The 61,777-nt window shown below is 42.8% G+C and overlaps 4 protein-coding genes across 7 annotated transcripts; all 4 read left to right on the top strand.

The window, feature by feature from the left end:
- Positions 1-1,048: 1,048 nt before the first annotated feature.
- Positions 1,049-18,167, top strand: arid1aa (AT-rich interaction domain 1Aa). 3 transcript variants are annotated; one of them, XM_080897416.1, is made up of 20 exons: positions 1,049-2,274; positions 4,618-4,836; positions 4,926-5,525; positions 5,632-5,727; positions 7,431-7,671; positions 8,578-8,667; positions 8,753-8,923; positions 9,498-9,831; positions 9,974-10,119; positions 10,229-10,314; positions 10,432-10,641; positions 10,752-10,956; positions 11,135-11,261; positions 11,358-11,527; positions 11,615-11,825; positions 12,647-12,772; positions 13,453-13,546; positions 13,763-14,606; positions 14,769-14,899; positions 14,987-18,167. In XM_080897416.1, the coding sequence occupies exons 1-20, from the start codon at positions 1,360-1,362 to the stop codon at positions 16,841-16,843; spliced, it is 6,873 nt and encodes a 2,290-aa protein (XP_080753542.1). In that variant the 5' UTR covers positions 1,049-1,359; the 3' UTR covers positions 16,844-18,167. The 3 variants fall into 3 exon arrangements, with proteins under 3 accessions (XP_080753542.1, XP_080753541.1, XP_080753543.1); XM_080897415.1 differs by having other exon boundaries at positions 11,117-11,261; XM_080897417.1 differs by lacking the exon at positions 5,632-5,727 and having other exon boundaries at positions 11,117-11,261.
- A 1,128-nt stretch (positions 18,168-19,295) lies between these two features.
- Positions 19,296-22,053, top strand: pigv (phosphatidylinositol glycan anchor biosynthesis, class V). The gene is made up of 3 exons (XM_080896320.1): positions 19,296-19,534; positions 19,698-20,864; positions 20,955-22,053. The coding sequence occupies exons 1-3, from the start codon at positions 19,472-19,474 to the stop codon at positions 21,234-21,236; spliced, it is 1,512 nt and encodes a 503-aa protein (XP_080752446.1). The 5' UTR covers positions 19,296-19,471; the 3' UTR covers positions 21,237-22,053.
- Positions 22,054-23,390: 1,337 nt separating this feature from the next.
- zdhhc18a (zDHHC palmitoyltransferase 18a) lies at positions 23,391-31,812 on the top strand. 2 transcript variants are annotated; one of them, XM_080896273.1, is made up of 10 exons: positions 23,391-24,011; positions 24,100-24,260; positions 24,551-24,700; positions 26,193-26,330; positions 26,419-26,470; positions 26,994-27,096; positions 27,209-27,321; positions 28,398-28,503; positions 29,360-29,430; positions 30,099-30,239. In XM_080896273.1, the coding sequence occupies exons 1-9, from the start codon at positions 23,779-23,781 to the stop codon at positions 29,399-29,401; spliced, it is 1,098 nt and encodes a 365-aa protein (XP_080752399.1). In that variant the 5' UTR covers positions 23,391-23,778; the 3' UTR covers positions 29,402-29,430; positions 30,099-30,239. The 2 variants fall into 2 exon arrangements, with proteins under 2 accessions (XP_080752399.1, XP_080752400.1); XM_080896274.1 differs by lacking the exon at positions 29,360-29,430 and having other exon boundaries at positions 23,689-24,011; positions 30,099-31,812.
- Positions 31,813-44,642: 12,830 nt separating this feature from the next.
- Positions 44,643-49,189, top strand: tent5ba (terminal nucleotidyltransferase 5ba). Its single transcript, XM_080896713.1, has 2 exons — positions 44,643-45,023; positions 47,342-49,189. Exons 1-2 carry the CDS (start codon positions 44,874-44,876, stop codon positions 48,368-48,370), a joined length of 1,179 nt encoding a protein of 392 aa, XP_080752839.1. The 5' UTR covers positions 44,643-44,873; the 3' UTR covers positions 48,371-49,189.
- Positions 49,190-61,777: the final 12,588 nt, after the last annotated feature.

Here is a 61,777-nt window from a genome sequence, read left to right as displayed (position 1 = left end):
ACCCCCCAAAACCACAAAAACTCCCTCAGCCTCGCACACACTCTTTTCATTACCATCCTACCCCTGCTCAACACTGTGCGCAAACACCCTGTGTGTGCCAAAAAAAACATGTCTGCTTCATTTGACTGAGCAGAGGACGAACGTTTTTCTAACGCTCGTTTTTCTAACTGTTTGGGAGACTTTGAAACTGTCCATGCATCCTCTTTCTGATAGATAAGGTCTGCCTGATTTTTTCCCCCTTCCTCCCTCCTCTGAACGGTGTAGTTCAATGTTAGTGGGGTGAGAGAGGGAAGCTGGAGCCTGCGCGCCCATCCCCCCACACTCGGCAGAGAGTGTTTCTGCTGGAGTGAGAGACAGACAGAGAGGAGAGAGGGGGTGGTAGAAGAGAGCAGAGCAAAGCAGGCAGGGGAGGGAATAAGGGAATGTGCATTGGTAGTCTCGTTTGCTGCAAGGCTTCCTCCTTCTGCTGTGGAAAAACCTGTGCGTGCGTTGCCTTTCTCGCCTAAATACCACTCAGAAACACTGTTCGGGGGGAACACAATAACGCCAAGAGCACAAAGGCGCATTTAAACGAGCTGAATGTTACAGCTTTTTGCTTTTAAAGTCTAAAAATATAACTGGGTGTGTGGAAGGCAGGCTAAATGAATGCAGTGCAAAGTTTGCAGCATTTATGTATCCTGCTGTGCGTAATAACGACCTTTACGCGCGCAGCTGTGGCACCCACATATATGCAAATACTTGGAAAAATTATATATATATTTTTTACGCATTAATTAGTTTTCCCGGGTACTGATGAGTCCACAAAACCCTCAAACGTATTCACCAAGCCTACAGCCCGTGATCTATATACAGCCTCTTGATTGGCGGCTGGTTTAAAGTGCATTGTTTATGAGTTTGGGCGACTCTCGTCGTGTGCAGAAAATATTCCACCTATGGTGGGGAGAAGGGAAAAAAGATAGAGAGACAACGTGAGGTTTTCTGAAGACAAAAAAATCCAGTCCGCGCTGTGACAGCTCCACTCCGCGTTTTGCGGCCATCTGTGCGGCTCAGTAAAATGGCTGTATCTAGCGGAGCCTCGTGTTGGTTGGGTTCGCTCCCTGCCTCTACCCGGGCTCAGTAACACAACTCCCACAACAATTTCTGTCGCTTTTTTTTACGCATTGTATGGAGCCTCCATCATTTCTCTAACCCATTTACGGAACCGGAACCGGGAGGATGGAGGCCGGATTCGGTCCGGTATGAGGGGCGGGAATGCATCGGCAAAAGGATAAATGGTTCTAAACAATTATTTATATTCAATGCTAGCTTTTGATTGTGACTGACTCGCCGAGAGAGGGAGAGAGAGGTGGGGGGTATATCATGGCCGCTCAGGTCGCCAGCGCCGCCACTCTTAACACTAGTCCGCCGTCCGAACTCAAAAAGCCGGATCGAGACGCCAAGGACGAGTCGGGTCCGGGAGAGAAGCAGCCAGACAAAAAGCAACCGGGCTTGGACGGCGGATCGCCGGGAAGGGGGGATCTGCAGGACGGGGCCGACGGTGGAAATGTAGGGGGAGGAGGAGAACCTGAGATGAAGAACGGGAATGGGAACCCGCCCAGGGCTAACAATAATACCCAGAATGACTCTGCCGGACCGGAGGGAAATAACCACCCCGGTTTGGTGCATCACCACGGCGCGGCTTTTCCTCCACCTTCGTACGGATACAGTCAGCACTACGGTCGGGCCCCTTTTCATCAACATGGCGGACAACAAAGCCCTGGCATGGCAGCTGCTGCGGGTCCGGTCGTGCAGTCGAGCAACATGATGGACCCTTATCAACATAATTCACACGACCATGGCTTTTCAAACCACCAGTTCAACAATTATAACCCATTCCCGAACAGGACTCCGTATCCCAGCCAAGCGTACGCCATGAACTCCCCTCGCAGCGCCCAGGCGCCGACAGCTGGGGGGCAACCAGCTAAGCAGCAGCCACCAGCGGGAGGACCCACGGCAATGGCTGGATCTTACAGTAATCAGAGATATAACATTGGAAACCCTCAACCTACATCCACACCGACACTCAACAAGCTCCTAACCTCCCCCAGCTCAACGCGGGGATATCCAAACTATCCGTCTAGCGACTATAGTAGCCAAGAAGGAGCTAGCAAGGGACCAGCAGACATGGGCAGTAGCGGTCAGTATGGAGGGAGCAATCCGGCTTGGCAACAAAGGAGCCATCACCCATCGCCTATGAGCCCTGGAAGTGCTGGGCAGCCGTTAGCAAGAACCCAGGTAAAAGCCATTTTAACAGGAACAAGGCACGAGCTTTAGCACGTCTCCTTCCCTTCTCCTAGCTAGTTCACAACGTAGCAGGCCAGCCATTGTCTGATACTAGTTCGCAAAGACTCTAAAATGGCTGCCTCTTGTGTGTAATTTTTTTCTTTTCACCACACCATTAAATAAGAGTTGTTTTAACGTATTTATAAAGCTGGCTAGCAACAAAGAAGCGTCGCTCGAGGCGGATATAAGTTGTTGAAACGTTGTAAAGGACGGTTCAGGGGAAGCCAAGAAGGCCCGACTTTGAAAAGGGGGCGAAAATAGTCGCTGAAGAGCAACGGTTCGTTTTTTCTCTCATACCTTTGCTTCTCCTTTTACGTGCTGAATTTACAATGAATTTTTGCTGCGAACACATCCGTGTGATGGTGCACAGCTACAGTAACGTGTTCTTATACGTGTGAGTTTGTGGCGGTTGCTCATACCTTCGTGTTTGTGTTGTTTTCTTGTGCGATAAACTGTATTTCGGTGGCCATGACGGAAGGAATGCGTTTCGTGTCGAGCGAGTCTCGCACAGTTGGTTAAAATGGCTCATGTTGGTCTTGTTTAAATTGCGTAAATATCACAGTTTGCTCGCTGGGGAAAGGTTAAACTGTTAGTTTGGGTCATATATTGATTAAAAAAGAATTTCCCCGTGCTGAAAAGCCGCTCGGCTTCCCCGCATGCACGCCGCCTGTAAACAATCATCCCTGCTTTTTATGAGTGACTTGAATGCAGTCAGCAGATTGCAGTTTGCACTGGGATTTGAATTGTGGAGGTAAAATCCTACTGTCAAAGCCAGGAGATAGTTGGTCTTGGGTTGACATGCTAGCTGAAATCTGATTGGCTCCTCATCCGCTGCTCATGGCCATTTATAATTACATGTGATGCAAGGCAACAGTTGCTGATAAGAGCACATAGCATTAACTCATCACAGGGTCACCAGAGATTTTATTTTTTTGCTGCTTCTCTCCTCCTCTAAGCTCCACTTCTTACTTGCAAAATAAATCCACGGTTGGAGCAGCTCGCACCTGAATGATGTGTGGATTTGTAGTTTTGCTCCCATCATTTGCTAATATTGACCAAAAATGCGAAATGTGTTGCTGTGGGCTCTGGGTGCAGCTTGTTACACCAAAAAGGGGTGTAAGTAGTTTGTTTTAGTGTTTGAATATACACCAGACACTATTAACACAGTAAAGTTCACATCATGGGTAAATGGGCTCTTATTTACTGATATACCATATTTTTTAAAATTCTCGAGCTAATGCAATAAACACATGGCTGTTTTTTGGTTGTTTTTTTTAATACACACACAGTAGAATAAAAGACAAATTTGAGCTTTCCCCACGAGGGTGTGTGTGTGCGCATGTGTGTATGCGCTCTTTGCTGCTGTGTCTGGCGTGCCACACAAGTTTAACTGCAGAAAATTTCCCCCCAATCCTCCCCCGAAGCCAATCAGAAGGCAGTCCAGCATCTCTCACCTGCCAAGGGAGTTTCCTCTCTGTCTTATGCAGATTAGCCATGTGCTACTCTTATTCACTTGATTATCTTAGATGTGCAAAGGGTCACGCTTTTTATTTTTGTTTATTATTTGGACAGAGGAGTTACCATTGAGTTGAGGATGCTCTTGTCGGCAAGGTGCGCTTGTGGGGATTCACCCAAAGTAGCTCATGGGTCTACATGTATTTGTTTAAGCAGATCATCTTGGGGTGCTTAATTTTTATCATGTGACACAGTTTTGATGGAGCGTGAGTAAAGATCCAGAATGTGACCTTTATTTCCAGCTTTTTTTTAAAAACTGAATGTGCCAGGTTATAGACTATGTACAGCTATACACAGTTTTTACTCTCCACAGCTGTTGTGAAGTTACTTCCTTCATTTCTTGTGTCATTCATCCAGAGCCAAACTGCCTTCAATGAAGGGTGGAAGGGGGGGCTACTTGGAACAGACTCAAAACAGGAGCACAGCTGGGATATGTTTAAGATTGGGCAGACTGCCCTCCATTCGAAAGTATATATATTCTGTTGACTTCCGAAACTATGGCAAAGCGAGGTGAAAAAAAATCAGGGTAATGACCGTGGGAAATAAGGTGGGGGGAAAAACACAGCTTGCCTGTTTGCTGGAGTTTCTTTTTCTTTTCTTTTTTCTTTTCAGGTATGGAAATGTAAGACTCTGCAGTCAAGTATTTTACAGCTGTAATAGTACAATTATCTGTGTGAGGACACTTGCTTGAAACTTGTAGGATTTGATGACTTGATTTTCTGTGTTGTGCTGTTATCATCTGATTTTTTATTTTTTGCTCTCTGTTCTTGCCATGTCCAGCCTCCTGGTTCCATGGACCCGATGGGAAAAATGAGGGGTCAGCCATATGGAACAAGCGGCCCATACAGTCAGCAGTCACAGCAAGGACCTTCAGCCGGTCCACAACCAGGGCCTGGTTACCCTGGACAGGGTTATGCCCCGCCAGGTCCCCAGAGATATCCAGTGGGAATGCAAGGCCGGACCTCTGGAGGCATGGGGGCCATGCCGTATGGTCCACAGGTATTATCTTTCATTCTGGATCTTCAGTTCAGATCTCTCATTACTGTTGGTGTGTTTGAGGCCTTAGTGTGTTTGTATATTCTGTTTAGATGGGATCTTATGGCCAGCAGGGAGCAGGAGGCTATGGCTCTCAGGGCCAGGCACCCTATTATGGCCAACCAAGCCAGGCTCCTCACCCAAGTCAGCAACAAACCTCATATTCACAGCCTCCACCTGGACAACCCGGCGGCCAGTCACCATACCCAGGTCAACCCCATCCTCCTCAGACTTCTACTCCACACACCCAGGGAGGGCCACCTTATCAGCAGCCCCACATGCCCCCACAGTCCCAGGGGCCACTGCCAGGCCCATCCCAAGGGCCCCCACAGTCACAGCCCCCTTATTCTCAAGCTTCAGCCCCACAGTCTGGCCAGTCTCCCTACGCCCAGCAGCAGGGTCCTCCCAGTCAGGCCCAGCAGCAGCCCAACTCCCAGTCTAACCCTGGATCGCAAGGCCAGTCCAGCTACCCAGGATCAATACAGGGGCCCCAGCAGCCACCCTCACAGCAACAGCAATCACAGTCTCATCCACAGCAGTCACCAGGACACAGCCAGCACCCACAAGGGCAGCCTGCAGGTTACCCCCAGAACCCTCAACAGCAGCAAGCACAACAGTCACCTTATCAGCGCTTTCCTCCTCCTCCTCCGCAGGTACCAATCTCAGTCTTGGCTCATATTCATCTTGGTTAATGAGTTTTCTCTATGTGGTTCTGTATCTCTGGCAGTATACTTAAGCGCACGTTCTTTTGTTTATCAGGAGGTATCCCAGGACTCATTTCAGTCCAATGCGCCTCCATCCACTCAGCCTAAATCTGGTCCAGAGGACGGTCAAGGCCGCCCCTCCAGCCTTCCGGTCAGTTATGCTTCTTATAACACCGCCGGGGCATTGCTTTTTCACAGTTTTCCATCAGATATTTTTTCCTTGCCGCTTTATTATATTTATCATGCTAGTTTTCAAAAACACGGCAGTTTATGGCACATTGCATTTAAAATTCATTTCGTATTATTGATGATAATGTAAAAATTTTCCTTTGCTCTGGCTGCTGCGCGTGCTGCTGTTCTTCAGTTGTTGAGACACAGCTCCATGGCTGATGCTTTTTGGAAAAGGGTGCTGTGCAAATGAGACGAGAAATCTGACAATCGAGCACTTGCACAGATGAAATGGCTGAACCGAGACAATTCGAAAACATGTTTTCAGTCTGCTTCCATGCGTATTCTGTTTTTGTTTGGGCTGTGAAGGCAAATGGACCAAACCCACTGTTTTTTTTTGGGTTTTTTTTTTTGGTTTGTTTTTTTAGTGCGAATTCAAAAGTTATGTAAAAAAAACACCTGTGATGGTTCTTGAACTGTTAAGACCGCTTTCTAATCGATGCATTTCCATCTAAAACTGAAAACATTTCAGTACTGGACCTTTTTTTGCATGCAGTCCTCTTCTTTGCACACGATCGATTTCCAGCCTATAGTAACAACCTCTGGATGGTATTCCCGTTATTTCTTTTGAGCTCTTTTGTGCAACCAGAGAGCATTAAAGTGCACACTGACCTGCTGCCATTCAGCAGAATTTGATTTACCTTTGCGAGCCCTGATGATGCAGGATGACGTCACCTAAACGATGCAGTGAGTGAGTTACCAGTCTGAAAGACTTGATGTTATGCAGACTTGTCCTGTGTTAAAAAACAAAAACAAAAAAACTGTGAATACGAACCTGACTGTAACTAAAATGCAGCTCTCCGGTCATCCGTCCGGATCAAACTTCCAGGTTTGTAAATGCCCTTCATCTGAACTGAATCTTGGCTGTTTGTTTGTGTATTGAAATCACATGGCAGAGCTGGCGCTGCACGCTGACTCGGCTTGCATCCTACAAACCTTGGTAACCATGACAACCCCCGGCACTAATGCGCACTCACTTTTTCTTTGAAAAAGATAAATAAGGACAAAGGCCTCCGGGTGTGTGTGTGTGTATTTGTATCTCTGCCACTCATGTCTTAACAGCAGAAGGATGAAATTGCAGCGTACTGATACTACAGCTAATGTACAAAGTAAACATTACAATACTGTAAACCAGAGGCTCCGTTGACTTGGCTTAAATAAGCATAGGGACACACATTGGATAACAATTAAACATGCTTGCAGGACGCAATGAAAATATTAGCGTAAAGAGAAATCACTTCAGTTCTTTATCAGCATTTAATCTAGTCTAAGCTTGCAGAGTGTCTGATATGTGCCTATATATGTGCCATACGTCACTGACTGAAAACACATTGCGCTGGAATCGATTTAAATAGCAGCACAGACCCATTACAGTCATTCGCCTCTAGATTCCTTAGTGCTCTTATTAAATTTTTGTGGGTTGTTTTGATTCTTTTTAGGACGCTGTAGGCCGGATGTGGTGGTATTTTGCCCAAAAGTTGAGAGGAATCAAGAGAAAGGAGCATCTGTGTCAAAATGCACAAACTGTCATATTTTTTTATTTTTGCCCTGCTAAATTTTCCTGTCTCTCTGCAGTGCAGTTCTTTTACTCCTTGTTCTTTCTTTTCTCCCTGTATGTGTTCTCAGGACCTGTCGGGGTCCATCGATGACCTGCCTACCGGTACAGAGGGCGCCCTGAGTCCCGGCGTGAGCACGTCAGGGGTGTCGAGTAGCCAGGGCGAGCAGAGCAACCCTGCTCAGTCGCCCTTCTCTCCTCACACATCTCCACACCTGCCAGGCATCCGAGGGCCTTCACCTTCCCCGGCCGGTTCCCCTGCCAGCGCCAGCACATCCCGCACAGGACCGCTGTCACCTGCCAACATGCCAGGTGGGCCTTCACAGTGAAATTGGGCATATGATTATTAGCGGGCTTCTTACATGTCTGATCGTGACAGCGATGCCAGATTACTGACCAGTGCTGCTTAAATTATTAGAGAAGCTGTTGGTTTTTGCATATTTTTGGGAGATTACATTTACCTTTTTGGTGAATTTTGTTTGAAACCCTCTTTGCCATTTTTGGAAATGTTTTCCAAGCCTCGCTGAAGCTATATGTCCTATATTTGGACCCGACAGTAAATGGAAACATTATCGATGGCCTGCAATTGCACATTTCCTCAAAACTCAGCCTGCTGTGTTTAGTTTCCTCGGACACCTCAGGATCTTTGCTGCACACTAAAATATTATTTTTGTTTGGTTGTTCACGAAGCATAAAGGTGTGTGTGTGTGTGTGTGTGTGTTTGGCATGGTCTGCATATTTAGAATTGTGCACCTTCTAAAGTTTAGCCTGTAAATATGCTCTCTGCTGTTCTGTGAGGGCTGATTTTTGTCTCAGAGTTTGACAAATTTTTTGCTGAAAGTGTAAAGTTTTTCTCACCCCCCAGTTAAGAGTCTGAATGGATTTATAACCTCAGAACTAGATCAGAAGGCTTTTCTGGGCCCATAATGGGCAACAAGCAGTGTAGAATCTTGAAGCAGTGGGAGACATTTTTGTATTCTGTGGTTCGACCCAAATACATCAATGTTATTTTCTCTTACGATCCAGCTCTGAATCTCTGTGGTGGAAGAGGTGTTAATGCCATTTTTAAGAATGTCTAGTAGTGCAAAAGAGTTTTATAGTTTTATGCATCTTTAAGAATGGATATCACCCTTTGTCCTCAAATTGGAATAAACTTAGCAACTACTCGTTGCTCCTTCCCTGAGCTCTCACCAATTTAACTTAATTATTACTGTTTAGGGACCCAAATGCCTCCCAGACCGTCAAGTGTGCAGTCAGATGGGAGCCTACACCCTACAATGAGCCAGTCTCCTATGGCCCAGGACAGAGGTATGTTGCCATCTGAAGTCTGCTTTGAGATTAACATGTTGAGTGTTTGCCGTGGCATCTGAGCCTTTGTCTTTGTCTCTTTTAGGGTTTATGCAGAGAAACCCTCAGATGCCCCCTTATGGCTCCCCCCAGTCAGCCTCTGCACTGTCACCACGCCAGTCCTCTGGGGGACAGATGCACCCTGGGATGGGCCCATATCAGCAGAACAACTCTATGGGAGGCTACGGGCAGCAGGGAGGACAATATGGCCCTCAAGGTTTAAACTTTTGGATTGGGTTATCTTTAATAGAGGCTTTTTTTTTATTTTTTTATTTTTTTTTTTTATTCTTTGAAATACTGCTAAGACAACTGTCTTCTAAAAATTGATTATATTAAGCCTAAATATTGCTTAATAAAGGCTTTCCACTCCATTTACAACCTGTCTAAAAAGTTTGCTGTTTACAATGTATCAGAAAATCCTTAGGAATATATCTCCCTGCCTCATGAATACCATGCTATCGCTGGTCCCTCCCTCTGACTGTGTTGCAGCTATTTATAGCTGTGAAGCAGAGAGTCAGCTGACGTAGCAGAGCCTCCTGTCAGTAGAGCTGAAACTGTGACAAAGGCTTGTTGCTCAGGCTGCATAGTGCACTCTCTCTCTCTGTACTAGCAGTCTGTAAGGAAAAGTCTGCCTCACGCACTCTTTAACAAAAGACTACTTTGAATTATAAAAACCAAGAAACTTCTGGGTGCTGCAGTGAGATTTTTGTTTTTTCAGAGTTCTGTTCAGTTGCAACCATGTGATTTACTTGAGCCTTTTTTTTTTTTCCATCTTATCATTCCCATCTTAGGTTATCCTCGGCAACCTAGCTATGGCAACATGCCTAATGCCAGCTACCCTGGGACTGGCATGGGCTCAATAAATCCCATGGCAAGCCAGGGTGGAGGTCCTCCATATGCTGGCATGCCTCCAGGAAGGATGCCTCCTAATCAAATGGGGGCACGGCCCTATGGCCCCAACATGGGTCCCAATATGGGGCCTAGCATGGGTCCAAACATGCCTCCCAACATGGGCAATATGCCGCCCCAGGTGAGCTCAGGAATGTGTCCTCCACCAGGAATGAACAGAAAGCCCCCGGATCCCTCAGCCATGCAACACCCTGCCACAAACTCCATGCACAACAGGTTGGTTACCAGTGGATCCTCAACTACCTGCATTTATTCACCAGGCACAAGTCTGCTGGTTATCACTCATGTCTAAATATGAAGTAGCTGCACAGTGCCTCATCCCACTTGCACATAAGATGACATATTTCTCTCTCTCCAGGATGTCTGGGTACCCCAACATGTCTCCAGGCATGATGGGCTCTGGCCCGCCTTACGGCCCTCCAATGAACAGTATGCCTGGAATGATGAACACTCCAGGTGGATCACCCTACCCTATGGGGCCAAACATGGCCAATAACACAAGTGGTAAGTTGTACTGGCATAACCTCATAACTTAATGTTGTTCTTTTTTTTCTGTTTGTTTTCTCTTACGTGGATGCTTCATAGCGAATTCATTCCCCACCATTGTTTCTAGGCATGGCCTCTAGTCCAGAAATGAACAATAAGATGAATAACAAGGTAGATGGGAGTGTGACGCCCAAGCCAGAATCCAAATCAAAGGTAACCCCTCTATTAAATATAATTACTATTTTTACAAGTCTTTTAAAATCTGTGCACCTCACCTCATGTCCTTTGTCATTTTGAAAATTGGTTTCTTCCTCCTCTCACACTAAACAGAAGTCCAACTCTTCCACCACAACCAGTGAAAAGATAACGCATCTGTACGACTTAGGACCAGAGCCAGAGAGGAAGATGTGGGTGGACCGTTATTTGGCCTTTATTGAAGAGAAGGCTATGGGCATGACCAACCTGCCTGCTGTAGGACGCAAACCTCTCGACCTCTTTCGGCTGTACATGTCTGTTAAAGAGATCGGAGGCATGATGCAGGTTAATATGGAAGTTTTAAACAACATGAATCCCAGAGTAAATGTTTTGCTTTGTCTTTGTTGAATCCTTTCCTAATATCCCTGTATTTTGTGTATGTGTGTGTATCTCAGGTGAATAAGAATAAGAAATGGCGTGATCTGGCCACTTCCTTGAATGTGGGTACATCCAGCAGTGCTGCTAGTTCTTTAAAGAAACAGTACATCCAGTGTCTGTATGCCTTTGAGTGCAAAATTGAGCGTGGTGAAGACCCCCCACCTGAGATCTTTACAGACAACAAAAAGAACCAAGCTGCTAAGGTCCAGCCCCCCTCTCCAGGTGAGAGCTGTGCTCATGTAACCTTTTCTGATGAGCGTACCTTTTCAATAATCAACCCCTTTGAACTTTAAAACTGACAAAAATGCCCGACTTGCTCTTTTGCAGTGTTATTAAAGCCATGTACCATATCTATCTGTTCCTCTCTTATTTCAAACTGAAGCGTCCCTCTGCTCCACAGCTGGGTCAGGCTCTCTGCAGGGTCCTCAGACTCCTCAGTCTACCAGCAGCTCCATGGCTGAGGGGGGAGACTTAAAACCCCCTACTCCGGCCTCTACTCCTCATGCCCAAATGCTGCCCGGGTCCAGGTGACTCTTGTTTAAGATTTTAACTGAAGAATCTTTGCTTTCAAGAGTCATTAACATTAGTTATACTAATCCTTCTTCCTTTTGCCTCTTTCCTAGGAGCAGCGTTAACCTGCAGGACCCCTTCTCTGACGGAAGCGATCCTGCATTTCCCCGGAAGAACATGACGCCCAACTCCAACTATCAGTCTGGCATGAACACGCCTGACATGCAAGGTCGAATGGGCCCGTACGAACCAAACAAAGACCCCTTTAGTAACATGCGGAAAGGTGGGCACACTGAATAGTGTTGTTAGTCTCAGCTAATTAACCAGTTACACATTTCTAAATGCTTTGTAACTCTAAATATATTTCCAGTTGGGGAGCAGTTTCTACCTGCTAACCAGGGTCCCAACAGCGGGATGGGTGATCAATCACAGCAGCCGCCACAACAACAACAACCACCACCACAACAACCGCAACAGCAGCAGCAGCAACCTCCATTCAACAGGGGACCGCCTGGGGCCATGGGCACAATGCCAATGGGGCCCAGACAGCAGTATCCTTATGGACCAGGCTACGACAGGAGGTAAGGCAGAATTTTAATGGTCCTTCAACACAGCTGGTAAAACCAAGTACTTTCATGATTAATCAAACCACAAATGTCCCCATTCACCTCAAAGAAATTGTCTAATGACTGAGTTGAATACATTTGATATTTAAGAAACTGGCTAGCTTCTTACACACTTAATTAAGCTCTTAGGTTATTTTAATGCTGCCGTTGATTCACATGTTCATATGGTGACAAGAATGAAATGTATCCCTAAAACAAGTGTAATACGAGTAAACACGAGACGTTGTAGTCTCCACGGGCAATCCTTTCCCCCCACGATTGTATTAGATTTTGAATTTTTTATTTTAAATTAGTGATACTGCACACTTGCATGGTGGGACCAATATTTTTTATTTATGCAGTAGCTACTTTGACAGTGACGGTAGTAGTTCATCTTCTGCCTGGAGAAACATTTTAGCGCTAATGTGGGTATACAGGTGTCATAACCTATTGTAGTAACAGCAAAACACTTTCCACCAGCAGTGTCTCACTTTCCTTCCCTGGGAATTTTCCTGGTTTGTTAGTTCTTGTATGTGGAGTACTGGCATTTTTGGATTACAGTGTTCCGTCTGAGCCTTTTTTAGTTGCTGTTGTCACTTTTGTTACCATTTTCCTATCAAACTGGATGTTTAAAGTAGGCTATTCAAGATATACTTCCTCACTGTTAGCAGTCATACACTGAGAGCCACTTATAAAATGTCTTGACCTTGTGCTTTGTAACATTTCCTATGAGTTTTTTCTTTTCTTTTTTGGATGATCTAGCATAATCTCTACGTGTATTGTTCCACTTTTCCCAGGTCGGAGCAAGGAATGGGCCCAGAAGGCAACATGGGATCTGGTGTTCCTCAGCCAAACCCGATGATGCCTGCCAACGCCGACACGGGGATGTATTCGCCAAATCGCTTCCCACCACAGCAGCCACGGTCAGTTCACAAAGCACTTCGTGGCTGGCAGCCTTTTAGATTTTCAAACTACTGTCAATTGGAAGTCATTCTTCATATATAACAAATCTACGGTTTTAGTAAAACTTGAATAACCTTCAACTCTTCAGTCTCGTTACAAAGCCAGTCCACAGCGTCATGAGACACTGTATTTTGATGTAACTTCTATATTTGTCATTTTGACAGCGGTATTGCTTCATTAATGTAAATTTTTTTTTCCATCTTTGAGTAAATATTCACTTGGCATTTACTGCTCTTTAGTTTAAGCTTTATCTTGTGTGAATATGAATGTTATACAGTTGCATTGATTTAAATGTATTTTGTCTTAATCCAACACAAATTCTCTGCTGGCTGGTATTTTTCACCAAGTAGTGAGCCATGCAGTTAACAAACACATGCTTGACATAATAATACAGTAAATGTTTTATAGAAAAATGGATCACGTTGAAGCACCAAAGAGGAGTATAAAGGATATTAAGTATAATGTAATTCACTGTGACACGATTAGAGGAATCTACAGCTAAATGCCCTTTGGGTGTGCATTCATCGACGTATGCTGACACATATCAGTGGGGCTTGTTGTAACTTGGTGAGAGATGCATAAGATTTTCATGGTCAAACTGAACAGGCACTTGTTTTTTTTTTTGTTTTTTTTTTTGCAGGCATGATTCCTATGGTAATCAGTATCCTGGACAGGGAACGCCCCCTACTGGCTCTTACCCAAATCAGCAGCCTGGAATGTACACACAGCAACCGGTAAATGATCCATCTGCACTACACCAACTCCCAGTGTTCTTAGTGTGTATAGGTCAAACAATGTGAAGGTTATAACTTTTACTTGTGTATTTTTTTTTTTTTTTGTCCTTGATGGCGCTCCTGTCATTTTTTTACATTTTTGTGAATGACTTTATTCTTTTTGCAGTTTGCTTTAAATGATAAATGTGTCTGTCTGCACTTTTGTATTTTCTGTAGAGTTACAAGCGTCCAGGGGAAGGCGGTTACCCACCATCAAAACGTCACGAGACTGACTACAGTGGACCCTTCCCTGGCGGACAGCAGCCACCGCAGCAACCGCAACAGCAAGGAGGCGCCTCTGCACCCTCTTCAGGACAGCAGGAGCCATACAATCAGTACAGCAGCAGCGGGCCCTACCCTGGCGCCGATCGCCGTCCACCCGGCCCCAGCAGTCAGTTCCCGTTTCCCTTTGGTCGTGAACGGATGCAGGGGACAACTGGGCCCAATTCGCAACCTAACATGCCCCCTCAGATGATGCAGTCAGGCCCTCCTGAGGGTCCTCAGGGAGGCATGTGGCAGGGACCTCGAGATATGAACTATCAGAACTACCCCAGCCGACAGGGTGGCCCTGGGGGTCCTCCCCAGGGACCTGGTTACCCCGGCATGAACCGGGCAGAGGAGATGATGCCGTCAGAACAACGCATGAATCACGATGGCCAGTGGGGGGGTCAGATGGGCCCTCGGCAGCCTCCTTACGGTCCAGCCGGGCCTGGCGCACCTATGCCTCGCTCGGTACAGTCCAACTACCAGCCCCCTCAGGGGGTGCAGAACCACATTCCACAGGTGCCGAGCCCAGCATCCATGCCCCGCCCCATAGAGAGCAGGACATCGCCTAGCAAGTCTCCCTTTATGCATGGAATGAAGATGCAGAAGGCTGGTCCCCCAGTGCCTGCATCCCACATAGTGCCCCCTCCAGTGCAGTCACCTCTAATAAGGCGAGACATGCCTTTTCCGCCAGGCTCTGTAGAAGCTACCCTTCCTGTCCTGAAGCCACGTCGAAAACTCACCATGAAAGATATTGGTATGAAAAGAAATTCTAGAACTTAAAAGCAGCTTATTACCCTTTATTGTTCACAGTACTGTTTAATACTGCAGCTGTCCTCAGTTGTAAGTTATTGATCAGAGAGTAGTGGTATTCATTAATTTCTCTATTTTTTTTTTCTTCTTGATTTTTCTCTTTTAGGAACCCCAGAGGCCTGGAGAGTTATGATGTCATTAAAGTCCGGTTTATTGGCTGAAAGCACGTGGGCCTTAGATACTATCAATATACTTCTCTATGACGACAATAGTATTTCCACCTTCGATCTCAACACGGTGAGATTCAGTATTGAGCCCTAATAATGTTTGTAGCAGTTTGCATGGTGATCATTTCTAATATTTTCCTTTATATTGTTTCTTCAGTTGCCTGGTCTATTAGAGTTGGTGGTTGAGTATTTCCGACGCTGCCTCATTGAAATCTTTGGCATCCTGCGGGAGTATGAGGTCGGCGACCCTGGCCAGAGAACACTACTTGATCCTGAGACCTTGAAACGAGACTGGAATGGCACAGAGGAAGAGGAACCACGGGTGGATGATATGGAACAAGAGGATGAAGATGACGATGAAGAGGAAGAACGAGAAACGGAGGGGTCATCTCATGTCAAAGAGGAGGAAGATCAAAAGCAGTGCTCTCAAGGTCAGGACGAGAAGAGCAAGGGTTCATCATCTGAGCAGACGGGCTCGTTGCACACCCCAACTGCCCACGAGAGACCCAAGCAGGCGAGCAAGTTTGACAAGTTTCCCCTGAAGTTGGTACGAAAGAAAGACCCATTTGCCGCAGCCCAGGCAAATAATCATGGCAAAATTCAAGAGTTTGACAGTGGCTTACTTCACTGGAGCGCAGGAGGGGGAGACTCAACAGAACACATCCAGACCCACTTTGAGCCACGAAAAGACTTCTTGGAACCACGCGAACGAATACCTGTGCCACCGGTTTTACTAAGGCGGAGAGTCCTAGAAGAAGAGATACGGGAAAATGGTTTGCCTGCCGAGGAGGAGAGAAGGAAGCCTCAAGACGAAGAAGAAATGCCAAAAGAGACCTCCTCTTCAGAAAGATCAGCAGTCTCAGAGAAGTCCAGCTCCTTGCTTGGCAGCGAGGAGGAGAGGAAGACAGATTGTGACTCCAAGACGGTTGAGAAAGGCTCGAAAAGTCACCTAGAGAATAATAGACCCATTCCCTCCTCTGGCAGTTTCTTTACCCAGCAGGCACAGCAGAACGGCACCATCCTGGAGGACGAGCCTCACAGTAAGGATGAGGGGCCGCTCGTTGCACTGACTAACTGGCAGGATTCTTTAGCCCGGCGCTGCATTTGCGTCTCAAATATTGTCCGCAGCCTCTCCTTCGTTCCAGGCAATGACCACGAGATGTCCAAGCATTCGGGGCTGCTGCTTATACTGGGTCGACTAATCCTGCTCCACCACCGGCACCCGGAGCGCAAACAGGCCCCGCTCACCTACGAAAAGGACGAGGATTCGGATGAGGGCATGGGCCAAAGGGACGAATGGTGGTGGGACTGCTTGGAGCTGCTGAGGGAGAACACACTGGTCACTTTGGCAAATATTTCAGGCCAGCTGGACCTCTCCATCTACTCCGAAAGCATCTGCTTGCCTCTGTTGGACGGCCTCCTTCACTGGGCTGTGTGCCCCTCAGCAGAAGCCCAGGACCCTTTCCCCACTCTGGGACCCCACGGTTCTTTGTCACCTCAGAGACTTGTCCTGGAAACGCTCAGTAAACTAAGCATCCAAGACAACAATGTGGACCTCATCTTGGCCACTCCACCATTCAGTCGGTTGGAGAAGCTTTATGGGAACCTGGTGCGGCTAATTGGAGACAGGAAGGTTGCGGTCTGTAGGGAGATGGCCGTAGTTCTACTAGCCAACCTGGCCCAGGGTGACACTCTGGCAGCCCGAGCAATCGCTGTTCAGAAGGGCAGCGTGGGCAACCTGCTGGGCTTTCTGGAGGACAGTCTGGCTGCCACACAGCTGCAACAGAGCCAGAGCTCTCTGCTACACCTACAAGGGATGCCCTTTGAACCCACAAGCCCGGACATGATGCGGCGAGCAGCCCGGGCCCTGCACGCCTTAGCTAAGGTGGAGGAGAACCACTCAGAGTTCACACTACACGAGTCCCGACTCCTCGACCTTTCAGTGTCTCCCCTCATGAACTCGCTGGTTTCTCATGTTATCTGTGATGTACTCTTTCTGATCGGCCAGTCATGACAGCTGGAGGGAGCCGTGGCTCCACTTCTTGGGGGTTTTGTCCCCAGTCCCCCTCCTTCCTGGTAACCTTGGCTTATGTGTGTGTAACAGGGCAAAGAAAGTTCAAGTGACTGTCTGTATTTTAATTTATGAAAATCCTTCAGATTCCATTTTCCGTGCCTCCCCATCCTGGACCAGCCTCACTCGAGGAGACGGAGGGGCAGGGCGGGGGTTAATCACGGAGCGGTGGTGGATCTACAAATCGGAGAGATGCCGACAAAGTGACACTACTTGCAAAGCAAATGCCCACTGGATGACACAGAGCAAAGCACCACGGTTGGGAGACTGTGCTGCACTCGGGTGGGGCGGGCAGGGGGGGAAAGTACTTTTTAATAAATAATAAATAGCTGAAAAAACAAAAACTGTAACCAAAGTTGCTGTCTCGTTTACAGTGAGTTTGGGAGACACAGTGTGCCCTAGCTCTCCCCTCGAGGGCACAATGAGTCTGTGACTGGTTGATGTTCAGAGGTGAAGCAGACTGATTAAGTGGCCTACTGGTTATAGTTGCTGTAGTTGGATTCTCACCAGTCAGCCCGACAGTAGACAAAGTGCTGTCAATAGACACCTTCACCGGGGAGGCCTGTGCAGTGTGCAGTAGATTGTAGGACATTTTCTGTACCGTACTGCTCTTGAGTGTAAGCATTCTGTAACACACGTTTCCACACAGAAGCTGGCGATGCAGCTCCTCAAGAGTTTCGAGGTCAATTTAGTTTGGTGTTAAAACAGAAAATGGCTTTCTTCCCCAAAGTATCAAGAACCTACAACACCCTTACCTCCTCTTATCCCTTGATTGTATGAATACCCTTATGAAAAGAAATCACCTCTTAGGACTGGTTTTCAACTTCAGATACAGCTTTGCTGTGGTGTATATATAATGTTGTACATTATACTTCCTTTCTGTGTCTGTCTCTCTCGCTCTCTCTCTGTGTCACTATTCTCACACTTGTTTATTGGCGCGGGACGGAGGCTGACGTGAGTTTGGTCCGTGACCTTCGGTCCTCTCCGATAAGACCCACATCTCTGGTCTCTTCACAGCTCCGTAGTATGGCAGACATGGCTCAGACCTGTTATCTCCTGGTACAATGAAAATAAACTAGATGAAGAACACGTTTGACAAATTTTCTCCAGTCATGGATTCTGCATATTTGTATTTCAGACTATGTAGCTAAGACATCGTGTAAATTCCTCCCTTTCCCTTTTTTGGCTCAATGAATATCATTTATTCAGTATGAAATCTTTATACTATATGTTCCACGTGGTAAGAATAAATGTACATTAAATCTTCGTAAGCTGTTTGATGGTTTTGTTCTTTTGCAATAACGACCTTCTTTGGGGGGGGGGGAAATGAATGAATTCACACAGCACTGTTTAGAGATGTTCTTTAAACCACATGTTCAAGATTACCTGCTCAATAAATGCTTCACTTATATTTAAAGACTCCTAAAACTCCTTAAAAAGGTGTTACACTATGAATGTCAAACTCACTTTACATACACACAGCTCACTTTTATCTGAAGTGGGGAAGATGAGTTAAACATTTTGTCAGAAAGATTTTTACTAAACATTTAGTCTCTGGGATATCTTAATATGAGATTAAGACGTCACATCTCAGTTTTTCTACATGATGAATTTATACAATTACAAAAAGTTCTGGTAGCTCACTGTCCTGTATTCAGTTTTTGTTTAATCACAGAAAACTTTTTTTGTTTTTAAACTGAAATTTCTATAGTAGAGAGTGAAAAACAAGAACTTTTTGTTATCTAATAACTATTTTCGTATAATACAAATGGCTGTGAGGGAGGTCTTTATCAGCAGGAAAAGCTGTAAAACATGAAAATACAGCTGAAGGTCACAAGATGCATTCCTTTATATTTTTTTTATTTTATAGTCTTTTGGTGGGCCGGATTAGATTCTTTGCAGGCCACCTTTGGCTCCCAGGCCTTCTGTTTGACACCCCTGTGTTACTAGATTGTCTCATTGTACTTTATGAGGCTGCAAAACACAAAGGGCTTTCTTTTACATGAACTTAATCAAAATAGTTTCAGGCCATCAAACCCAAATATCAGTGCAGTAAAACAAAATATTCAGGAATGTGTATATCAATAAAAATCTTCTAAATCCTTATAATTCTATTTATGAAATGAAAGGGGGGGTGGGGGGGGTGGGAACTGCGTTTGTGGGCATAAACCAGTCCATGGGGCAGTATCGAGCGCCGCCTGCTGGAGCGGACATGTATGGCGTGTTAGCGATATTACCGCAACGATGCGAACTTTTATTTTGAAATAACGTTTGCCCTTACGCCGGAAGAGAAAAGTGCCATTCGAAAAGAACCTGCAGGACGAGGATATGAGGACAAAGAGTTCAGCCGAGCGACAAACAAACGCCGCTCGAAGACCATAAAATATCATTTGTGTTTACTAACTTCAACGCCAAACTTCTAAAAACTAATTCACCGACTACTTATTTTTCCGTTGTAGCTATGTTTTATAGAAAATATGCCGACTCCAGCAGTGAGAGTGTCGTATTGGCGGCAGAGCTGATGCCTGTCGTAACCGGCTTTCTCGGCTTTTGTGTGTCGCATCAGTGACTATGGATGTGAGAGCAGTTTTGGAGTTTGCCACAGTAACCAGGGGCCTCTCTCTGGTTCTGCAGGTAAGTTTGGCATCCTTAAAAGTCTCGAATGAACGAGTCATATTTTACAACAGGACGTTTCTACCTACAGGCTGTAGTGAAAGTCACTGTATACTTTAAAAGCATACAGCTGACATGTGTATCACGAATGTGTATTTTAATAATGATAAATGTTTCTTTTCAGGCTGTCTTGAACGCTGCTATCCCTGACCATGACGCCGATGCGTTCAGGCCCCCTCGGACAGAGGACTACCTGTACTTGGACTCGATGGTGGAGTGGTTGTTTGGCGGCCTCTCTCACTGGGATGCTGAGCACTTCCTCTTCATTGCCGAGAGAGGATATCTTTACGAGCACAACTTTGCGTTTTTCCCCCTCTTCCCCGTCATCCTCCGGGGCCTGGCAGAGACGCTGCTGTGGCCCCTGAGCAGCTGGCTGAGTGTGCGGGGGCGGCTGCTGATTGCTGTGGCCCTGGGAAACAGCGCCCTCTTCCTGTTGAGCGCCGTCGCCTTGCATGCCCTCAGTAGAATAGTTCTCCAGGACAGGCGTCTTGCTCTGCTCTCCAGCCTGCTCTACTGCATCACACCCGCCAATGTTTTCATGACTGCTGGGTACTCGGAGAGCCTGTTTGCTGCTCTCACTTTCGGTGGTCTTTATCTCTTGGAGAAAGGATTCATCTTCCGAGCCTGCCTTGCCCTCAGCATAGCTACCGCAGCACGATCAAATGGCCTTGTCAACATAGGGTTTCTGCTGTATCTTCCATCACTGCATGCCATCTCCCAGATTCGTTTGTATCGCGCCACAACAAAAGGCCACAGTAAAGTCTTCCACTACATCTGGGTCATCATCTGTCTGCTGCTGACCTCTGTCTTGGGAACTGCAATTATTGCCCTACCCTTCTGTGCTTTCCAATACTATGGTTATAGGACGTTTTGCACACCATCCACCTCCTTGGAGAGCATTCCTCCTGCTCTCCTGTCAATAGCTGAACGGAAGGGCTACCGGGTTCCGGATGAAAACGGTCCACCACCCCTCTGGTGTATGAGACCCCTGCCCCTGCTTTATTCTCACATCCAGGATGTATATTGGGATGTGGGCTTCCTCCGTTATTTTGAGCTGAAGCAGATACCCAACTTTCTTCTGGCTCTTCCTATGGCCACCCTTGGAATAATTGCCTGTTATGCATACTTTCAAGCTAATCCAGAGCTGTGTGTGAGACTCGGCCTTTGGGACACAAGTGCAAACAAAGGGCTTGACAAACCCACGCCTGGATTCTTCAACCCTCGAGTGTTCGTGTATGTGGTGCATTCTGCAGTGCTGCTGGTTTTCGGGACATTGTGCATGCATGTGCAGGTAAGGAAGTTGTATAATGAGTGTCTTGCAAAATGTCTTGTTTGAAGCTATTCAAAGCTTCACCCCTCCTCTCTTAATCTGCCTTTGTAGGTACTAACCCGATTCATGGCCTCCTCGTCTCCTGTACCATTCTGGATAAGTGCTCACCTGCTCCTCCTCAATGAGCCACTCCTTCATCGAAGGAAAACATCAAACCCCAACGTGCAGCTGCATTCTAGAAATAGCTGCAAGCACACACCTCAGAATCCTATTGTTGCGCTCCTGCCACACTTAAAAGCCTGTTCTTCTACCACACAGAGCATCCTGGGATACTTCCTCTCTTACTGGCTACTGGGCCTTGCACTGCATTGCAATTTCTTGCCGTGGACTTGACTTAAGACATTGTTTCAAGCTCTTAATGCTAAAGTTCTGTGCAGGACTAGGCTGTAAAGTCAGTGCTTCAGCAGGGATCCTTTGGTATTTCAATAATAACCATTAATTGCAATAAAAGGACAGTGATTTTGTCAAAGAGATAATTGTACATATAATGCTACATTTTACATAATTAAACTCACACTTGACAAAAAACACAAAGCCAGCACAAAGTCCAAAAAGTTGTGTCTTACTGGAGTGACCTTGCCCGGTCCTGCACAGAGCTTTCTGTGACAAGATTACATTTTTAATGCCAGTTCTTGATCATGATACAGTTGCCAGGTTTCATTTGCACATTTTAGTCAAATGTGTTTTTGTGTTCTTTGAGAACAAATGTAGAAAATAACTGAAATCTTAATGGACTCTAGTTGGGTGTAAATATTGGGAGACTACGGTTGTACGTGGGAGGGGAACACTTTTTATTTCATGTCCAGTTCTTCCTGAAGTCACTGCTCTTTGAATCCTCCAGCTTGTGTCTCGGGACTTGAGTGAGAATAAAAACAAAACAAAACAGGAACCTTAATTTTTTTTCTTCATCTTCTATGTATTTATTTATTGTGGTAATGGTTCTTTCACGAGGCATTGATGTAAAATGTCCATAATGTGCAATTTTATTTTAAAGAACATTGTTGCCAAAGTTGTGTTAACATGTCAGATAACACACGATAAATCTAAAGAAGGATGACATTTGTGCTGAAGACCTTTTCTTTCATGTAAAAGTTTTAAATTCTTTACTGTCGTGCAAAGTAAACTCATGAAACGACTTGGTGCAGAACTGCTACACTTATTTTTATGGAAAAATCTTTACTAACACCACCAACTCAACTGAACCCTGACAGTTCTCTTTATATAGTTTCCAAACTAGTGTCCATTCAGTGCAGCTTGACAGCTATTATTCAGCATATGCCACAAGTGAACAATGGATTTGTTATTTTAGGCCACTGATACTGTGATACACACCTAGAATCACTGTCTAGCTGTGGTGTAAAGAGACTAATTCAAAAGTAAAGGAAATATAAGTGCACAGGTGAGAGTCTTGCCAGATTACATTACCCCACTACTGTAGTAAAGCTAAAGGACGTGGATGAGGAACATCAGTTTTCATGTAATGCTGTAGAGCTGTAGCGAGTGGAGCTACGATTTCTTGTTGTTTAAACAGAATTGAATACGAGCTATAAATGTGACTGATCATGCTGACCTCTTTCTGAGGAAAGATGACAGAATATGACATGAGAGCTAAAAGAAGACGAAAAAATGGAAACACTCTGAATGACATCACAGCTGAAATGACAGAGCAGGTGTACAACTATTTGAAGCAATATGTTTTTTAATCTGTCAACTATCACAACATCCTGTTGACAACTGCAATCAGGTGAGATACTAAAATAGGCTATAACCTATTTTCTCCAGAAAATATGAGGTCAGGCAGAAGTGTTCATGGACTATGATCACAGATGACATTGTGACCTGTAGTGAGAGTAGGGAGCAAGTGGAGGAGAGCCTGGAGAGGTAGAGGTATGCTCTGGAGAGGGGAGAAATTAAAGTCAGTAGAAGCAAGACAGAATATGTGTGTGTGAATGAGAAGGAGAGATATAAAGAGTAGAGATAACGAAAGCAGTTAGACAAAGTTAGAGAGGCAGGGCAGAGAAAGGATAGTAGGGGTGGTGGATATACTGGACAAAGGATGTTGAAGATGGAGCTGCTAGGCAGAAGGGCATGAGGAAGACCACAGAGAAGATTTGTGGATCTAGAAGGGCATAATGAGGTGATTAGAGGGTGTTAAGGATAAGACAGGGTGAAATGGAGGCACTAAAGGAAGATGATTTGCTTTTTTTTGTTAAATACAATTTTTCTTTCATTAACCTAATCACAAACACACTGAAACAAAAATGTCATATTTTAAACAAATGTTTGTTTAAACAAATTATGCAACATTTTTTAATGTTATTTTCGGCACGGGTATAAATTAGTATAGAGAAAACACAGCCTGTGTCAATAAAAACAGATTATCATCGCGCCTGCCACTGATCTTCCTGTCATCTCCGTGCAGAGTAGACGCGTTTTCCCCATTATGGATCATCAGGACGTACGTGATGACGTTACGATGACGCCATGACGTACGGTAGCTGACTGTGAAAGAAAAAGGAACTCCCGTGAAGACGTTGGAGTGGAAGCTCCTCTGTGAGGGTTGAATTTTTAATTGAGGCTAGTTAATTTGACAGCATGGGCAGTCATATTTCTGTTTGGCTTTAATTTAACTACCAAACATGGTAGTTAACCCCGCGCCAACCTGGGGGTTGATTCAGACTGTGAACTACGGAGAAGAATGCCTTTGTTGGTACGCTAGCTAGTGTTAGCTTTCATGATGGGAAAGTAAGAAGCAAAATATAAAGTTACACTGACTGACCCTTGAGAGGACTGTCGTTTTTTAAAAGAAGAAACACGACGAGAAAAGAGAGGTCTATCTGTGTGTGCCTTTAGCTACCTCCGAACCGCTTACACGATGAAGAACTGCGAGTACCAGCAGATAGATCCACAGGCACTGTCGGTGACCCCGCTGTCGGCGCAGAATCTCGGGGAGAAGAAGGCACAGTCGCCCCGGAGGAAATGGGAAGTGTTCCCCGGGAAGAACAGGTTTTTCTGCGACGGGCGACTCATTCTTTCCCGACAGAGCGGTATCCTTCCTCTGACAATGGGCCTTATTGTTGTCACCTGTGGCCTTTTCTTTGCATTTGAGTGAGTCGAAATGTACGTGTTTATTTTCGAGGGTGTCTTGTGACGTCTGAGTTTATACCCCCCTTTTTATGTGAATATACATTTATAGTTGCCCGTTCCTGGTGAAGCACCTGACCATCTTCATACCTGTGATCGGCGGGGTGCTTTTTGTGTTTGTGGCCATCTCCCTGTTGAGAACCAGCTTTACCGATCCAGGCATTTTACCCAGAGCCACTCCAGATGAAGCTGCAGACATAGAGCGGCAGATAGGTGAGGCATATGTAGTTCCAGCTTACTCACTGTGGGACAGATGGAATGAAAGAGCTTTTCCATCTGTGTGTGTGTGTGTGGGGTGGGGTGGGGTGGGGTGTCTGAGGGACATGTTGCTGAGCTGCAAACCTAAGCTGATTACTCTGGGTCATGGTTGAAGAGCACAAAGGCCTGGTATAGTCTGATTTCTACTGACTTCCCCATTTTTATGAAGTTACTTGGTTGAGCTGTTTTGCTGAAATGCAAACACCTTAAAGAAGTGTCTCCCCCTTGTACATGTCTATTTTAAGATACCTCAGGATCCTCTACATACCGCCCTCCTCCGCGGACAAAGGAGATCCTCATCAACCAGCAGGTGGTAAAGCTCAAATACTGCTTCACCTGTAAGATGTTCCGCCCTCCTCGCACCTCCCACTGCAGCCTGTGCGACAACTGTGTAGGTGAGAATAAACTTACACATGGAATCCCAAATCCATCTACCTTAAGTGCAAAGTGCAATATTGCTATTATATCCAGTGCCTACCTATGTCATTCTTAAAGCTGCTTTTATTAGGATTATTACTCATTTATTTATGATTGAATAGAACATTATTTTTTTTAATGACTGTTTCATTCTAATAGTATGACTGTTTATGTTTGCCTCTATGCTTGTGCTTACAATGATAATGAAGCTTATCTTAGTGGGGAACACTAATGTTTAAATATCAGAATGATAATACATTTCCTTGAGCGTGTTCCAACATTATACTTACAATAGCCTGAAACCTCAAATTTACCAAGAGCCTACAAAAAAAAGAAGTGAAACCCATAAACACATGACCTGACATTTGTTTTTTAAAGTAGCCAAATCAGTTTAGCCATATATGCAGGATCTGTGTAGTTGAAAGTGGGTGGTTAGCATTTGGTCATTATTTTAGTAAAATAAAGAGTTTGATAGTAACAACTGTTACTTCTCCATGTATGCCATAAAGAAAAGCTCATAAATCTGCCTCATGAGCTGTAGGTTTTTGGCAGGCAGTGGTTTTAAATCAGAATTTATTCCTAACAAACTCTCAGGGAGTACATAATTAAATAATAATTTTTGTTTCTACAAAGGTTACTGTATTTTCAGTCCTAAATTTCAGTACCTTCCCCTCACATTGCTCCCTGTGAAGGGATTGTACCACTACGATGGCGCTTTATTGTGAAAGGTTGGAAAGATTATTAGTTTGATTGGGTTTTCTACAATTTTACTTAAACTTTTGAAATCACTTATGCACACATTGAGGAAGTTGGGAGTTTTGTTCCTCATTTCTTAGGATACAACCTAAATGAATGACTTTTTCCGTGTTATGCCTTCTATGTTTCCGTACAGATCTGCTGGGAAACACTGCTGACACCACTTTTCTTGGAAAACCCTTTTTTTTCTTTTTTTTTCTTTTAGTTTGAAAATGATAAAGCTCAGACAGCCAAGATTGCTGCCTGATTAAGTTTTATCAGTCATTAAATTAGGGTGAATGTAACACTTAGGCTCATACAGCTTTTATCACTTTACTGTTCTTTTCCATAATGCTCCTGGTTTGCTCTTATGTTGCTGTATTTGCTCTGAGATGAGTCCAGGTTTGTGTTTTCTGCTGCTGTGAATGCTTCGTGGTGACGTTTTACCTTTAGTAACAAGTCCACCCTTTTCTCTGTCCCAGCTAAGAAACCTCTGGTGTTACTTTTTGCCACTGTGTTGATCATTTTGTAGTTTTTTTTTCTTTCTTTCTTTTTTTTTTTTTTAACCAGCCCTCTCGCTCTCTGCTTCCACTTTACATGAATGGGCGTGTGATGTGTCAATGCAGATAGAAATTTTGTAAAAGACCCACTAGATTGATCCACAGAGATTTGTAGTTTGTCACTGAAATTAATGACTGTAACTTTATGCTTTCTTTGCTTTCTTTTCCCCTCCAGAACGATTTGATCACCACTGTCCATGGGTGGGAAACTGTGTGGGAAAACGCAATTACCGCTTTTTCTACAGCTTCATCATCTCCCTGTCTTTTCTCACGTCTTTTATATTTGGCTGTGTCATCACACACATCACCCTGCGTAAGTACTTAAACACATTTAGTATCTGTCACGTTACCAGCAAAGACTTTAACATGCCTCTGTCTCTGATGTTGATGTTTCTCTCCAGTTTCTCAAGAAGGTAAAAGCCTCGTTCAAGCCATTGAAGAGAGCCCTGCAAGATATCCTTTGTCTGTCACTCTGCTGTGTTAGACAGTCGAAGCACTTCCCGCTGCTCCTCAGCTTATGCCCACCCTTAATAGGATAAGAGTGTTAGAGGTGCTTTTAGTGTGATTGCTGTCTATTAGTAAGTTTGCTGCCTCATGTCTCGTGAGACAATTATAGCCGTAACCATTAGTCACAGTCACAGATGACTGTGGATTGATTTCCACATGCTGTGTATTACATATAAGACATTATGTTATTGCCCGAAACATTTCTGTGTCTAAATAAGAGACATACCTAGCATGTTTTTTTTTTTTTTTTTTCTGTAAAGACTGACTTATATACTTATAGTAGCTAAGGTATTTGGGATATTTAGATTATTTTGAAGGGAAAAATGCTCAACACAGATTTGAATGTAGCAGTGGGGAGATATTTTCAATTTACAGACATGCATGAATGACAGTTGTTTATCTTTAAACATCATGGATCTTTGGTTACCATTTCAACAACTGATATTATACCTTGACTTTCTTTGTGCACTGTGGTGGAGTTGGTGATTTGTTTCTTCTCCATCTGGTCTATTTTGGGCCTCTCAGGCTTTCACACCTACTTAGTAGCTTCTAATCTCACCACAAATGAAGATGTGAGTAGTGCTATTCTGACGTGGCAAAGCTGAATTCACGATTGTTTGATTTTTGTTAAAATACACATAAAATGCTGAAAACGGTGGAGCTCACAGCTTACTTGTCATGCAGATAAAGGGATCCTGGTCAAGTAAAAGGGGTGCAGAGGAGTCTGAAAACCCATACACTTATAACAGCATTATAACTAACTGCTGCGTAACGTTATGCGGCCCCATGCCTCCGAGGTGAGTAAAGACGTCCTCCTCATCACTTCACACATTTTCATCAAGTTCACCCTTGTGTCTCACTAATCACCTTAACAACTCGCAGTCTAGAAACACAAAGCGGCCTCTGAGCTTTTTGATGCTTTAGGTCATATTAAGATTTGGTACCCCGCCGTTGGCTGCATGGATAACCCTCCAAACTTGCCCTCTGATTAGCAGATGTCTTGTTGTATTCCAGGGAACATGTTCATTCACATCTCGTTTAATATCTGTATGTGCTGATTTAGAGCAGCTTCTGCTACTATAAAATGTGTTTTCATCTTGACATGACTACCTCTTGCTGTGTTTTGGTAGATGGAGAGTTCACCGGACACACTGTTTGTTTAGCCTGTTGATGCAAATGTCTAACAGTCTGTATGGTTTACAGAGAATGGTCCCAAAAAAGAGAAAATATACAGTGAGCGGCAGTCTTGTGGGTGAAAATGACTCGGTGATGCTAGCGGAGAATAGCCAGACTGCTTAAAGCTAGGAAAGCAATAGTAACTCAAATAGTCACGGAGTTTAAGCAGAAGGGCGTCTCTGAACACATAAAACGTTGAACCTGACACAGCAGCAAAAAACCACACGGGTTGCTGCTTCTGTCAGCTAAAAAACAGGAAGCTGAAGTTCACAGAAGTTCAATATTGAACAATAAAAGACTGGAAAAATGTAATCTGCTCCGATGAGTCTTGAATTCTGTTGCAACATTTAGATGGGAGGGTCAGAATTTGGTATAAACAGCACGAATGCATGGATCCATCCTGCCAACCATTACACCAGTGGCATCGAGGCTTCATCCTGCCAATGGTGTAATGGTTTAAAGCAGATTCAGCAGTGACTCTGAGTGTTCCAAGTCACTGTAAATATTGGGATTCACTCTTAGGTTCTGACCATAAGTCATTGTATTAGTTCAGGCCATTTTTGTATACAGTGGCAGCATGGTGTCATGTAGTTGTGCATTGTTGCAGCTGTATCATTGCAGAGACTTGAATGGTGTTAAAGTACACATGCAGTTTACACCCTGGTGGATCATAACAATCTTGTGTTCTGGTTTCCAGTCTGATCGACAGAAGAGGTTTCCTTCCTCCGGATGAGCCGATCCCTGCTGCGTCTGCCTCAGATATAGAGCTGCCCCCCTTCAGGGCCAAGAATGATGCAAACATGGTAGGGATTAAAAACCTTGTGGTCCCTCCCAAATACTGACTGTCCCATAGTTCCCAATGTGTTGCTCCTCCATCCTTTAAACTTCCAGCTATGGTTCCTCAAATGCAAAGTGGCCAGAGCTGCGCTTTTTATTGTTGCCAGAGAGAAGCTGTATCTATTTAGTTTTTTTTTTTTTTGAACCGTTACAGGGCTTTTAACGGCAGCTTCACTAGAGCTGAGTTTTAATGGTTCAGAACTGACCCACAACACAGAGCCAGACAGTCACTGCAGAACTGATTAAGGAAACTAAGAAGAAACTAAATCGAAAACTCACCAGTGAAGTTTCTTTTAACTGTTTGGCATCATGACCAGTTAACTATGCGTTAAAATCACCACTGAGTCCTGCAGATGTACATAACGGTTAATTTGTGCTGTTTACACTAAACACCTTAATATGTGGTTATTTTTGCCAGAGAATTCAACATGTTGTTTTGTCTGCTGCAAGTCTGGTTTTATGCTGTAATGACAGTTGGTGGACAGAATTGCTGCTTTCCTTTAGTGTGTTTGGTAAATCATGCCTTGAATATATTTGTGTATTATTTTATCAAATGCAGGTTATTAGCCATAATCTTAAAAGAATTTCTATTTTTTGCACTCGTACAATAACAGTTTTGTTTTTTGTGTATTTAAATAAACAGTATTTTTGTATTTTGAGATTTGTTTACTTTTTATTTTGTGCCTGTCTGAGTTTTTTTTTCTTTGGGAATGAGGGGGTTGTGTTGTCCTTCTGAATGAACACGTGTGTATATACGCCTGTAACTTTGCTGTCTATATAAAAGCGTTAACACTCAGTGTTGTACTGTATCCACCCTGCCAGGAGGAGAACTGTCAGGACTTTTCTTTGTCCTGCACAGCCTGAAGGTCACTGCTGCATATAGATGGTCGATGGTAAGACTAGGGTTGAACCTTAAACCACTCCCATCATCTCTTCACTTGCCTCCGCTGTGTGCCTCCGTCCTTCACATTACAGTTGCAGTTCTGTTTGCTGTAGCTGCCATCTCTGTGGTTTTGAATATAAAGCTAAACAGGAGCAGATATTGTTACTGGTTTGTGGTGATGGTGTGAATAATATTTGTGAATATGCATGCTTCACTACCATTCATTAACATTTGCTTGACTCACCCACCTCTTAACAGTTGATTTTCTTTCCTCTTTGCCATGAGATGCACGGAGACGCAGTCGAATACAAGTCTGCATAATCTTTACCCTCCTTTTTGCTCCCAATTCAAGCCAGAAGAAAAGACAGGAAGCAGCTTCTCCGTGCACATCTGTAAACCTTTTGCCATATTTGGCTGCCTTCTAATTGCATTTTCTGCATCGAACTCACGTCCTCCAAGCTTCTCCATCTTATCACAGCGCTGCCATCAGAGCTCCCATTGCTTTCACTTTTCTTATGACTTCCAAACTAATTCCTTAAATCAGATTGCAGAATTTTGTGTACACGCCTGTCCTGTTTTTACTCTCATGCCATTCGCAGCTTGGCTTCTTTTTTAACACATTTTGCTCCTGCCTTTCCTGATTTTGCTCTTTTTTTTTTCTTCTTCTTCTTCACGCAGTGCACTCAGAGCACAAAGGATGTGCTGGAGAGGGTGGTCCACTCCTCAGACTTTCCTGTCCTTTGCTCCCCCGGGACCCCAAAGACTACCCCTCAGGTCCTGAATGTTTCTAGCCGCGCAGCCCCAACCTCAGAGCCTTCGCCGTCTGTTGGCTGCACACAGCAGCAAGCTCGCCAGTCAGCGGCCACTGCATGCCCCCCGTTCAGCCGAAGCAACAAGAGGGACTCACTGCACTCGATCAATCCAGCCTTCCGTCTGGCTTCTCCTTCACCCACGCTTAGCCACACCACACTGATATTAGGGGATGCACCCGACACTGGCTTTAATCCACTGCACTGAGCGGACTTGTCCGGCTGCGCTGCTCATCGCTGGTCTGGCTATAACCTCTTTCATTGTGGAGGTCATGCATGTTGCGATTTGTTTCGTCAAGACGTCATTGTGAGGAGTTGTGGATTAAGTTGCACCACCAGTGTCACACTGTATGTGTCCTTCAGAATTTAAGTAACACTTGGAAGCACAATATAGAGATATTTTTTTAAACACCTTTTTTTAAGACGCCCAGAACATGCCTCCACAACCTCAGCAGAACCTCAGTGTTTAAGTTCCTGCTATTATCTTATGCAAACGGGTATGAAAATCTGGGTTTACGTACATTTCAACTGTGGATGCAAGAAGTTTGGACTTGCCGACCTGGTATGCTCTGGATAGCGAGCCATTTCAGGATTATTTATTAACTATATCAGGATTATCAACTCAAGAGTTGGCCTTATGTCTGATTCGGTTATGTCCTGTCATTTCCTGTTTAGATGTACATGATCGCAGTGTAATCAGGCGGTTTAGCAGTTTGGAGATACATTAATAATCTGAGCGTGAAGGATGGGCAAGGTACAATTTAGTTTTTTGGTTTTTTTTAATGTCTTTATTTCAGGGGTTTTGTTGTATTTATTATTTACTTCTGCATGTCTTGCATATCAGAAATGACATTTTTCTGGAAGTTTGTCATGTTTATATGGACAGCTAAATTCAACCTGGGCAAGGTGGGGTAGGTTTGTTTGGGTTTTACCAGGAAATAGCTTCCACATATTATTTTTTTATTCTTCAGTCTGTTACTCATACTTTAGACATCAAAGTATTTAAATCAAATTTGCTGCTTCCTACCAGGATATGGATAGTGCTATTTATCACTCTTTTTAGTGTTACTGTGATCTGCTGGGCTGCTTTAGGGACGGGTGAGCATCTGTTCAGTCTTTGCCTAAGAGCAGGAAGACTGTGTATTACTGCAGGCACTATTTTAGCAGAACGATGTATGGGTGGATGAGACCTCTTTCGTGTCTGACCTTCGTCCACATTGACAGCATGAAACCTGCTCCCCTTTCTGTGACGGTGGAGAACAATTTATTTAAAAGAAGGCGGCAGGAGCTTTGTGCCACTAGAGGGCACCACATGAGTACAACAGTTTGAGTGAAACGGTTAGGGAGGGGAAAGGCTTTTCTGTGTGTTATTTAATCATTTTGTAACTGAGTAGGTTGTGAGTTTGTGAAGAACTACATCGCCATAGTGGGTCATTCATTTATCAAATATCAGTATCAAGACTCATAGGTAGAGTAGACGACTACAAGCAGCGCTTGTATGAACAAACGTTTGTATTTTGTATGGTGTAGCAGTGAAACTGTAACATTTGATCAATAAATATCATCAGACTTAGTGATTGGGACTCTTTTCTTTCTTCTTTTTCTTTTTCCCGTCTTCAGTTAAAAAGAAAACCTTCTACACAATGACATTACAAAGCTTTAAACAAGCTAATGTCAAAATCTAATCTAAAAGCAGGTTCATTCTTTCATTCACTCTGTTAGTGTGATCAGACAGCCAGATATGCAGTAATAAAAAGCATGTGTGAGGTGTGTTTATCAGAAACACAGCATGTACAACAGCTGACACAGTTCTGCAGTGAAAGACGGATTGGGGTTGTTTTTTTTTGCGTTGGTTTATTTTTTTATTGCTCGTATGATAACAGAGTTATAGAGATGTGATAACACAAAGGTTAATGTACTGGTTAAATGAGGAAAAAAATCAGACACGCATAACATACTACACTGTCTGGGGAAACAAACATGATGTCTGTACTCAGTCTATCTGAGCTAAAACTCACTCCCACCAAATCTATATCAAATATTTAAACTGCAGCCACGAAGTGGACTGTCATAAAATCCCCCAAGTGCTAAGAAGAAAGTTTTTGTTTGTTTCAGTTTTTCATGCATTTAAAGAAACTATTTTGTCTGCAATTATTAAAACCGAAATATAAAAGTTAAGAAAAATTTCTTGATGGCTATAAATGTATTCACAATGGATTGACAGTGACAGCCGAGGCCAGAGACTGACAGCACTCAGCTGCCACTGCTGTGCAGATGAGTGCAAATGTTGCTCTGTATACACATGCACATATATTTATATACATACGTATGTGTGTGTATAAATATATGTATATACAGTGTGTGTGACAATTAGTGTTTTCCTGTTTAACCCTTTATGTAGCAAGGAACTGCACGCGCTAAGTTGACTTAGAGACTAATGAGACTTTTTGTCACAAAGTAAAAAACAAAAGCTTGTAATATTTGCTGGTAACATCCTCAGGCAGAAAATTTGAATTTCCAATCAGCGATCGCCCTGCAAAGACTTTGGGGTGAAGTAGAAGTGACGAGTTTTAAAAAAGTAATTTCATTTAGGTTTGGGTAAAATTTCAGTGTTTAACAAAGAGAAAAGCATGAAATAATGGGGAGAAATAACAGACTCAATGCATAAAATCATGCTAAAGCACTTGCTGGATCGAGATAAAGGATTTTATACAAATTACAGACTGTTCCAAAACTGAACAACATATTTGGGGTGAAATATGATAGTTTATATGGATTTCTTGGGTTGTTTATATACAGTTGAAATATTACCTCATTTGACTTGAAGGGAATTTGGCATGGCAGTACAACAACCTGTATCTTACGTGGACTTAAAGCAGATGGTCAGACTTGTGGCTCAGTGTCATGCGGATGGAGAAAGTTAAGGAATCACAGCCTCAGCAGCTGGGTTGCATTTTGACCACAGACCTCGTGGCGTAGAGGACTGAAAATTGTTTGCAGAAGATGAAAAAATTAAATCAGCATTTGGAAATAATGTTTAACAAATCTAATGAGGGTACCAGGTCATCAAAGTGTAGCTGGTTTATGTGAGTCCTTGCTGGCTGCAGGTGATTATTCGCTTGCTGGGGTTTATCACGCTCTTTAACCCCAGCTGGTGTGGCACAGAGGCAGGCCACCCAGTTAGCAGGGGTGAATTCCCGATTTTCAGAATAAGAGCATGTGTTTTATTATTTTGTTTTTTAAAATTGTGCTTTTTGTTTTACTTTATAGAGATATTAAACTTGTCCTTTTACAACAGTGAGCTGAGATCTGAAGGCTCGACTTTTTCTTAGTTTCCATGAGCAACACCAGGGAAAGTTCGCTCCTTCACTTAAAACTAATAAATTCCAGTTTTTTTTAAAAAGAATTTGTCCACCATGATTTATCTCTGGATGTCCTCCACTACATGATTCACTGTGCCTTGTTCCTCTTCCCCGAGCCAACTTTGGTCCTGTTGTCATGTGCACAGCTGTGTGTCACCCTCTCACAAGCCTTTTTCTCATCGCTCACCGACCTGACCGAAGCAGAAGTGAAGTACCTCTGTGAACACAACAGGTGATTCACAGTCAGGACTGCTGTCAGCATCACCGCTGAGCTAAAAGTGCATCTCCGCGCTGGGCAGTGAAGCTGGATATAATTAACCCTGCGCTGAGCAGAATAAACCAGGAACGTGCAGCTGCCAGCGAGAATAGTTTGTTGCCACTGCAAGTGAAACATGAAACAACCGTATCCAGAGCGTAACAGGCACACGGTGGTTAACATTTCTGAATGCTGGATGTATGCTGTGAAAATGTCTCAAGAAAACTAGGAGCTGTACTACGTCCTAACACATGTTCCAACCATGTGAAGATTTTCCAACTCATGTGTCCTGGCTGACACTAAGTGCTTCGCACATACCTTACATGAGCAGTTTGTTCAGTACTTATTTGTTTACTGGGACTTCCTTTGGGTGTAACAGTGGTGTGTTTGATAATCTGAAGCTTTAGTCTGCTTCACTTAGAAGCTATGCTCACAGAGTGGAGATGGGTCAAATGGTCAGTACAGGGCTACAGGTATGAATGTACAGTTAGGAGGAGGCCTTTATGTCCACTTCACGCTGACCAATGCTTGTTATAGACTGGGCCACATATACAAAAAACAAAGTGTCATTGTCCCAAAACCAATGTTAATTTTTCTCAAATGAAATGATTGGGACGTGATTTTAGTGCAGACTTGGACAGACCTCATGCACATCGCCAAACGCTGTGTTTTCTCCCTTAAGTTGCTCTGCCAGGCCTTTTCTTCCACCGCTCACAGATAGTGCTTGTTTGTGGGTCTCTCTGCCTTCAGCTTTGACCTCAATAATTGGAAACCTGCTCTGCCGGCTCGAGATCAGGCATGTGACTGAAGAATATAACACTTTTTTGCCTCGAGAAACTCTGAAGTCTGATCAGTTTTGCAGCATTTGGATGAACCTGAGCAGAGTGCATAGCTCCGCATACTTAAAAATTCACCCTGCTTCTTCTAACAGCAGTTAAATCATCAATAAACACAGGCAGCTCATGACATAACACCGCCTCCACCATGTTTGACAGATGTGATATGCATCGGATCATGAGTTGTTTCTCTCCGTCCCCAAACTTTCCTCTTTTCAACATTCTGACAAAAATTAATCTTGCATTAATCTGTAAACACTTGACCTTGTGTTTCTTTGTTCTTTGTTTTTTTTTTCAGAGTTGTGCTGAGATCTTTTCTGGCAAAGTCTAATCTGCACTTCTTGTTCTTGTGCGTAAACAGAGGTTTGCACTTGGTTGTAAAGCCTCTGTATTTCCATTCAGGAGGGTGTCTCTCGATCGACCTTGACATTTACCATTTATATTTACCTCCCTGAGAATGTTTTTAAATTGGTTATATATTGTGAGGTTGTTTCTCGTAACTATGGAAAATAATCCTGTCATTGTGCACTTTAGTTGTGTTTTATGTTATCTGAATTTGCCATTGAATAACCAGGATACAGACCTCACCTGGCCAATGATTCTTTTTGGCAGTCAATGGACTGAGCCTCTGAGAGTAGGGGGACTGTGTATATAAATGTCCAAAAAACCCTTTGAATTAAACCAGAAAGTCAGCACTACAGTCACATCTTGATTGTTTGATTTAAAATTCACTGTGATGATGTACAGAAGCCAAATTACATAAAAACACCCCAAAACTATCAGACTGTAGCTCTTGATTAACCTCCTAAGACCCGAACTCTTCCACGACATGCATTTTTAATTTCTCTTTGATATTTGGGCTGATTGGGAGCTGATTAATGTAAAAACAAAGAATTAATAGATTTTTTAAAACCTAATCTTTGTTTCTAAGAAAAATAAGAGCCACATATGAGGATATTCGTTTAAAATTTAGATAGGACAGTAGCAGTATAATGTCCTCGTAAGTGGATATCAGGCCCTTGTAGAGCAAAATTGAGTATTTTGGTCTAAATAACCCAAAATGTGATGTCCACATATGCGGACGCCAGGTCCTCGGAGGTTAAATGCTTCTGTTATCATATCTCACAAAAACCCCTCATCTTTTTCTACCAGGTCTTTTCAATCTTAACATCTGATATTTTATTCTGTGTACAGATTGAAGAAGTGAATAAGTAAAAACACAGGAGACATCACTGCAGAGGAAAAACATCAGCTCTGTGTTGTGAAGTGGAAAAAGCTTCGGCATGGAAACCTGAATATGTGCCATGGAGGTGGATTAGTGTACCAGGGTACCATAGGGTCAGACCTTATCACAGCAGCTCTTATCATAAGGACTATTTGATATGGCCTCAATCATTGTTGAGAAACGCTTCGGTTGCTTAGTCTTTTTCTTTTTTCTTCTCACAACATTAAGGCTCACCAAGCAGTTAAACTGGAGGCCAAACTGTTTCTGTAGATAATGTTTGGATGATCTCACTTCATGTCCACACGTCAATAACACAGAAAGACATATTGCAGTTTTTGCATGCCTTTATTGTTTGGAGTTACCTGCTACCTGAAGATAATTACAATATTTACTTAAACTTGAGTACTTTTCCTCAACTACTGTAATTTCCATGAGATACTTCTTGTGTGTAATATAACATGTAACCGTGCGTTGCCTTTCACAGTTTAACACTGAGAACATTTTCCTGGTTGAAGTCAAATTCTCAGTGCAGGATTTGTTATTGTATCACATAGTAAAAGAGCTGCCATGCTGTAGAAATGCACTGGGGTCACGTAGAGATGCGGGTTGCACAACAACAACAACTGGTAAAGGGGAGCTGAACTTAACACTCTTGTTCATGGCCCAGGTTTGTGGAGCAGTGACAATAAAGTGACACTGTAGAAAAGGTGGGTCAAGGTGACAGATGGATAGATAGTCACTCAGACAACATATCCCGATGTAGTCCAGCACAGCTTAGAAACACCTTCCATGCTTCATATTCCTTATCATGTTTGCCGGTGTAACTTTGAAAGTTATGTAACAAAGGAAAGATTACAAAAGGATATATGTATGTATATATATATATATATATATATATATATATATATATATATATATATATATATGAATCGCCCAGAAAACCTCACGCGGAGCTTTAAAACCAACAAACGAACAAGCCAGGTTTGTTTTCATTCAGACGCTTGTTTTTTTCTCGATATCCATAAACACTTCATAATCTACCAAGCGTACTTTGGCCTTTTGGTCATAAAAGTTCTCGAAACATCCAGCTTGGCCCTCTCTGACCCAAAGAGCAACTCCTTCAAAAGCTTCACTAAGTCAGATCTAGCCTGACAATCTAAGAAACTGCTGCCGACATCATTTTTTATTCCTTTGGGTAACTATATCGACCGTTCGGGTAAAGCTGTGCTGCTGTATCCATATACTGTATCTCCGCTTTGCTTAACCCCACAGATGAACAGTATGCTGACACAAATTGTCTCTGGCGTGCTGTTTTTAAAAAAACAATTAAAAAAAGTCTCCCCTCAACCAGAGTTTGAGTCTGTCAGCTACTGGATAGGGACACGAGGAGCAGGATTTCTGGGAATGAAATCAGAGCTTGCTGCTAAATAGGGGTTCCCTCTTCCTTCTGGTAAATGCAACCGGGAGCGTAGGCAGCCAGCTCTTTTCCCCTGGTGGCTTTTAATATAAAGCCAGGCACATGTGCTGAGAAAATAACAGAACATGTTTATTTTATATGCTTTTATGGTTTGGGATTTGTTGACTCAGCAGTGGATGTGCATTCTTGGCAGCTGTCGAGTTGCTTCTACGTCCTTCCAGTATAGTTGCTTGTGTTTGATCAGTGGAGAATGATACCAGCCATTCACCATCAGAGAAACTGGAAAGTGAAGTTAAGCAATGTTTTTTTTTTCTTTTTCTTTTCTTTTGTAAGGAAAGCTGCATGTGATGAGGACATTTGTAACATTTAGGGACCCAGTCTGTGTGCTGAGGTTGGGGCAGGGTCATGGCGATTTAAGTTTCGGTGAAGCTATTTGCACGTCCAAGACACTCGTACATTCCTGCATTTCCACGTGGGCTCCTGCCCGTTCCTACAGTTAACTAGGAATCCATACAAAGCCATCCATATGCTTTTCTCAGACTTTATTACATCACGTAAAGAAGGAAGTTGATTTCCTGGAAAGATTTCAAGTTAAAGGAGTTTCCTGTCTGGCTCTGTTGCTAGCCTCCATGCACATAATGTTTCCAAACATTGGATGCTGTTTGATTTAGATTTCCCTTTTTTTTCTTTTATATAAGCGCCTGAACCTTCCAACCACTTTATCAGGCTTACCTCGCTTTATCAGAGAGTAACGTGAGACAAGGCTTACATAACACATAGTCCAAGAATATTTCTGACCTCTGATCTTCAGAGCACTTAAACTATGCAATAACCGCTCCACCAAGTTACATCCTGGACTGTGACCAGACAGGACCCATGTGTCAAAGCTGGCTTAAGAGGGTTGTGCCCTTTGCAACTTCAAAAGCAAGACATATTCTTGGCAAATGTGATTGTAGATGATTGTGAATCATTGGGAGCCCTCTTGTTTTTAAAAATAAGGTTTTTATTTACTTTATCAACATGTGTAAAATACAGTCAGAATGTCTTTAAATAGTTAAAATGCTGTAAAAATGTAAATAAACCTGAAAGCAAAGATTTTTAAAACTCACAAACCCAAATATTTATTCACAATAGAAAAAGAAAACATATCAAAAAAATGTACAATTTCAAGAAAAAAATTGACATTTTGATTGATGGCAACAATGTGTCTCAGAAAAGTTGGTATAGGGCCATGTTTGCTACTGCGTAGCATCCTGTAAACATCTGGAAACTGAGGAATGTTGTCCCATCCTTGTCTTTTATGTGATTTTAGCTGCTCAACAGTCCTGGGTCTGCTTCATTTCACTCCAAATGTTTTTGCTTGGTCAAAGGTCTGGACTCCAGGCAGGTCAATTCAGCACCAGGACTCTTCTACCATGAAGCCATGCTGTATGCAGTTTAGCCTTGTTTTTCTGAAATATAAAAGGCCTTCACTAAGAAAGATGTCATCTGGATCGAAGCATATGTCGATCTAAATCCTGATTGGTCCGACCACAGAACAGTTTTTCTACTTCCAGCCCATTTTTCTTAAAAAAATAGTAAATCATAACTCAATGAACCTAATTAGTTGAAAAATATTCCTCCAGCTGTTTCTTTTTAGAACCACTTGCTTTTTTAACCCTGGTAACACCTTTTCATCAAATTTAAAATGAGATAATATTTTTCCTGAAATAGTAAAATTACTTAGTTTAAACTTTTTATATGTTTTCTGTCTTTTATAGGGAATTAAATATTGTTTTTTTTTTAGGTTTCATGCCAAAATATTTACCCTAATTCACAAGTCCTCACTGTAAACACAGACGTAGCCCAAATGTAAATCTTATCTCCAAAAAGGAAAAAAACAGCCTGATCTTTGCTTCATTTTAACATTTCCTGCTGTAATTATCATTCACAAGTGAAATACTTTGACGGTTTAAATAGTGTATGCAATAAATAGAGTAATTTACATTTTTGTTTTAGCAAATAGTGGAAGTTTCTCTGGTCACTTTGCACTATAGGTAAACATTCGCACATTCTGACACATGAAAAATCTAAAATATTTATTGATTACTTATCGAGCAGCTATTCAGTGTATGGTGGATAAAGACTTTCAGATAAGGAGACAACATTAGCCACAAAAATAACTGATTATCACATGGTTGAGAAAAGTGTGGCTTTTTGTTAGCATTACTGCTGGTAGAGGCCATGAGTGCTCCACAGAGCTGCCACGTTAAGCTTGTAAACTGAAGCTTGATAAGTAAAAGTAACAAAAATTGGACTGTACTCTCCCTGCAGTGATTGGAGCCCTGCTACTCCATGGTCATTCGTCACAAGTAGTGTTAGGAGTGGGATCCACGCAGCAGAGAAAGAATATGATGACGAGATGGTGAAAGAAGCAGAGTCAAGAGGAAGAACCTGATGATGGAGTAGAGATACCAGCTAACCAGGGTGCCATGGCAGCAGGTAGTCCTCAAGACACGCTGGTGGAGCCTTGCTGCTCGATGGCCTATAAAATTTACGTCTGAGAACTGGTTTCACTCCTGTGTTGATCTCACAGGATCGGTGTGTTGTTCACCGTACAGTGTTTGTAGTCCTGACTTATTAAGTACACCAGTGGGAAGACAAGCCTGGTTACAACGAGGCAGTGTAGGTCTGCCACAACAGAAGGTGTAGAGTAAAAGGATGTGTTTACTTTTTCAAAGTTTCGCTTTTTCCCTATCTGACAGGTGCGTGTGTGCACAGAGCAGAGAGTGCATGTGCGGCACAAAGCTCCTTGAATGTGTTTTGGCGTGTCTTTATTTTTTCCAGGTGCACTAGAGTTCACTTTAGTACTACTGTAATCAATCAAGCAGGCAACAGAGGGAGCCTGACGTCAGCCGCACAGCCGCTTGCGTAACCTCACTCCGCAGTGCCATAGATTTTTTCATATGGAGCAATCTGGAAAAGTAAACTTGCTCTTATCACACATTCCCTCTATCTCAGGTAGGTCCCGGTGTCCGGCTTGACTGGTCAGCTCAACCAGGTTGTATAGGCAGGTTATCTGCCACTGTGGCAGGTTGATCTTAGAGGAAAACCTAAACAACAATCCAAGCAGATTTTGATTCAAAATCACACTTGCAGTGTCATGTCACACACGCAACAGCTGCATGGCTGTTTTTAGCCACACTGTCCAAAGTTACATGTGACGCCCTCTCTAATAATAGCAGACACTTGGTGATCTTGTATAACACGTCTGAATGTGCTCAGTGTTAAATGAGAAAAAGAAATCTCCTATGGGGGAAATAATTCACTTGGACTTTGGGGGCCCTGACAGACACAATTCATCCACTGTGACAGGCACGCTGTTATCTGTGCTCACACACAACTGATCACTGTGGCAACATCAGTTTCCAGCCGCTTCTTACGACATCCTGTGACGTCCAAACGTGTCCCATTCACTTGAGACGAGCTCACTCCGCTGCACTGTTCATCTTCTACTCGCTGAGGCATCTGACAACAACAGCGGCCGCTATCTGATGCCTCTTAGGATGGAAGTAATTAAAGATAAAAAAAATCACAAATATCTTGAATAGAGTTTCATTTAAATTCTAATAATGTGCACTCATGGCTGCCAGATTTCCTAGTAATGTTTAGTATTTTAGTATTTATTTATTTATTGTCATTGTCAAGAACAATGAAATTGCGTTTGGGGCTTCCATACAACCCAAAAAAAAGAAGAAAATAATAAATACCCCTTAAAACCCAAGTGTACATATTTAACCCAGTGTGACTCCAATGCAATAAGACAATCCTTAGCAATAATGTTCGTAGAAATTCAGACAAAGACCTGAGAAACATGACAAAATACAACAATGCAACCCATTCAATATTATTGTACTGTGAGATATGATATCAGATAATTTGATTGTGGTTTAAAGTGGGAAATACAGCTGTCTTATGTGTCATTTGTTTAAGGTGTGTTTAAATACAGGCTATCTCACCACGCCTACAAGACTCACAGTCTCAGTTGCCGTAGTTCCACCAGGATGTCAAACTTGTGTGTAAATGGAGGCTACAATAACAAAGACATGAATTAACAAAAGGTGAGGTAGGAAATAAAAGCTGCTGTACAGATACAGGCGGTTTGTGTAAGATGTCCTTTTGTTCCACTGCATTAAAGTCTTTTCTTCTCATCCAGAAAAGGCTCCCCCCGCTGACACAGGGCTGTGAGGGAACCTGAGAATGTCAGGTGAACTGACATTTATCTGCCTTCATTGTTCACTCGTCGCCAAGTGTTTCACATTCAGGGGGGATGCTGGCTCCGCTCCCAGGATGCACAGCTGCCACACGGTGGGCTATTTATAGATGCATGACGCAGTTTTCTCACCTCAGTACCCGGCAAACACCCTCAGCTGGGGACGCTTCTGCCCAGATGTCGACATCACGATGTCTTAAATGAATGAGCCCGACTCCCGCTTTGACCTCTGGGAGCTTTTGTGAGGCAGGGTTATGCATCTACTTCCGGCTGTGCATCTGCTGGCAACACCCGAGTAGTGGTCGAACCCGAACACAGGTACACATACGTCTTGGGAAGACGTTTTAATGTGCGTGCCTGCCTGCGCGTGTTCCCAGCCATCCTGTTTTTACTGCTTTATTACTAAAAACACATTCAGGTCGATCCTGAAATGAACTTTACTCTCTTGTAAACATTTTACAGGTGCACAAACAACCCGAGTTGACAGACAATGTGACGTGTGGGATTTTATAAATGATGATATATCTTAAAAAGAGGAAATTGCAAAACTTATTGCCTGTATTGTTCACTGACAAATTATATACCCAGAAAATCTGAGGGCCTTCACTGAGAGAGTAACGTCTGCTATTGTGCGTAATGTCTAAATTTGCGTGAGGACTCTCATTAAGGGCTATTTAGTGCATTTAAACACATAATAGGCTGCATGCAAAACAGGATATACAGTTAAAGGCAACAATAATGTGGCAGTTGTCCACACCAGTAAAAAGCGGAAGAGTTTGTGGATGGTCTTGACTAGCGCAGAGAGTATTAGGCATGAAAGACTGCAAATGTTCTGCTGAGATCAGTGGAATGACTCTGTATCTGCACCAAATCACATAAAAACCCAATCAGCTCAGCATGGAAGGAGACTATAGTAGAAAGCAATGGAACTGAAAAGTCTAATCTAAAAAGATCATTATCTGAGTCTTTTCATAAACACCAGCACAGCCATGAGCAAATTAAATTGGTGAATGAATAAATGACTCTCATATCAAGTTTCCACTTTAAACTTTCTCTAACAGCGATAACAGCAATAAATAAATGAGTGCCGAGCAAGCAAGAACTTTGAGTGTTCACAGCCTGCTATTAGAGTTCAAATACTAACAAGCAGCCTCTGGATTTAAACAAAAAAAATAGATTGACATGTTTTATCAACAAATTCTTGGATGGAAAAAAGTATTTTTGTTGGCTATAACAGAGGCCTGGGTGAGGAAGACTCACAACTATTTGAGAAGACTGTAATATGTCAGAAACAAAATCTATAAAATGGGTTACAGTCTTTTGTCTTGTCTTCCTCGCCTCAATAACAAGCCGGTTGCACACATAGCTGGCCTTCCCTGAGCCTGGCTCTGCTGGAGGTTCCTTCCTTTTAAAAGGGAGTTTTTCCTTGCCACTGTTACCAAGTGCGTGCTCATATGGGGCTTGGCTGATTGGTGAGGTTTTCTCTGTATTACTGTAGGGCCTTGACCTTATAGTATAATGCCTGGAGTTGTTGGGATTTGACCCTATATAAATAAACTTGAATTGAATTGAACTGAATTGAACTCTTAGGAATTAGGAGGGTAAGCAGCAACCAGGTGGTGCAGATTAAATGAACTCTGTTAACGGATCATCAGCAAGTGTGTTCACAGTTTTCTGGTCTGGAACATTCATGTTTGCGTTAACACAGTCTTCCCAGTTGTGGACGACTCAGAATAGGTCAGAGAAACCTCAAAAAAATCCATAAGCTCATCTCAGACTCTACGGGCCTCAGCTAGCAAGTTAAATGTCAACGTTCATGACAGCACAATGACAAAAAACCTAAAAAAATTATGGTTGTTTGGAAGGGTTGCTAGGGGTGGTGGAGGGGCGATAATTTGGGCTTGTTTTGTGTCCACAGGATCTGGGCACCTTGCAGTCACTAAGTTGACCAGCTCCTCTATAAACCAAAGTACTCTGGAGTCAAATGTGAGGCTGATGCTGTGTCACACAGCATGACAATGAACTTAAGCACAGCAGCAATTCCACAACAGAATGGCTGAAAAGGGAAAATATTCAAGGTGTGATTATGACCCAGTCAGATTTCAGATCTTAACCTGAATGAAATGATGTGGCAGACCTTAAGAGAAAGCAAATGTCTGCTAACCTCAATGAACTGAAGCTATGTTGTGAAGAACAGTTTGCAAAGATGATGCAAGAAACTGATAAAGTCACACAGAAAATGACTATTTTTAAGTTGTTGCTGATAAATGCGCCTCTACAAGCTGCTGAATAATGGATGTAGTTTGTCACGTATTTCCCAAATTGGGAACTGAAAGTAAGAATTTGCAACATAAAAATTAATTTTGCGCTCCTTCTATTGTTTGTAAATTACTACTTTTTTTTTGTTTAGACAAAGCAAAAAAACAGAGCTCGAGTAAGAGCTACTAGAAGATATACAACTGCTGACAGCTAGACTCCAGGTTGTTTTAAAGAGCCACAAGCCAAGAAGGAATGGGTATGAGAGTGCTTTTATCACTGCAAAGATACAAAGCTGAGTCCGCAGAGCTTCCAGGAAAATCTCAGACTTCGTTCGGTTTTTTTTATGATTGCTCTTAAGGCTTGCATGATCATTAATTGCATGATCAATTGGACAATATAGACGCAAGCATACAGCAAAAACATCCTGTATGCTCTGCAAATATTTCCCCATGAAGAAATTTGAAAAGGTTGCAAGGTGAAATGCGTGTGTCGTGTTTGCACAACTGTAATCTAATCTATGACATATCACTAATAGCTAATATTTCTAGCAGCACCGGAGCTGAAGCGATGCAGATCCCAGGAGTGTTGGTTTGAAGGAAAACCCTGATGGTATGCGGGGTTGCACCGCAGATGGAGCAGAACTCACCGAGCTGTCAAGTACGTCACATGAAGGGTGTTCCCTGCGGGCAGGGCAGGGCATCCATAATCAATGACCAAACACAGCAGCCAATCACAGGGCTCATGCTAATGAGGAGCCTTTAAACCCTCTGGACATTCGCAGACTGACCGGATTTCAGCAGCACGCACAGAGAAAGGAGGAAACTGCGGCTCCCACTGAAACATCCACATCTGAGAAGAAACTTTTTTTCCCCTTCTTTCTTCCTCTCCGGTCTTTTGCCTCCAGTAATAATATCCGGATCTGCTCACACAGGAATTATCGCACTTTGAAGACACCGAGCTGAGCTGGGAGGAAGCGCTGATTCACACTCTGCTGATTTCTTTCTCGGGGTGGGGGGGACTTAAAAGTTCACAACGCCATGTCTGGTGAGTCGGATCACAGTCGGCGGTTCTGCGTGCTGTCTTGGGATCAGGTGCAGCGCTTGGACTCGATCCTGGGCGAAGCTATCCCCATCCACGGCCGAGGAAACTTCCCCACGCTCTCCGTACAGCCCCGCCAGATTGTCCAGGTACCAAGAGAGAATTAAGAAAAAATAAAATGATAAAATGTTTCACTTTTATATTGACAGCTCAATTTGAGCCAAATTCATGATATTTAAATTATTAATATCAATCAGGACCTCTCAGTCAAGCAACGTCTTTTTTTAAATTAAAAAATCGTATTTTCTTCTTTCTAGTTTCATGTGAAATACTAATGGCACAATAAACTACCACAAAACAAACAGTGCTGTACTCTGTTGAACACTGGAAACCCCTCACCGTCCTCTGGTGGCCTACTGATCCATTCAGGATGTAACCCTCTCGGTTCCTTGGCTCCCTCCTTGCTTAATTGTATTTCCATAACATAATTTTGTTTGCTTTGTTTCCTCATTCTGGGGCTAACTTTGCGTTGCTATTTGGAGCAGTGCTGTTTATTCCTTAGCAGATTACTGTGTCAAACGTTCTAAAAGTTTCCTGCATGTCTGCTTACTTCATCCTTTTGCTTTGTAGCATTTAATGTTGATTTACTGGCACATAAAAAGTCAAAATGCAGCGTTGGTTTCCGTCATATTCAAACAGCAGACAGAGGGAAACCTGTTATATGCTGGCTTTAGCATGGCCCTGAACGGCTTCCACATTTCCAGCCTCTAATGCATTGTGGCTGGATCACGTTTCACTTCCCCTGTGGTGTATCTGAGTTCGTTGGCAATGCATTAAAGTGCTGAGAAAATCCCATGCTAGAGTTTCAAAATGTGCATACAGCTGTTAAAGAATCCCCCCCCCCTTCTGTAATTTACTCACTGACATATTCAAGATGAGCTCAGCAAACATGCGAGCCCAGGAGCTTGATGCTTGTGGTTGTGGAAAAGATGAATGCTCCATTTAACATGCAGAAAGGCCTAAATGCAGGTTTGAGACCCAGATGAGGGGACTCTCAGGCTTGCTCTGGACTCATGGAAACCCCGTAGAATGCATCTATGATTCATGTAGGGAAAGCTAATGAACCTCCTGGCAAGATGTATAAAGTAAGGCTATTTATCCTTGTCTTTTGAATTGATCTAGGTGAGTACCTTTTATGCTATGCATCACACAAGGCATGAGTGAGTGTGGGGCTTTGTCTAGCTGCGGGGTTGGAGGTATAAACATGCTGTGTCCGATACAGCATCATGAAGCCCTGCAGGAGTAAGAGTCCCGCATCAATTAGGATAACAGCATATGCTCTGCTCAGGGTTTATGAATGAACAACACACATTTTCACATGCCCTTTCTTCATTATTATTTAAAGAAAGACCGACTAGTTCAGATGGAGCTGGAGTCTTTCTGGAAGGATTTGATCCTAAGCCAGCAGAATAATACCTGGGCTTCCAGGGGAAGCGAGGGGATCTTAACTACTCACCTGCATCCAAGCATGTAGGAGCAAAGGAAGGAGTTCAGTGTGGGGCTGAGTGAATTTTACTGTGATTGGCAGATCAGGTTGGTCACAGAAGAAACTAGAAACATTATCATTGCTTCTAAATGGAATTTGAACCCAATTGGAGCTTCTTTATGGCCAAACAACTGCAACGCTTCTAGGTTTCAGTTATAATTTTGTTCCTCCGCCGTGTGATGGGATGACTTGTCTTCAAGTGTTTGTCAGTCTGTAGCCTGACCCAGTATGTATAAATAGCACTGTCATGTTATCTGATCACCATGGGAGGGATTGTCAACAGACTAATCTGACAGGTTAGTGCCGGTAGGAAGATTTAGGATTGCATGCGAGGCGTAACAACTAATTTGTGTAGCAGGTTCGGCTGTTTCAGTTCCCAAAATGCTGTGACGTCAAAGTGCCGCTAACACATTTAGTCAGCTAAGCACATATTTACACTCTTATCCTAATCATCTCTAGCGTCTGCTGTGCATATGCCTAATTAAAGTGACAAACTTCCCAAATAGACTGACGGATAGAACAAGGAAGCTGCAGCTCTTACCACTCGACTCTTTAAATATTTCCAAATGTTTGAGAACAGAATGTTTTATGGCGCATGTGGGGTATCATTTCCCTTTGGGCATGTAAGCGCAATCAATCTTTGATGACTTATTTGAGGACTCCGACCCTTCCCTTCGCACCTAATAGCGATGATGTAGATGATCCTTTTCAGATGTGGCTACACAAAGAGAAGACTCCTGTGTTTAAATATGTGCTGATCACTGGAGCAAAGGAAAGGCTATTGACCCTTAATGCCAGCTATTGATTTGACTTGAGTCTTTTTAAATGCCATTTTTGATCCTATGAAGCAATTACCTTCGCCTCCTGTTCAAGGAAACTGTATGTTATTAATAAGATTGTATTTGTCTCGTCCCTGTCCAGGTTGTGCGAGCGAGGCTGGAGGAAAGAGGTGTGCATGTTAAGGATGTGAGGTTGAACGGCTCGGCTGCCAGCCACGTGCTCCATCAGGACACGGGACTAGGCTACAAGGACCTCGACCTGATCTTTGGCGTGTCGCTGAAAGATGACCAGGCCTTCCGTCTGGTGAAAGACGTCGTGCTGGACTGCCTGTTGGACTTCTTGCCAGCCGGGGTCTCTAAGGAGCGCATCACAGCACTGACCCTTAAAGAGGCCTATGTGCAGAAACTTGTGAAAGTCTGCAATGACACGGACCGTTGGAGCCTCATCTCGCTGTCCAACAACACAGGCAAGAACGTGGAGCTTAAGTTTGTGGACTCTTTACGGCGGCAGTTTGAATTCAGTGTAGACTCCTTCCAGATTTGCCTTGATTCTCTGCTCTTGTTTGACCGCTGCTCTGAGACGCCCATGTCTGAGAGCTTTCACCCCACCGTAATTGGCGAAAGCGTGTACGGGGACTTCAAAGAAGCTATGGAACATCTGTGTCAGAGGACCATAGCTACTCGCACCCCTGAAGAAATCAGAGGGGGTGGCTTGTTGAAGTACTGCCACTTGCTCGTGCGAGGCTTCAGACCCTCGTCAGAGGCAGACATGAAACAGATGCAGCGCTACATGTGCTCGCGCTTCTTCATTGACTTCCCCGACATAGGTGAGCAGCAGAGAAAGCTCGAGGCTTATCTGCAGAACCACTTCGCCGGGATGGAGCACAAGCGGTACGAGTGCCTCACGACTCTGCACCAAGTAGTGAACGAGAGCACAGTGTGTCTGATGGGCCACGAGCGGCGCCAGACGCTCAGCCTCATCTCCATGCTGGCGCTGAAGGTGCTGGCTGAGCAGAATGCTATCCCCACGGTAACCAATGTGACCTGTTACTACCAGCCAGCGCCGTATGTGCAGGACATAAACTTCAGCAACTATTATATTGCACACGTGCAGCCGCCACAGGTCGCTGCGTGCAGTGCTTCATATCAGACGTGGCTGCCCTGCAGTTGAGCTGGTGTCAGGGCGCGGAGGTCACTGTGTCTCCACTGCATCGCTCTGTCCAGGATGTGGACTGAAAACAAACAATAATGAAACCCATTTGCCAAATGTGACTTTATAAAAACAATCCTGTACTGCTGTACATCTGATTGAGCCGACAAGTTTTTTTTTTTTTCGTTTTTTTTTTTCTTCATTTTTTTAATTTTTTTTTTTCCACTTGTTTTCTCTTGCAAGAGAAGAATCTGTAAGATTGCTGGTCATTTCTGAGATGTAGCGATAATATCTTTAAGTATTAAAAAAAACAACTTTGTCAGGTGTGCATTTTTGAGGAAGCAGACAATGAAGCTGGTGGTGTTTTCATACCCTGGCTTTTATTTTGTTTTATTTTTTAAATTTCATACGGACCAAAGATATGTAGTTTTTCTTTTTTGTTCTTTGTTCTGAAAGGGAATGTAATCACACTCCCAAGTGCCTTAAAAAAAACGACAAACAAAAATCCCACAATGTTCTGAAAACATCTGTAAAGTGAGAATTGTGCATCCAGTGTTTTCTAGATTACTCTGTTTCTCTGCATTCATTTTTGAGGGTGTGGTTTTTTTTTTTTTTTTGTGGTTTTTTTTTTTTTTTTTTTTTTTTTTCTCCCCCCCCTCCTTTGGTATTGTGGTTATTTTCTGCTGGCCTGTAATGATTGTTGATATTTTAATCTTTGGTTTTTAGGACTGGTCATTGTCTGAGCTGCTTCAAAATTCACACAGTTGAGTTTTTATATTGTTACGTGTCCACAATAAACAATGTGCTTTGGCCAAGACGTGACACACAGTGACTCAAAAGTCTGTCCTCTTTTCCTCTCGGTGTTTGGTCCCACGCTTGATCAACTGATGAGTTGGTTCGTTTGCAGTAACCAGGACCATTGAAATGCATACACTGTTGGCCGGAGTCACTTGCATTTGTTAAACTGGGGCTGAGGATCCATTACAATCTGAGGACATGAACCATAAGGAGGCTTTTCTAAAGCACAATGGCTGCTCTCTGTGATACTAAAGCTTTATAACAAAGGCTGGCTTGTTCTCCCAACCCATGTTACTGCTGGAAACGCAGCCCAGTTTGCTTGACTGATACTATATCCATGTCATTTTGTCTGAGTCAAAATCAAAAATCCTTAAACACATAGGTCTTTCTCTTTTTAAACACTGAGTGACTGAGCCCGTATGGATTCATAGCAGACCACAGATCTTCTTATTTGGGCCAATAATTACATCTACTCAGAAAACTGAGAACAAAAACATCATTTTTGCCATACCGGGTATGTGACTCTCATGCATGTGTTCTTGTTTTTTTTAAACAGAGCTACTCACGCTGATGCTGAAAGGCAGAATTAGACATGTGGTATTATTAAAGCGATGCACAGCCCTGTCTTTGCATAAATCTGTTAAATGCAGGGTATTGGTCTTGGTCACAGAGTCAGGTCGCTGTGGAGTAACAGTGCTGGAGCCAAGATAAAGTACAGTTAGCCTGATCATTTTTGCAATATGAAATTATTTTACTTGTGTCTTATCTTTCACACATGGCCAGAATAGCCTGTTTAGAGACTGTGGACTCTCAGTGCCTTCAAATCCTTAAAGTCTTGACGTTCTGTTCCACTCTGCATTTAATCATTAGTTATTTATCTCTAAATCTTTTTTTTTTTTTTTTTTTTTTTTTTGGTACAGTCTTCCTTCCATCATCCCAAACTGGTTGCGGTAGAGGTCATCATCACACACTGGTTTGTGGTCTCGCAACTATGGTGGTCCTGAGAGGTCAAACACTCCATTGAAAGCAAGAAATGACAAATGAGAAGTTAGAAACAGACTTTCGGTCACAATGCAGAAAAATCTGTTTAATGGTACATTTGACTCTAAAATATTATTTTCCACAAGATTTATTTATTTATTTTTTAGCTCTGAGTGACTTGAGCGTAAAATCACTTACAAAATGTTTCCTGGTGTAATAAAGTTTGACATTTAGGGGTTAAAAAAGTCTCCTTATTTAAAATTATGATGCTACTTAAAGGACAAAATATAACATTAAAGGTTCTCACAGATCTGATCTGTTTATAGTTAAACACCGCCAACCAGATTTCTTCCTGTTAAACGGGAGTTTTTCCTTCTCACTGTTGACAAGTGCTCGCTCAGAGGTGGTCGTCTGATTGTTGGGGTTTCTCTCTATTATTGTAGGGTCTTTACCTTACAATGTCACACACCTTGACTGTTGTTGTGACTATATAAATAAAATGGAATTTAATTGAGTTCAGTCATTTTACAATAAGGGCAGGGGTAATGCAGTCATGTTTCCTTGATTTTCATTGGTAGATGAAGCATTTAAGAGTTGAGTAAGAGATGAAGGTTACAGGGGAAACATGATGTTATGGTTCGCACTATGCCTCAATGCAAAAAGACCCTGGGTTTGAATGCACCAGTCTGCTGAAAGCTTTGTGTGTGGAATTTGCATATAGGTACTCTAGCTTCATCCCACACTCTGAAGACATGCATGTCAGGTTGCTTGTGGTCCTTGTTAGCCCTGCAACAGACTGACTCCAGTGCAGCCGCCACCCTGAATAGAATAAGTGTTTACCATCGCAGGTTGCGAGAGGGTTGCGTCCTCTTAAAGGTGCACATAAATAAAGTGTTTTTAAAAACCTACACTCTTCATTCATTGTCTTTTCTGCATTCAACCCTGAACATGATCATCTTTTCTTACGCTCTATAAAATGAGAGCTTCAGGAACATTGAAATTTAAGAGCCACAGAGTTACGTTTGGTGTAAATAGCAACAAGCTGACTGGAAATGATTTCTTGCTGGTTTGAACTCCTCTCCAATTAATCCCCATTAATCTGTCATGATCACTGGCCCTGCTTGCTCTGGAACACTGTGTGCTCTCTTTTCTTTTTTTTCTTTTTTTTTTTACCCGCGATATATTCACCACACGTCCCAAAGTGTGCGTTCATTTCCCATTCCTATAATGTTTGCACACTAGTCAAGCGGCAACACAATGGTTTCAGTGGTTCTAAGGTCAACATTAATCCTTGTGTGAAGATATTGTCAATGGCTTCTAGCTAAAATTCTGACCTGTTATGGTATTATCATATGAAACATTAGATTATATGAAAGAAAGGAAAAGTGAGCTATGTTGCTGATAGATTTATAATAATAGTGGCAGTGGTTGAAATGAAACATTTTATCATAGAGATAACAAAGCAATTTCTGTGAGAGATTTAATTCAGGCTTTAATTAGGAGTTTGTGTGCGGGCTGAGGTTCTGCACACGCCTGTGCAAAACCAGGGTGAGGACAGGACAGAGACGCAGTAATGACAGAGATTTCGCAAATTTCTTGCCACAACACAAATCAAACTCACCCTGTCCTGGTATGTGTGCTATTATCTCGCCCAAGAAAGGGTTTATTCGCCCAAGGGAGCGATTATGAAGTCCCACTAACCCATTATCCGCAGGAAGTTTCTCACTCTGTACCTCTTTCTGTTGTTGTTGTGTACTTTTGCCTTCATGTTAGCTCTGTGATGTAAAACAAAAATTTAAAAGCGGGTCACACTGATCTGACTCAGGGATGTGGATATGTTTTAAATTAGGCTGTACTTGGGGAGCACATGACTCTGTGGATGTGACATCATCCTCAGGGTGCAAAAGGGAAACACATGTCTCAGTTGAACTGGATGATTGGAGCACACTGACAGTGCAGCTTCAGCTGGTGGAGATATGTGTTGCGGTCTGTGTGTTGCTGGTTGCTGGGGTACAGTGCTGAGAAATCCATGAGCTCAACAAAAGTTCTGCACGAGGTGAATTTGTCCGAGCGGCTCTGATCTCTGCATCCCGTTTAATGCACTTTAAAGTGTCACCCGGTTAGGACTTTAAGCATGTTGCTACCAAAATGACAAGTTTCAGAGGGGTGGTTTACTCTCTGCTTAGAAAGTGTTTTATGAGCATATTTCAGAAAAGCCGGGATGCTGTGTAAAGTGTAAATAAAAACAGAATGCACTTTCAAATCTCATGAAGACCCCGTATTATGTTCACAGCAGAACATAGAAAGCACATCAAAGGTTTAAGCTGAGAAAATGTATCACATTAAGAAAAATACTAGCTCATTTTCTATTTGATGGCAGCCACATGTAACAAAAAGTTACGACATTATCATGGTACATCTGTGCACCCTGTCAGTAAACATCTGGGAACTGAGGAGAACAGCTGCTGGACGTCTGGAGAGAAATGCCGTTCCATTCTGGTCCTATGAAGGATTCTTAGCTGCTCAACAGTGCTGGGTCTGCTTTCTCACGTTTTTCATCTCCATTGTTTTTATTGGGTAAAAGTTGTCAACTGCAGGCCAGTTCAGCACCCTGACTCCTCTAACATGAAGCCATGCTGTTGCAATAAATGCATAAAGCATTATCTTGCTGAAATATGCAAGGCCATACCTGAAAAAGACATAGCCTGGATAGGAAACCTGTATTTGCCTTTCAGCATTGATGGTGCCTCTTCAGATGTGCAAGCTGCCAGTTCCATCGGCACTGACGCACCCCAATACCTTCAGAGATTGAGTCGTTTGAAGTGCTCATAAAAAGCTGGATGGTTCTTCTGCTCTGTAGTCCAGATGACACGGCATCTGTGCTTTCCAAAAATACCGACAAATTTTGATTCATCCGACCACAGAACAGTTTCCTGCTTTGCCTCAGTCCATTTTAAAGCTAATGAGCGACGTAGCAGAAACGGCAGCATTGCTGGATCATGTTCACATACAGCTTCTTTGCAATGGCAGAGCTTTAATCTGCATTTGTGGATGGCACGGTGTTCACAGGAAGTTATCTTCCATGCAGTGATTTACATCACAGAATCATTGCTGTTTATAACGCTGTGCTGCCAGTCGGCCTCAAGGCTGATTTTTGACATTATCCCTATGGCGCAGCAATTTCTCCAGATTCTCTGAGTCTTTTGATGATATTTGAATGCAGATGATTATATATTCATTCTTGACAATTTTTTGTTGTTGAATGTTATTTTGAAATTGTTCCACATTTTAAAGATGCAGCCTTTTTTTTTTTTACAGATCTGCCTATCTTTACTTCTGAGAAACTCTCTCTAAGATGCTCTCGAGCCAATCATGTTACTGACCTGCTGCCAATTAACCTAATCAGCTGCATAATGTTCCTCCAGCTGTTTCTTTTATTTGTTGCCCTCATCCTTTGGGGTCTTTTTTTTTTTGACATGTTGCTGGCATCAAAATCAAAATGAGCTAATATTTATCATGAAATAGTTTAAACATTTCAAATGTTTTTATGGTCTAATGTGACTAAAATATGGGGTTATTAGCAAATATCTTCTTTTTATTTTCATTTTACACAGCGTTCCAACTTTTTTGTGTGTGGATTTAGTTTCTTTTTTAGATTTTACGCCAGAATGAATGAATAAATAAATAAATGAATAAATAGCAAGCCTGCAATTATTAAGTTGCCAGATCTGGAAACACAAGGTTTTCACAATAAGAAGATGAAGAAATGACAGTCTGCCCTGACTTTTTAGCCCAGACTAAAGTTTTTCACAGCTGACTAGGTATCTTTAATAACTTCAACTTGCTCTTAAACTCCCCAACACATTTCGAAGGAGAGAAGCAAGATGTGGATTCAGGACACTACTTCGACCAAAGCTGTGAATCATCAGAGTGGCCTGAATGATCGTGTACATCTGTATGTGCATTTGTTTAGAGAGTGATGTCATTATGGGCTGGTGGAACAAACTAGAAAAGCCAACGCAGAGTTTAAAGTGAACAGTCTGGGTTAGCCGGCTAAAGGACGGGGTAATCTGAAGGAGCGTGTCGAGGTACAAAGATAGCTCACAGGAGAGGAATAGACTCTATGATTTCACCTCAGGGTTCAGGGAGCATGAGTTGTCACCACAGCTGCTGGAGAGGCAGAAGTGTGAGAGACACTCACACACACAGGGGGAGGCAGCCCTGAGCATTCCTGGCATTACAGCCCACTGACAAACAATCCTAACTTTATCCAGTGAGCCGGTCCAACTGAATGGCTACAGTGTGTAGAGTTTACCCACTGAGAGGGCCACTCTGTCCCCATCCAAACATTATGATGTCTCAGGTGGGACTGTCAACTCATTTTATTATCAGCAATTGATAAGCATTTAGTCAGCTAAATTACTACAATCACTGCTAAAATCCTCTTTCAAAATTGCATTTAATTTTTGCAAATAAATCTCCCGTGTCCTGAGATTTAGTGCATAAATCTCTTTAAAGATTTATGCACTAAAGCACATTCATAAATCCTAAGAGAAACAAATAAGTGTCTATAAAAATAATATTATAATAAAAAAAGTTCTGTCAGCAGGAATTTAAAAGATTTGAAAGCAAACGTTACCACTTGTTTCAGTCAGCTATAAAAATGATTTTATGAGAACACAACGACACAACACCCTTCAGTATGAGGCAAACTATCGCCTGCTATTTTGCAACCACACGCCCAGTCACGCACACGAAAAAATCCACACTACAAGGATGCCGCATAATTTATACTGTTGTTGGGATAAAAATGTTACATGTTACTAGTAAAATAAGCAAATACTGTAAGATTATCTGCATTTTTTTTACTAATATTTGGAATATTATATTTGGAACAAAGGGTCTGAAGGCCAAAGACTACACACAAAAAAACAAAGTGATCTCACAGGACCTCGCACTGAGGAGTGGTGATTTGAATCAGCCTGCAACAGGCTAAAAAGTAATAGTGTAGAAATAGTTCAGATGAAATTAGTGTTTCACAACAAACTGTGATGTGCCAAAAGACAAAACTTTTGCTGGGTTTTGGTAATGTTTACCCGCTTCAGTAGCTCATCTTTGAACCATCATCAATGTCCCATTTCCTCTACCTTTTATAAGTATGCACCACCTACTGCTCTTACTGGACTAAAAAGGATGACACATTTGTTGTAATTCGAGTTATGGCTGATACTTAATGGCACAGGATCATTGATGTGTTTGTCACAGCCAACTTTCAAACCTGACAGTTTTTTAAGCAGAGGTAAAAATGTTAATTTTGTGATTTTCTCCAGTGTCTGTTAAATAACGGACCAAAGATGACTAACACGGGGCGTGTTAGTCATCTTTGGTCCGTTCAGTCTTACTGGATGAATTTGGAGGCTTTTTAAGATGGAAATGTTCAGCCTGGGAAATGGTCTATAATCTCAGAAATAATATTAATTTTGACAACTACTATTTAAAAGCAACTGGGCGAACTTCCATCTTCTGTGGAAGTTCACATGATGAGATCAACAGCTCTAGACGAGCCACCAAATGGAGCTTGTGGTGGCAGTTTTTCTAAAATTTATATTTCCAAGATTTTTCATGTGAGAGCCCATCAAGAAAGCTCCTTTCACTGGTGTCCTCCTTCCCGTCGCACTCTTCATCAACGCTAGCCGAACATCCTCGCAGGAGGGGGTTTCCAGGAGGAGAGGCGGGTGACGCATGCGTACCTGGTTCCAAACTGTTGTGGATTTGTTTACCCACAGCCCAATAAAAGTCATTGTTCCACATTTCAAGTTTTCCACGTCTCAAAGCAGATCTGTATTCCCAACCACCGCCGCTGTCTGGCTGCTCAACCCCCACAATCTGCCTCCTGCTGCGAGTGGCTGGAGTTTTTTGGCTACCAGTTTGCTGAGCACATCAGGCTGATCTGGTTATAATAATTCCATGGCTTTGTGTTGATATTAATGCGAGCAAAATCATTAAACGCTCCACGTCTTGGTGTTGCTCCAAGGTCATTGGAGAACGTCTGAGGATGGCAGTTTCCTCACTCAAAACCAACATTTCTATCAAACTGCGTTTCTTCTCCATCTAAAGCTGAGATCAGATGGAAAACGAGGCCTCGTCAAAACACATGAATCAGACATTTGCTTTGGCAATGCGCATTTTACTTTTACTTTTTTTTGTTCCAACCATGTCCATCTGTAACACGGATCAACATCAGTATCGGGACTCTCAAAGAAATCATTTGAGTTTAAAAAAAACTTTTTTAAATTGTAAGTTTTCTTTGAGTTGACATGTGAATGACAATGTTTTGAAATCTAGTGAAACATTGGTTTTCACTGATTTAGATCAGATTTGGAAACGTTGCTTGACAAACCGTATTTCTTTCAATTAAAAAATAAAACTCAATCCATCTTCACTTATCCGAGTATAAATTTCATAAATGGCAGAGGCTGTCAGAGGAAGAAATGATTCCAGATGCATGTAAGAAATCACACAATTCACTTGTATTAATTTTAAGAAAACAATATGAAATGAGTTTGAATGAGACATTTAATGCTGAGAAATCTGTTCCTGGTGACACAGAGTGATGACTCCCAAGATAAAACTTTTCTGGTCCCTGGGATGAACACGACAGATTTTCCATTTTATTACTTGAACGCTTTTCGAAACATCCAGCCACACTTGTTAAACAGTCAAAGGGGAGTGAGTTATGAGCATGTAATAGCCATTGTGTGTTCCAGCTATTTTGTTGATAATTTTAATTCTTGTACTGTCGAGCAGTTTTTACAGTGAGACATAAAACTGAGCAGTTCTCTTTCTCATGAAATCATTTTGTCTCGCCACCAAAAAGGTTTAAAGTTCATTGTTAAAAGCTGTGACATGAGCAGGAGAACCCCAAGAAAAATAACTATTCGAAAACACAATTTTCCTTTATGCCACAGAGTCTGTAACTCATCATTAGCTGCTTTTTCAAATACCCAGCTGACACAGTGTTTCCTTATTTATAAGAGGATTTAATATTTGAGTTATCCAGTATGCTCTGTTGACTTTGGTCAGTCTGTTGAGTGCTTTGGACGCTGTGTTTTCCAGTGCTTAGATATTTATCTCCCTGGCAGGAAGTGAGGACCAGAACACATAGATATGAAAACAACTTTCTTCATTCATGGGGCAATCGTGGCTCATGGGGCAATCGTGGCTCATGGGGCAATCGTGGCTCAAGAGTTGGGAGTTCGTCTTGTAATCGGAAGGTTGCCGGTTCGAGCCCTGGCTTGGACAGTCTCGGTCGTTGTGTCCTTGGGCAAGACACTTCACCCGTTGCCTACTGGTGGTGGTCAGAGGGCCCGGTGGCGCCAGTGTCCGGCAGCCTCGCCTCTGTCAGTGCGCCCCAGGGTGGCTGTGGCTACAATGTAGCTTGCCATCACCAGTGTGTGAATATGGGTGGATGACTGGATATGTAAAGCGCTTTGGGGTCCTTAGGGACTAGTAAGGCGCTATATAAATACAGGCCATTTACCATTTACCATTGGTATCAGGCTCATTGGACACAAGACTGTAGAGACTAATACCATCAGATCTGGACAAAGTAAGGACAGGGGGCACATGAGGATTCAGTCGTGCTTTCGCTGGATAGTATTAGCATGGCTTTATTTTAAAGGCTCTCCTCCACAGTATGTTGTTTGTTCTATCTCTCTCCCATCACCCCCAGCAGGTTGCAGCACAGGGGTAGGCAACCTTTCTGATGATGAGTGCCATCTAAAATTTCCTCAGAAGTCAATGTGCCATATGATTGCATTAGCAATAAATCATAACGCTCTATATGAACAGTTACACACTATATAGAACAACTTTATAGAATTATTTGTTCGCAGATGTTGGCAGCTATCAGCGAATAGCTATCAGCTATTTTGAAACCAAAAAAAAGACACTTTTTATCCATAACAGCAAATTAACTGTACAACAGAAAATGCAAATGTCATTTATGGTCTCTTTGCTAGATCCGCCCCTGCACAGTTACCAGCTGTCAGCTACATAGAAAAGGATCCTGGTGTTACTTGTCTCTCAGAAACAGTTCATAACTTCCCTTCAACTCATTCATGTGACCTAAAAGGTAAACCTGTTTCTCCATCACCTGTTCAGCTCTGATGATCCAGTAAGGACATCTCCTGGTTTCATCTTCATGTTTCCCTCTCATCAGACATCCAAACCAATATCATGACCAGCAGCTTTTACAGCTGTGGCTCCAGCAAACATCAGCTGATACTGTCACGGATTGCCGGGGCAAGCCGTGTGGAATGTAGGAAGGACCCAAAAGGCAGCAGCTCTGGTGCAGGTGAGTGTTTATTAACAGGGGTGGGTAAGTACAAACAGCGGTGGCGACAAAACATGAAACTGGAAATCTAAACTGGGTAAACTAATAAGACAAACCAGAACGAGGATGCAGGGAGGTCCGGAGAAATACATATGGGAAGACGCAGGGAGACCAAGGGGAAACAACACAGACGAACCAGCAATTACTAAGACAGAAAATACAACTTAAATACACTCAGAGAACACAGGGAGATTACACACAGGTGGGAAACACAGCTGGGAGTGATTAACATAACGAGACTAGGGAGGCAAACTGAAAACACTCACATAAGACGCAGACCTTCACAATAAAACAGGAACACACGGGCAGAACAGAGTAAACACTAAACAAAGGAAGAACAGAACCAAAATCGAAGAGAAAACACAAAATGCTGGGTCAAAAGGACCCAGGATCATGACAGATACTAGAAATTAATATTAAATAAATTCTAACAACAGCTGATCAAGCTTAAACGTGCTGCTGTTGTTTAGCACGACATCCGCTGGTTTCCTGTTTCTGGCGCAAAGTGGGCGATAAACAAGCAGGAGAGAAAAGCCGATCAGCTGATCATTGATCAGTTTCATGACTGAAGTAGAAACAGGAGAGGGAGGGAGAGAATGAGAGAAGAAGAGGCAGCTGACAGCGTAACGACAGAATAACTCCAGCTTTGTGTCTTTTTCCATTCTAGCTGAAGTCCCTGACAAACTGTTCCTTTGCGGCTCAAAACGAAACGCGTAATATTTTCTCTGAATGAGGGACGATTCCGTTTTTTACGGGACAGTTGGCAACTCTACTAACTAACCTTATGAATAAAATAAAGTTCACTATCAGTAACATCATAGCACCCACCCAGCTTTAATATAAACTCCGTCATGCTAGCTAGTACGCAGTACAAGTTATTGTAACTGACGGTAAAAAGTCAGCACAACGAAAATAAACTACATCTAAACTTGGTTTATATACTTATATACTTATACTTCTTACCTGAAGTTCAGTTCACCTGACACTCGGACCGGCGGCCACCTCGGGTCTCTGCTCCTCCTGCCTCCCCTTCCCTCATCCACCTGCTGACCTCTGTGGAAGCTCCCCCATAGCCACCACCAAACAACTGAACAAGTTATTTTTACACATGTGCCAGCATCTGGCCAATGCACCACCTTTCGTTGTTTATACCGTTACACACACACACAAAAAAAACATCGGCCCATAAAAATGAAAAATCACCATCGGCCCACCGGGAAAATACCTGGTTTCCTAAGGAAGGGGACACATAAATGTTAGAGATTTTCTGTCAGTCACTTGTGGTGAGCTGTGGTCCACTCAGGGAGCAGCATCAGATATGGTGACACCAGGAAACCAGTGAAAGTGATTAGGAAGGTTAGCTCTGTGATTGGCTGTGATTAGTATTATATATATTTCATAATAATTCAAAATATCATCAGAAGTATTTCCCAAATATGGGCTAAATGAAATATTTCACATCTCATTATCATCATGTACCATAGTTAACAAGCTTCTATCTTTTCTTAGATAGTGTAGACATTACATTACATGGATTTGTTTAAAACTTTAAAGCAACTTAAATGTTTGTTGCAGTTCAGACATTGAATCCTTACTGGTACAATTAACTGACCTGAAATGAGGTTTGTCCACCAGTTAGTGGTGAAACTGATGTGATTCTCCTACAATTTATTTTTGTTTTCATTGTATTTAACAGTCTTCTCTTAAACAGATAAGTAACAAATAACTACATTTTCAACGTCATTTAAAGTTTCAGGGCGAGTAACACAGCCCTGCTAAAGCATGCTGTGGCAGACTTATGGTATCCTCTGGCCTTCAGCCAAGTGATGTAACCCAATAACCTGGTTTCCCCAGCTCTGCAGACACAGATTGGATAACATTGCTTTTCCTTGTCTTAATAATCTTTTTGTTTTCCTGTTGCTTCACTGTGTCCTCCTGAGGACAAACAGATATCCTGTATCTGTCTTCATGCATTCTTAATAATCCAAGGTAGATAGATAGACCCCAGGTTAACCTTGGGGTGACCTCTAAATAATAATAATAATAATAATGGATTGCATTTATATAGCACTTTTCGGGACCCCTCAAAGCGCTTTACAATACCACTATTCCTTCACTCTCACATTCATACACAGCTACAGTTGTAGCCACAGCTGCCCTGGGGCAGACGGACAGAAGCGAGGCTGCCATATAGCGCCATCGGCCCCTCTGGCCAACACCAGTAGGCGGTAGGTTAAGGCCATTAAGAGGATATTTATTTCCTCAATAGAAGTTCATTGGACAAAATTCCTTTTCCTCTGGGCAGCTGAGTCTCATGTGGAAACATTAAATCCACCACAGACTTGAAATAAGCTAAGCCAAAAGATGTTTGGATAACTAAGCTCATTTTCTTCATCTTTTTCTTTTCCATATCACATCCTGATTTTCTTGCTTTTGGATGTTAGTTTTTGTCCTGTTAGTTTTTTCTCTCCACAAAGCAGTGGAGAGAAGAAGTTCACGTTAAATAGTCAGTGTAGAAAATATACTGTGACATGTCAGTATGCTGCATTTACTAAGCTACCGTGTAATGTTTCAATTAAGAAGACAGAGAAAAAAGTTTTAAAACAGTTTTCATTTTAAGACAAAGCAACCTGGCAGATGAAGCAATGAAGCTAAAAGAACAAATAACGTAATAAGAGACCAGATAAACCCCCAAAGAGAGAAAAAAAACCTCTCATACCCTGAGATCAAATATAAAATACAAAGTTTAAGGGGTAATTGGTTTAAATAATGTTGTCACAACTGTTAATGATATCATTAATCAGTGTTTTGTTTCAGCCAGTCTCAGAGTGAAGCTGTTCATTATCTTTTGATCAAATGTTTTTTTTCATCATTTTCACACATCTTTTCCCCCAGTTAAGCACAAAAGGCCTACTGACGAAACCACTGTCTTTTTTTTGGTTGCTTTTAGTCATTTTTGCATTTCTTTCCTTAACGCTTGGAGAATCTTATATGTTTCACAAACATGCAGGAGCACAAAGTTCTTGCTGTAGCAGCTTCTTTCCATGTAGCAGATCCTGAAGATCCATTAGGGTTAAGTAATTGGAGACAACTCTTCTGGACATTATGTATGATTTTCCAAAGGTTTACCTGTACTCACTCTGACCTGCTAACTGACATAAGAATAAATGTGGATTTCTGTAAATGGGCATATTCAGTAAGAGAGCACATGTATGCTAACTGTGTCAGAAAATTGATTCTTCTTGTTCTTCTGG

This window comes from Rhamphochromis sp. 'chilingali' (assembly GCF_963969265.1).
Source record: "Rhamphochromis sp. 'chilingali' genome assembly, chromosome: 11".
Classification (NCBI taxonomy): Eukaryota; Metazoa; Chordata; class Actinopteri; order Cichliformes; family Cichlidae; genus Rhamphochromis; species Rhamphochromis sp. 'chilingali'.
This window is presented reverse-complemented; position numbering and strand designations above follow the sequence as displayed.

Bases quoted from the DNA above. Each gene is read 5' to 3' on its own strand.
- arid1aa (XM_080897415.1), top strand. From the start codon at position 1,360: ATGGCCGCTCAGGTCGCCAGCGCCGCCACTCTTAACACTAGTCCGCCG. The intron at 10,120-10,228 runs GTAAGTTGTACT...CATTGTTTCTAG, and splicing joins CATGGCCAATAACACAAGTG to GCATGGCCTCTAGTCCAGAA. The intron at 10,315-10,431 runs GTAACCCCTCTA...CACACTAAACAG, and splicing joins AGCCAGAATCCAAATCAAAG to AAGTCCAACTCTTCCACCAC.
- pigv (XM_080896320.1), top strand. From the start codon at position 19,472: ATGGATGTGAGAGCAGTTTTGGAGTTTGCCACAGTAACCAGGGGCCTC. The intron at 19,535-19,697 runs GTAAGTTTGGCA...GTTTCTTTTCAG, and splicing joins GCCTCTCTCTGGTTCTGCAG to GCTGTCTTGAACGCTGCTAT. The intron at 20,865-20,954 runs GTAAGGAAGTTG...CTGCCTTTGTAG, and splicing joins CATTGTGCATGCATGTGCAG to GTACTAACCCGATTCATGGC.
- zdhhc18a (XM_080896274.1), top strand. From the start codon at position 23,779: ATGAAGAACTGCGAGTACCAGCAGATAGATCCACAGGCACTGTCGGTG. The intron at 24,701-26,192 runs GTGAGAATAAAC...TTTCCCCTCCAG, and splicing joins CCTGTGCGACAACTGTGTAG to AACGATTTGATCACCACTGT. The intron at 26,331-26,418 runs GTAAGTACTTAA...GTTTCTCTCCAG, and splicing joins CATCACACACATCACCCTGC to TTTCTCAAGAAGGTAAAAGC.
- tent5ba (XM_080896713.1), top strand. From the start codon at position 44,874: ATGTCTGGTGAGTCGGATCACAGTCGGCGGTTCTGCGTGCTGTCTTGG. The intron at 45,024-47,341 runs GTACCAAGAGAG...GTCCCTGTCCAG, and splicing joins AGCCCCGCCAGATTGTCCAG to GTTGTGCGAGCGAGGCTGGA.